Raw genomic sequence first — 72,089 nt, 5'->3', positions numbered from 1 at the left:
CTGAGCATTGAGAATAGGAGACCATTTGCTCGTTAGTCTTGATTTGCTCGGTATGAAGCTGGGCAAAGAGCATTTTAACTTTATCTGAAGTAGCATATCGCGTGTTCGTAGCTGACAAGGTCTGAACTTGACCTTGAAGAGTGTTGAGGTGTTGAACAATTGTCAGCTTGAGCTCAGCAAGCTTTGTGATGGAATCCTGCTTAGGTTGCTGTGCTTGAAAGGAGACAATGACACTCAGCAAATCCTTGAATCCCTTAACTTCATTGAGAAGCTGAGTTACTTAGGAGAGCTGAGTTGTCTCAACAGTAGAAGACCCAGCAGCAGGTGGAGTGGTTTGATGAAGGTCTTTAATCAAAGTTTGCACCGAGTCAATGATTCTTTTACCAGACTCGGTGGCATGCAAGTAGCTGAGAGAGCCTTCATGAACTTGCCTAGTTTCCTCAGTTTGACCGGTTGGAAGAGGAGTCAGAGGAATAACATGGTCAGTGACTGGAAGTGTGTTTCCAATCTGCACTTGAGTCTCAGGTAGAACTGATGGATCGGCAGAAGTGTTGATTGGAGAAGAAGTAATCCGAATGATGTCTATGCTGACTGGAGCAGGAATGTCCTGAGTCAGCACAATGCTTATTGGAACATCATTGACGGGAATTGGCTCCACTTGGCTTGTAGAGTTAGCAGAAGCATTCAAGTCGGCGTGTTCCTTTGGTGAAGAAACAGAGGCTTGCTTTTCAAGGGAAGCAGATGGAGTAGAAGATGGTTGTTTTCTGAAAAATTTCAGCTTGAGTTTAGAAGGGTCTTAGGTCGGCTTCTGGATAACAAAGTCAGGGACAGTTGGTTTCTGAACAGGAGGGTCAATGACTGACTTCTGACTTGCCTTGATTAATCTTCTTCTTGGAGGAGGAGTGTCAGCTTGTACAGATTCTCTTGAGTGAGAGGGAGAAGTTTCCTCTTGATCAGCATTAAGCTGGTCAACTTGTTCTTGTTCTTGATTGACATTGGATTGGTCAGGTTCTTGTTCATTTCCAGCAGCCAACTCAGTATTGGTTGGCTCAGCTCTAACCTCACTAGCTGTCTCCTTAGTGTCCTCAGCGTCATCCTGACCGCTTGCTTCTTCTTCTTCTTCATCTTCTTCACTATCGCCATCTAACTCTTCCTCAACTTGTGCAATGAACTGATCATCCAGATGCACATCATCTTCTTGATGCTCAGCTACAGTTCCTAGACACTGTGTGTAGTGAGAATCACCAGGGACAACGATGTCAATAGGGATAGCATCAATAGGAGTCAGTGTAGAAGACTTCTGCTTCTTTTGAGGCTGCTCATCAGCATCTGTTCTTTCCTCAATTTCAGGCTCATCTTGCCTGCTCCTTTTCTCAGCTGACTTAGGTCTCTCCTGACCTGGTTCAGCAGCTGACTTAGGCTTCTTGGCCTGAGGCTCAGCCTTCTTTGAAGGAGTCCCAACAGCTTTCCTCTTGCAGGCAGCTGGAGCCTTTGTCCTTTTGCTTTGCTTTGGAGCTGTTTCCTCAGCTTGTTGTTCAGCAGCAGCTTTTCCTTTCTTTAGTGGCTGATTGAACTTCAAAGCCCTCAGCGAAGCCGCGGTAATCTCAAATCCTCTAGCCTTAGTTTCCTGAGATAGATCAATTTGATGATCTAAGAGGATTCTGGTGATGAGCGATCCCAGCCTGAGAGTTCCAGTGCTCCTTAGGAACCCAGCAATCAAGAATATTGGCATGTTGATCGGCTTGTATGTCAGCATATGCCATATGAAGCATTGCTCAAAATTCGTTGCTGAGGTGGTGCAGTTGATCTTGGGATAAATGAAGTAGGTCATCAGATAGTGAGCCAGCTTTTGGTGCTGACCCATTGAGGTACTTGAGACTTCTCCAGAGTGGCCATAGGGTTTACAGAAGGTGGTATCGTACCCAGTACCGTCATGATCTCTAGATCGCCTCAGTTTTGTTCCCTCATTCTTTAACTTCAGCAAGTTAGCGAGATAAGTAGGGTTTATGAAAATGGTCTTTTCCTTTACCACAGTTACCAGATATGAAGGAAAATAAGGCTAATGTATAGCAGCGGAAATATAAAATTTTTAGCCTACTTCCTTTTAACCATAGGATCCGTTAATCGTTATTTCATATAAAGAGGGATAAGAAGAAATACCTTTTGAAGAACAATCTACCGTTGTTAAAGAAGCGCCCACAACTCTTCTCCGAGTTCCCAAGCACGAAGTATAACACGGTGAGGTTAAGTTAGAATCAACCGTATGAGATGCAACCAAAATAGATTGCCTCTAATTAACCAACACAAGATCAAAGAAAAAGGAGATAGATGAAATTAATCGATCGATGGAAGTCGTATGAATTCTTGTCCACGAACTAGGGGAGTCGAATTCTCTTTCTCTCTCTAACTTGAAATTTCAAAAATCACAAAGGGGGGATTAGGGAGCTTAGTCGAAATTCATGTATAAAGGGGGTATATATAATCGCTTGTATCTAAACCCTAATTAGATAGGAATAGGTTACTTAATAGGAATTCAATTCGGAATAGGATTCCCAATTATTATCTCATTATATATCTAATATATCTAGGATAATAATAAATAACCTAATTGGATAATAATAGGAGTATATTAATCTAATTAAAACTCCTAACTTAATTATCTCTTAATTAATTTAATTCATATTCCTAATCAAATTAGGATTAATGGAATTAAAATAATTCCTTATTATTATATATAAATTTCGGCCCCCTCTAATTAAATGGGCCTTACTGGGCTCAATTGGGCTTCCATCTATTAATGACATCCATCTCTCTTTTGGTTCCAAGTCTTATGTGTGATCCATTAGGTTCTTACTACTTCTGGCCGTATGCAACTATTAAATTAATTTCTTCAAGAATTATATTTAATCTTTGCATAACGGAATGATGTACTGAGTATGTTATTGGCAAGTCTGTAATCATTCCCCCAGAGTCCGTTAAGAAGACAGGTTGATTCTGTCGTTAACCCTTCCGTATTAGTTACAGTATAATTCGATCCTTTATCACCTACGTCCTTGAACTGAATCTTATGACTATGGGTGATGTCAAGTCACATATAGCGAGACGTTCGTTTTACTTGTATAGGCCGAGTCAACTCAAAAAGATAGGTTAAATGAAATCTGTATTTCTTACTCTTAAGCTATCACCTTGCAAGGATTTAGAGTCGAGTCTTCCACAAGCGATCCTTGGATGTATCTCCCATTAATCGGGAGTGATAAATGCTCAATCCAATGTATAACTACCCTGACATTACCTCCTGTGACACCCAACCTTTGCCGTTCACACCCCAGAGTCATCTCTGTTAAGGATCGTGGGACAGCAGGATCAAAGTCTCACATTCAGTAATTCAGGATGACCAATTAACATTCCTTTGAGTCTGAGGATTAGTTATACCTATTAATACCAATGAGATGAACAGGTGACAAGGATGAATCTACCCATCATGTTATCTCAAATCGGATCCCCAATTCCAATGAACGACGTTTCATTGGATCTATGTAACTGTCCAGATATCTATATATATGAAGCTTGTGAGATCAGCTTTCTGTCAGACAGAAGACATTGTTACATACAAGTCTCAACAGTGATATATCAATCCTAAACATATCACTTGACTTGGGGTGGTTTTAAGTTTATTAGTTTATTATAAAGTTTTGTCTCACTTCATGCTTGTATGAACACTTTATAATCACTTTAAACAAACTTACGGATTTCCTTTTATTAGACTTTATTTAGTGCTTAAAAGGGATTGCCTTTATATAGTTATAAAACATATATCTCATTAAAACAAATGATATAAAGAACAATTCATTTACATTAAGTTTGTATCCTAGAACAATTGTCTATAGGACACTAAACCCCAACATACTCCCACTTGGACTAAAGCCAATTGTTTCTAAAACTTATCCCAGTAGAAGTTAAATGACGATCATGTACTTTCTGGGTTAAAGGCTTTGTCAACGGATCTGCAACGTTGTCCTCTGTAGGTACTCTTTCTATTCTCACATCTCCTCTAGCCACAATCTCTCTTATGATGTGGTATCGCTTTAGGTAGTGCTTGGATGCATTATGAGACCGTGGTTCCTTTGCTTGCGCAATGGCTCTATTGTTATCACAGTACAGAGTAATGGGATTGACAATGTCAGGCACCACACCTAGTTCTGTAATGAACTTTCTAATCCAACTGCTTCCTTTGCTGCTTCCGCAACAGCGATGTACTCTGACTCGGTCGTAGAGAAAGCTACGCTTCCCTGCTTGGAACTCTTCCAACTGACCGCGCCCCCATTCAAGATAAACAGGTATCCTGATTGGGATTTAAAATCATTCTCATCTGTGAGATGACTAGCGTCTGAAAATCCTTCAATTTTCAGATCTCCTTCTCCGTACACTAGGAACATATCTTTAGTCCTTCTCAAGTACTTAAGAATGTTCTTGACGACAATCCAATGCTCGTCTCCCGGATTCCCTTGGTAACGACTCGTTACAGATAACGCGAACGCTACGTCAGGTCTAGTGCATAGCATAGCATACATAATCGAACCGATCGCGCTGGCGTACGGGACTACAGCCATGCGTCGTTTGTCATCATCAGTTTTAGGACATTGATGATTGTTTAACTTTACTCCATGTAGCATGGGTAAGTTACCTCGTTTCGATTCAAGCATGCTAAACCGATTTAGCACCTTTTCAATGTATGTAGCCTGTGAAAGACCAAGCAGTCTTCTCGATCTATCTCTATAGATCTTTATACCAAGTATATAAGCTGCTTCACCAAGGTCTTTCATTGAGAAGTTACCGGATAACCATACTTTTACCGACTGTAATAGAGCAATGTCATTTCCCATTAACAGTATATCGTCCACATATAGTATGAGAAATGCTATAGAGCTCCCACTTGCTTTCTTGTAAATGCAAGCTTCTTCGCAATTTTGTTCGAAACCAAATTGTTTTATAGTTTCGTCAAAACGCTTATTCCAGCTTCTAGATGCTTGCTTGAGTCCATAAATGGATCTCTGAAGTTTGCAAACTTTATTTGCATCCTTCGATATGAAACCTTCAGGCTGCATCATATATACATCCTCAAGCAGGTTTCCGTTCAGGAAAGCTGTTTTCACATCCACTTGCCAAATCTCATAATCAAAATGAGCGGCAATTGCAAGCATGATTCTGATTGATTTGGACATAGCCACAGGAGAGAAAGTTTCGTCATAATCAATTCCTTGCTTCTGACGATATCCTTTCGCTACCAACCTAGCCTTGTAGGTGCTAACCTTTCCATCCATGTCAGTCTTCTTTTTGAAGATCCACCTGCACCCAATGGGAATTATCCCTTCGGGTGGATCAACCAAAGTCCACACTTGGTTAGTATACATGGAATCCATTTCAGAATCCATGGCCTCAAGCCATGCTTTAGAATCTGGACTAGTAAGAGCCTCTTCATAGTTTTTGGGTTCGTCGTCTAACACGGGAACCTCGTTATCATCTCCCACTAGAAAACCATATCTAACTGGGAGTTTACGAACTCTTCGTGATCTACGAATAGGTGCCACTGGAGTCTCATCTAATGGGACTACTTCGGGTACCTCAACCGCTTCTGTTGTTTCAGTCGGTGTTTCTTCTTCTTGAACTTCGTCGAGTTCAATCACGCTTCCCTTTTGTGTTTCTTCGAGAAACTCTTTCTCTAAGAAGGTTGCGTGCTTGGATACTATTACTTTCTGATCATCTGGATGATAGAAGTAATACCCTATGGTTTCCCTGGGATATCCAATGAAGAAACATTTATCAGATTTAGAATCTAATTTGTCGGACGCAATGCGTTTGACATACGCTGAACAACCCCATACTCTCATAAACGAGAACACGGGTTTCCTACCAACGAACAATTCATATGGTGTGGAACTAGCGGATTTAGTTGGTACTCGGTTCAGGGTGAAGAGGGCAGTTTCTAAGGCATAGCCCCAGAACATCTTTGGAAGTAAGGCCATGCTCATCATGGATCGTACCATATCTAATAGGGTACGGTTTCTCCTCTCGGATACACCATTGTGTTGTGGTGTATAGGGAGGTGTCCATTGTGAGAATATCCCACATTCAGTTTGATAATTCAGAAAATCATCAGAAAGATATTCGCCACCTCGATCGGATCGAAGCGTTTTTATTTTCTTTCCTAATTGATTTTCCACTTCATTCTTGAAGCATTTGAACTTGTCAAAAGCTTCTGATTTGTGCCTCATCAAGTAGATGTAACCATATCAAGTATGGTCATCTATGAAGCTTATGAAGTATCTGAATCCTCCTCTTGCTTGGACCGACATAGGACCGCATACATCTGAATGAATGAGTCCTAGAGTGTCTGATACACGCTCACCTTTATTGCTAAAGGGTGTCTTTGTCATTTTACCTTTTAAACATGATTCGCATGTTTCCAATGATTCGGAATCGATTGGATCTATAAGCCCATCTGAATGTAGCTTTAGCATGCGTCTCTTGTTTATATGGCCTAAACGACAATGCCACAAGTAAGTTAAATTATCTAGCTTATGTCTTTTGGTATCAATTGCAAAAGCAGGAATTTTGTTATCTAACACATAAATCCCATTTTGTGAAATTCCTAAAAAATAAAAGATCGAATCTTTATAAAAATTGCAACTCTTGTCTTTTATTGAAATATGAAAATCGTCGTCAACAAGACGGCTAATAGAAATAATGTTACGAGACATCTCAGGAACGTATAAACAATTCCTTAATTCTATTACAAGCCCAGAGGGCAAAGGTAAAACATAATCTCCAATTGCGAGGGAGGCAACTCTTGCTCCATTTCCCACTCGCAAGTTTATGCTTCCTTTCTTTAGTTCCTTAGTCTGATTTAGCTCCTGCATATTCGTACAAATATGAGATCCACATCCGGTATCAAGTACCCAAGATTCAGACTGTGAAACTGTATTTATTTCAATATAAAACATACCAGATGTAGAAGCACCGCCTTTTCCCTTCTTGAGGGTGGCTAGATACTCCTTGCAGTTTCTCTTCCAATGCCCGTCTTTACCACAGAAGTGTCACTCTCCTTTGGGCTTCTTCACTTCCTTTCCCTTGGACACAGCTTTCTTACCTTTCTTGGGATGTTTAGGATTGGGAAAATTCTCTTTCCTTTTCTTTGATCCTCAATTACAAGAGCCGGTATGGTCTTGTCTTTCTTCATATTGGGCTCAACTGACTTGAGCATATTTGCAAGCTCTTCAAGAGAGGTTTGCAAGTCATTCATCTGATAGTTCATAATGAATTGTGAATAACTTTCTGGGAGGGATTGAAGAATTAAGTCAACACTTAATTCGTTATCCATCGCAAATCCAATACTAGAAAGTTTGGTAATGTAGCCAATCATCTTGACACAATGTGTTATGACTGATGTGCCCTCTTGCATCCTGCAACGATATAACAGCTTGGATATCTCGTAGCGTTCGCACCTGGTTTGTTTCCCAAACAATTCCTTTAGGTGCATGATGATGGAATTGGCATTCATCTCCTCATGTTGCCTTTGTAATTCCGATGTCATCGATGCAAGTATGATGCATCCGGCATGATCGTCATCAGCCTTGTGCTTCTCATAAGCATCAATTTCCTCGATGGGAGCATCATCTTCAGGGACAGAGGTATCGGTGTATCAAGTACATACCCAATTTTCTCGAACTTCAAAACAATTTTGAGGTTACGAAACCAGTCGGTGAACCATTCAGTTTGTTATCGGTAAGAATGTTTTGCAGATTGGTTTTAGTCATGATTTTAAGAGTGTGTGTTTAAACAAAACCTGAGAGTGAGAAAGAGTAAACGTATGTCATTCATTTGTTTTAAAGTATAACAATCTAAAATTATAGGCCTTTTAATTTATTTCAGATTGCTCCCACTATTTTGCCAAATTAATAGCCCTCCATATTAATTCGAAGAATTTCACAAATCCTTTAGTGAGCTAGGATCCTAACTCTTGAGATTTCGCCTTGAGTTTGCTCAACAAGCTAGTTTCATTTGTTAGGTAGATTCATGTAATCAATCACATCTTGAATGTGACTCCTAGGTTATTGGGTTACTAACCACATTAGTAACTAATATGCTATTCACATTAATCCCAACCATATTGCCCATTAGTTTATGACAACATGAGTTTGCTCATCCAATTATCATAATCTAATTTAAGTATTACCCCATATTCATGAAAGAATGACTTTCGAAAATTCAGGTGTTACCATAAGACCCCGAGCTTGAGTTTGCTCAACAACCCAAAGGCCCCCAGTACTGCCGGCTGAATTATAATATTAGGGAGGGGCAACCGATTTTAATAACTTGCTTATTTACTTAACTTTTTAACGAGGGATTTTATTTAGGTCTCATAATCTAACTTAGTCTTGATTTGCTTTAGCATACATCAGACACATACATTCACATACATTGGCGTTATGGACATATCATCTAAATTATTCCGTCGAGCCAGAGACGGAATAAAAGGGCAAACCTAAGGAAATACTAACTATTACATATTTCTCTTTAGGTCCTCCGTCTTCTCCATGGCGCCTTGAAATTACATATTAATTTCTATACTACTATAAGAAAACTTCAATCGAATTGAAGGGAATCGGATGAGAGGAGAAATTACAATAGATAGTAGAAAGGCAGGACGCGCAGGCCCTATTTTAAAAATACCAAAAGACTAAAAGAGGGTCCAAATATGTCCATAACTCCAAACATGCATAGACTCAATTAAATAAATTTAATTGGTTGATTACATAACCGTCTTATGTAATATTTAGGTTAATCACATTAACTCGTCAAATTAACTTTCATCCAATTTTACTTCTAATCGTTTTGTATCTTTATATTAATTCCTAGATTAATATAACCATATAAAACGTCGATTATGCATGTCCCAATTATTTTGATTTCAATTCATTTAACACTTTGATTTACAACTTGGTAAAAACAAACTTTTAAACGAATTTTCATTCGATAATCAAAACAGAAAACTATTAATTTCCGAAACATATATATATATACAAATTGTATTCAAGCCAATTTTAACAATTAAAATCAAGTGGGATTCGGGCCGGGGCCCGAAACTGGGCTGCTGCCGTGAGGCGCGACCCGAGCCGCTGTCGTATTTATTTATTTATTTATTTTTTATAAAACATATATATGTATATATATATCAGATTTTAAAACGGTTTTAAAAACAATTTTCAGAAATAGGAAAAACTACAATAGATTTCCGTTTTATCTTTTAGAATTAATAAAACTAATTTTATTAACCTAACTATAAAACTAATAGATTTTGTTATAATGATTATCAACCGAAATAATTAGGATCATACGCATAATCTATTTTAATTAACAATTAATTAAAATTTATTTATCTTTAGAATTAATTAATCAAACAATTTGTTAATTAATCCTAACTATAAATATTTATTCAATCCTATTGAAACACTTCTAAATTTTTATATATGAAATAACGGATTTAACGATGGCTCTGATACAACTGAAGGAAAATAAGGCTAAGGTATAGCAGCGGAAATATAAAAATTTTAGCCTACTTCCTTTTAACCATAGGATCTGTTAATTGTTATTTCATATAAAGAGGGTGAATTCTACCGTTGTTAAAGAAGCGCCCACAACTCTTCTCCGAGTTCCCAAGCACGATGTATAACACGGTGAGGTTAAGTTAGAATCAACCGTATGAGATGCAACCAAAATAGATTGCCTCTAATTAACCAACACAAGATCAAAGAAAAAGGAGATAGATGAAATTAATCGATCGATGGAAGCCGTATGAATTCTTGTCCACGAACTAGGGGAGTCGAATTCTCTTTCTCTCTCTAACTTGAAATTTCAAAAATCACAAAGGGGGGGGATTAGGGAGCTTAGTCGAAATTCATGTATAGAGGGGGTATATATAATCGCTTGTATCTAAACCCTAGTTAGATAGGAATAGGTTACTTAATAGGAATTCAATTCGGAATAGGATTCCCAATTATTATCTCATTATATATCTAATATATCTAGGATAATAATAAATAACCTAATTGGATAATAATAGGAGTATATTAATCTAATTAAAACTCCTAACTTAATTATCTCTTAATTAATTTAATTCATATTCCTAATCAAATTAGGATTAATGGAATTAAAATAATACCTTATTATTATATATAAATTTCGCCCCCCTCTAATTAAATGGGCCTTACTGGGCTCAATTGGGCTTCCATCTATTAATGACATCCATCTCTCTTTTGGTTCCAAGTCTTCTGTGTGATCCATTAGGTTCTTACTACTTCTGGCCGTATGCAACTATTAAATTAATTTCTTCAAGAATTATATTTAATCTTTGCATAACGGAATGATGTACTGAGTATGTTATTGGCAAGTCTATAATCATTCCCCCAGAGTCCATTAAGAAGACAGGTTGATTCTGTCGTTAACCCTTCCGTATTAGTTACAGTATAATTCGATCCTTTATCAACTACATCCTTGAACTGAATCTTATGACTATGGGTGATGTCAAGTCACATATAGCGAGACGTTCGTTTTACTTGTATAGGCCGAGTCAACTCAAAAAGATAGGTTAAGTGAAATCTGTATTTCTTACTCTTAAACTATCACTTTGCAAGGATTTAGAGTCGAGTCTTCCACAAGCGATCCTTGGATGTATCTCCCATTAATCGGGAGTGATAAATGCTCAATCCAATGTATAACTACCCTGACATTACCTCCTGTGACACCCAACCTTTGCCGTTCACACCCCAGAGTCATCTCTGTTAAGGATCGTGGGACAGCAGGATCAAAGTCTCACATTCAGTAATTCAGGATGACCAATTAACATTCCTTTGAGTCTGAGGATTAGTTATACCTATTAATACCAATGAGATGAACAGGTGACAATGATGAATCTACCCATCCTGTTATCTCAAATCGGATCCCCAATCCTAATGAACGACGTTTCATCGGATCTATGTAACTGTCCAGATATCTATATATATGAAGCTTGTGAGATCAGCTTTCTGTCGGACAGAAGACATTGTTACATACAAGTCTCAACAGTGATATATCAATCCTAAACATATCACTTGACTTGGGGTGGTTTTAAGTTTATTAGTTTATTATAAAGTTTTGTCTCACTTCATGCTTGTATGAACACTTTATAATCACTTTAAACAAACTTACAGATTTCCTTTTATTAGACTTTATTTAGTGCTTAAAAGGGATTGCCTTTATATAGTTATAAAACATATATCTCATTAAAACAAATGATATAAAGAACAATTCATTTACATTAAGTTTGTATCCTAGAACAATTGTCTATAGGACACTAAACCCCAACAAGATAGTCCTAGTTATCATCAGCAACTCGGAGATTGTGGTAGAACTCCCTTACTAGGTCAGGATAGGTGTGATCTCTAATGGAGAACAGCTCTGTCCAGCCATTCTTTGATATCCATTCGCAGAAGGGTTGCTCGGATGTCACGAAGGCCTCAGAAACCCATCGTGAGAAGTCTACTTTCCATTCGCTAATGTCTTCAAATACCTTGGTATAGGTTCTGGTTTTGGTCGGCTTTCCTTTAGATGAGGTAGTTTGGCCAGCTTTGCATTTGCTCGGCGTAGTGACCTTGGTGGTTTCAGGCACAGTAGTTTGCCTGGAGGGTTCATCGGAGCTGGTCTTAGGGTGACCGGCACCGGAGATGTTAACGGAAACTCTAGTCATAGTTTCAGAAACAGATTGGGAAGCTTTGAGAGTTTTGAGAGAGAGAATGCTTTGCCAAAGAAAATTCGATAAGTGTAAAGAAAATAAAAATGAGGATTTACCCATTATTTATAGCGGTGAAGAGTGGATCTTATCGAATCCATGTGTCAGTTTTGCCTTGGGATTGTCAACCGACAAAGATCTTGGCTTTTATGACACATTCGGCGCATACGTCATCCTAGGTGGCTATTCGCGTGCTTTTGCATTTAATTCAACGGATCTAACACTCAGCGTTTAGAATACTAAGCGTTTTATATTCTGAGTGGTCAGTAGTATATAAAAGGATGATTTCTCAGTTTGAGATTACTACCCGGTGTGCATATTTGCTCAGTATAGATATGTATTTTGCGTTAAGTACTCAGCGTAACAATCACTCAGCATGCATTTGCATAAATCATTTAGCATAGTAATTCACTCAGCATAAATTTTCATTTTATAACAGGAATTTACTGAAGGGGATTAAACATACCAATGGCTTCTCTCAGTATGCTGAACTGCTCACGAGCCAGTGGCTTCGTGAAGATATCCGCAAGCTGCTCATCCATTGGGACATAGGTCAGCTTGATCTCACCTTTGAGTACATGGTCTCTAATGAAGTGATGTCTGATGCTGACATGCTTCATCCTGCTGTGCTGAATTGGGTTCTTTGATAGATCAATTGCACTTTTGTTGTCACATTTGACCTCAATTGTCTTTGTTTGAACACCATAGTCTTCAAGCTGTTGCTTAATCCATAGGACTTGAGCAACACAGTGTCCAGCAGCAATGTACTCAGCTTCAGTGGTAGACAAGGCTACTGACGCCTGCTTCTTGCTGAACCAGGATACAAGACAGCTTCCTAGGAAGTGGCATCCTCCAGAGGTGCTTTTTCGTTCAAGCTTGTCTCGTCCATAGTCAGCGTCAGTGTATCCAACGAGTGTAAAATCATGAGTGTTGGGATACCATAAACCTGTGTTCACTGAGCTTTGCAAATATCTAAGGATTCTTTTTACAGCTATGTAATGAGATTCTTTAGGGTTAGATTGATATCTAGCACAGTAGCATACTGAGAACTGAATGTCCGGTCTACTCGCTGTTAAGTAAAGTAGAGAGCCTATCATACCTCGATACAATTTGCTGTCTACCGACTTACCATTCTCGTCAGCGCAGAGGACAGTGTCAGTGCCCATAGGAGTGGATATTGGCTTGCAATTTTCAAGATCATATTTCTTCAATATCTCCTTGGCATATTTAGCTTGACTGATGAAGATGCCATTCTTTCCTTGTTTGATTTGAAGTCCAAGGAAGAAGTTGAGTTCTCCCATCATAGACATTTCAAACTCAGTCTGCATTTGCTTGCTAAATTCCTTGCACATTGACTCATTAGTAGCACCGAAAATAATATCATCAACATATATTTGAGCCAGCAGGGTATCTTTACCCTTTCTCTTAATGAATAAGGTTGTATCAGCTTTGCCCCTGACATAGTTTCTAGTCAGCCTCTCATACCAAGCACGTGGTGCTTGCTTGAGGCCGTACAGAGCCTTTTTGAGTTTATAAACGTGGTTTGGGAATTTAGGATCCTCAAACCCTGGAGGTTGATTAACATAAACTTCCTCGTTTATAACTCCATTAAGGAATGCACTCTTAACATCCATTTGAAACAGTTTAAAGTTCATGTAAGATGCATATGCACATAAAATCCTAATAGCCTCTAGCCTTGCCACTGGGGCAAAGGTCTCACCATAGTCAATACCTTCTTGCTGACTGTAGCCCTGAGCTACAAGCCTTGCTTTGTTCCTGACTACGTTTCCTTGCTCATCCAGCTTGTTGCGGAAGACCCATCTTGTTCCAATGGTCTTCTGACTCCTTGGATGTGGCACTAGCTCCCATATATCGTTTCTTCTGAATTGGTCAAGTTCCTCTTGCATTACACTCATCCAGAATTCATCTTCCTCAACATCAGCGAAGTTCTTAGGTTCCTGAACTGAGACGAAGGCTACATTGCTGAGGTACCTCCTGAGTTGGTTTCTTATCATCAGGGTATTCTCAGCGACATCAAGGATTGCACTCTCTGAGTGCCCTCTTGGAATCCTTATCTCTTTGGGTAGATTGATGTCTTGTGCTGTCTGTGTTTCAACAATCTCTGCAGGTGAAGACTGGTCAGTGAAAACAATATTTGGTTCACTTTTACCTTTGGTCAGCCCTAGCGGGAATGACTCAGCGGCTGTATCTTGATCAGCGGGTACTGAGTGTGGATCATCCTCGGTCAGCGGCAGGTATCTTCCTGCAGGGTTAGTTTCGTCGAACTCAACATGTACTGACTCTTTTAAAACTTGAGTTCGTTTATTGAAAACTCTGTACGCTTTGCTGTTTGTTGAGTAGCCTAAAAAGATAGCTTCATCAGCTTTTGAGTCAAACTTAGCTAGGCTATCTTTGGTGTTTAAAATAAAACATTTACAGCCAAAGGAACGAAAGTATCCAATGTTGGGCTTTCGTCCTTTCCAAAGTTCGTAGGGGGTTTTCTTTAGTATAGGTCTAACGAGAGCCCTATTAAGAATATAGCATGTTGTGTTAACAGCTTCTCCCCAAAAGTACTTTGGAAGCCTATGCTCACCCAGCATTGTCCTGGCTATTTCAACCAAGGTTCTGTTCTTCCTTTCAACAACCCCATTTTGTTAAGGCGTCCTAGGAGCAGAAAAGTTATGGTCAATGCCGCTGGCTTCACAGAATTCAACAAACTGTTGGTTTTTGAATTCTCCACCATTATCACTTCGGATGTGAGCCAATTTTAGGTCTTTGTCATTTTCAAGTTTTCTAACCAAATTTGAAAATGTCTCAAAGGTCTCATCCTTGCTACTCAGCAAGATGACCCAAGTGTACCGAGAGAAGTCATCTACAATGACCAAGGAAAATCTTCTTCCACCCAGACTCAGCGGCTGGACTGGACCGAAGAGATCCAAGTGTAGTAATTCTAACGGACGCTTAGTTGAGACAATGTTTTTGCTATGAAAAGATTGTTTGGTTTGTTTTCCAGCTTGGCAAGCGTGGCATAATTGATCTTTTTCAAATCTAAGTTCAGGCAGTCCCTCAACCAATTGCTTTCTTGCTAATTTGGCTAGGAGGTCCATGCTTATATGACCAAGTCTCCTGTGCCATAGCCAGGAATTTTCTTCCTTTGAAACTAAGCATACAGTTTTTGAAAACTTTTTCTCTAAGTCTAGCATAAAGAAATTATCAATCCGAGGGGCAGTTAAAATTAACTCATTTGTTTTTCCCTCGTATATTTTACATCCAGTAGCATCAAATATAACTTTTCTCCCATTGTCACATAGCTGAGCTACGCTGAGTAAGTTATATTTGAGTCCGCTAACTAGGGAGACTGACTCAATAGTAGGATTACCTCCGATGGTTCCTGACCCTACTATCTTACCCTTTTTGTTGTCTCCAAAACTTACGCTTCCTCCTCGTTTACACTCAAACGTGACGAACTGAGTTTCATCACCAGTCATGTGCCTTGAGCATGCGCTGTCAATATACCACATCTTTGACTTCTCAGCACACCTCAGGCTTACCTGCATTGTAACTAGTTACTTTTAGGTACCCAATTCTTTTTGGGTCCTTGCTTGTTAGGTTCAACAGGTAAAGCATCATATTTTATTTTATGGCGGCATACATGGACTGTATGGCCATTCTTTCCACAAAAGTCACAGCTAACCTTCCGTTTAGGATTTTTCACTGACTGGTCAGCACCCCAGTGCTGAGCGTGCCAGCACACCTTTGTGGTGTGTCCTTTCTTCCCACAGAAGTCACACTGGACATTCCGCTGGGGATTCCATCTCTGTTGGCCAGTACTTCGGTACTGAGCATTCAGAGGAATATTTCTTTTGTTTTGAACCTTTAGTTGATTCTGGATATTTGTGACGTCCTTTCTCAGTTTCTTTGAATCTGATTGGACTTCAGAGACAGACTTATGTATGATCTCCATGTTATCATGCAAAGTTGAGTTGTCCTGAAGAAGGTATCTGAGGTCACTTAGCTTGACCTCTTCAACCTCGTCACAGCGCCTGCTGAGTGCTCTAATTTTCTTATTACACTTTTTGACAAGTGTATAGAGGTCACTCAGGGCATTACCCATTTTGTTTCTGAGCTGGGAAAGTGATATTACCTCATTTGATTGCTCCTCATCGTCAGATGCAATGGAGGGGTCAGCATGCTCAGAGACGCATGGCTCAGCAAGTTCGTCAGCCATGAAGCATATCTTCGCTGACTCGGTGGCCTCAGCTTCTGTTGATGAAGACTCATCACTGTCGCTCCATGTAGCCACCATTGCCTTTTTGCTGTTCTTCTTATCTTTCCTCAGCGTGGGGCAGCTTGACTTGATATGGCCAGTTTGATGACATTCAAAGCATGTAATGGGCTTTGAGTTGTCTTTCTTGTATTTGCTGTCGCTGGACTCAGCTTTATACTTATCAAACTTTCTGTAAGGCTTCTTAGAATATTTGTCATTCTTCCTGAACAGCCTTTTCATCTTCCTTGTGAACATAGCCATCTCTTCATCATCTGTTGAGCTCCCATCAGTGGAGTCAGCTTTCATGACAAGAGACTTCTGCTTCTTGTCTTCATACTTTTCCTTCACCTCGAAGTTTTTCATTGATATCTCATGGGTCAACAGCGAGCCGATGAGTTCGTCATATTTGTAGGTGGTTAAGTCCTGAGCTTCCTCAACAACGGTCTTCTTTGCTTGCCAGTCTTTAGGAAGACTCCTGAGTATCTTTTTGACTTGTTCTTCCTCAGTGAAGATCTTCCCAAGTCTCTTGAGCTCATTAATGATGTTGGTAAACCTTGCATTCATGTCAGATATTCCCTCATCATTGTTCATTTCGAACAGCTCGTACAGTCTCATCTGCTGGTTCACCTTGGACTCCTTTACTTTATTGGTTCCTTCGTAGGTGACCTCCAGCTTCTTCCAGATCTCTTGTGCCAACTCACAACCTGAGATTTTATTATATTCTGCAGCATCGAGCGCACAGTGAAGCATATTTATAGCCGAAGCATGATTTTGTAGCTTCTTGAGATCATCCTCTGTCCATTTGGCCTCAGCTTTAACAACTGTTAGGCCAGCCACAACTTCGACAGGTACAAATGGACCTTGGACTATGGATAGCCAGGCACTCATATTTGTAGCCTGAATGAAATTTTTCATCCTATTCTTCCAGAAGGTATAGTTAGACCCGAAGAATAGGGGAGGCCGAGTAATGGACAGCCCCTCAGGTAAGATCTGAGTTGTTTGGTTTCCTGGGAGAAACCGAGTACTGTTTTCGCCCATAGTGGGGATCAGCTCAAGGTTGTTAAACCTTTTACAGTGAGCTTTTAGGCTCTGATACCACTTGTTGGTCCCTTATAACGTTATAAGTATAGTTCCAAAGGGGGGTTAGGAACTATTTAAAAATTTTAAGTTAGGGCAGACGTCTTTTTCGTGAGAAAAAGGTTTTAACAGCGGCGCTGAGTGAATAGTAAGATACTGGCTTAGTCAGCTGGTGACTAGGTCAGTTTCTTTACTTGAGTCAGGAGATAGCACTTAGAGTCTATTCCTGAGCTCAGATATTCAATGCGCACAACTCAGCTTGACCTCTTTACTTGGTCAGTTTTTGTTTAAGCAAGCAATAAATATATAAAGGAGTTTAAGGTTAGAAATATGTTACTCAGCAGATTTATCCAGGTTCGGCCTCCAAGCCTACGTCCTGTCCCCGGAACACGTTCCGAGATTTCGAATTCTCTACTGAGCTCTTTAACGGTAGAGCATCAAACCTTTTACAATCTTAGCAACTGAGTATAACAAGAGTACCTTCCTCTATACCTCTACTCAATCCTAATCTCCCGCTGAGTACTATAACCGAGTACTCAGCCTCTCCTTTCTAATCTCTAGAAATGATAAGTGTTTGTCCTAAACAATGATTGCTAAGACACCTTAGATGATTGAATAATCACTCTAGACTTTTACACAAAAGATATGAAATTTAGTGTAAGATTGCTTTGCTTTTTCTTGCAGAACTTTGCGTAGAGATTTGGTCAGCGTAATGGCTTGATCAAGTTCTGTGTTGAATGAAGCAACTGAAGGGCTCTATTTATAGAGACGTCTGAGGCATCGGTCATTTCGAATTTCGAAATAACCATTGGAGGGAAACCGCTTCCTGTCGTTGTCATCCTGACTTGCTCAGAGCTCTCGGCCAATCAGATTTGAGTATCTTCTGTCCTCGGTCAGCTTTTGGTCAGCTCGACAGAATGTCTCTTCATTTATGGTAAGGTCAACTAGACAGCATTCTGTGTTGTCTGAACTTTACCCAAAGTGGAAACACTTTGTCTGGAAGTTGTTCTTAGCCAGCTGCTGTCTTGTACTCTTTGTCGAATCAACTCAGCAGCTTCGTCCCGAAATTGTTCCACGAAGGTCTTCTAGATCCTTCTTCCGCTGAGTTGCGTTTTGTACATAACGACAGCGTTTTAACATACGCGGGCCGAGTTGCCTTAAACTGTTTGACTTGGGCTTTGACTTCCGTATTGGGCTTTGGGCCCTTTAATCTTTGTGTCTTATAAACAATTTAACTCAACATTGAACAAACACATTAGTAGAATAAATCAAAGCATTTAAACTTAGTGTGTTTAGAATATGTTTTTAATTATACTTAAACAATTTTGTCAAATCAAAATTATGTGGAAAGGTGTTTCAACACAAGTCTCCTGTGCCATAACCAGGAATTTTGTAATTTTGTCACTAAGCATATATTCTTTGAAAACTTCTTTTCCAAATTCAGCATAAAGACATTGTCAACACGAGAGGCAGTTAAAATCAATTCATTTGTTTTGCCCTCGAGTATTTTACATCCAGAGGCATCAAATATAACTTTTCTACCGCTGTCACATAGCTAAGCTATGCTCAGTAGGTTATATTCAAGTCCTCTGACTAGGGAGACTGACTCAATAGTAGGATTTCGACCAACGGTTCCTGAACCTACTATCTTACCCTTTTTGTTGTTTACAAGACTTACACTTCCTCCATGTTTATGCACGAGTGTGATGAATTGAGTCTCATCACCAGTCATATGCCTCGAGCCTGCGCTGTCAATGTACCATAACTTTGACTTCTCAGCACACCTCAGGCCAACCTGCAATAGGCTAGTTATTCTTAGGTACCCAAAGCTTTTTTGGTCCTTATTTGTTAGGCTCAGTAGGTGATACATTATATTTTACTCGGTGGTGACACACCTTTGTAGTGTGGCCATTCTTGCCACAAAAGTCACAATTGATCTTTTGCTGGCGAATCCGTTTCCGCTGACCAGCACCTGAGTGCTGAGCATGGTGGCACACTTTTGTCGTGTGTCCTTTCTTTCCACAAAAGTCACACTGGACATTTTGCTGGGGATTCCATCTCCGCTGACCAGTACCTGAGTACTGAGCGTGATGATAGGGATTTCTTTTATTCAGAACCCCGAGTTGGTTCTGAATAGATATGATGTCCTTTTTCAATTTCCTTGAATCTGATTGGACCTTAGTGACAAACCTATGCATGATTTTTAAGTTTTCATCCTGCCTGGTATTGTCCCGGAGAAGATGTCGAAGGTCACTGAGCTTGACCTCCTCTATCTCATCACATCACCTGCTGAGTGCTTTTACTTTCTTGTTACATTTTTTTAACAAGTGTGTAAAGGTCACTCAGGGCATTTGTCATTTCATTTCTGAGCAAAGGTAGGGACGTTACCTCAGTAGATTGTTCGTGATTGTCTGAAGCACATGAGGGGTCGGCTTGCTTAGAAGGACATGGCTCAGTAAATTCATCAGTCATGAAGTAGATGTTTGCTGACTCAGTGGCACCAGCTCCTGATGAGGATGATTCATCAGTGTCGCTCTAAGTGGCCACCATTGCCTTTCTGCTGCTCTTCTTGTCCTTCTTCAAGGTAGGACAACTTGACTTGATATGGACAGTTTGATGACATTCAAAGCATGTGATAGGCTTTGAGCTTTCTTTCTTATATTTGCTGTCGCTTGACTCAGCTTTATATTTGTCATTCCTTTCGAATGGCTTCTTGCTGTACTTGTCATTCTTGCGAAACAGCTTCTTCATCTTTCTGGTGAACATGGCCATTTCTTCATCATCTGATGAGCCACAATTGGTAAAGTCAGATTTCATGACAAAAGACTTTTGCTTCTTATCTTCAGACTTTTCCTTTACCTCGAAGTTCTTCATTGGGATCTCATGGGTCAGCAGAGATCCAATGAGCTCATCATATTTGTAGGTGGTCAAGTCCTGAGCTTCCTCAATGGCAGTTTTCTTTGCTTGCCAGCTTTGGGGAAGCATCCTCAGTATTTTCTTCACTTGTTCTTCCTTAGTGAAGTTCTTACCGAGTCTCTTGAGCTCGTTGATTATATTGGTGAATCTTGAGTTCATCTCAGAGATGCCTTCACCATTGTTCATCTCGAACAGCTCGTACAACTGCATGTGTTGGTTCACCTTGGACTCATTGACCTTGTTGGTTCCTTCGTAGGTGATCTCTAGATTCTTCCAGATTTCTTGTGCTGACTCACAACTTGAAATCTTATTGTACCCTGCAGCATCTTAAGCACAGTGAAGCATGTTTATAGCCGAGGCATGATTTTGCAATTTCTTGAGGTCATCCTCTGACCACTTAGCCTCTTCCTTAACGACCTTTTGGCCGTCAACAGTTTCATAGGGAAAAAATGGGCCTTGGACTATAGATAGCCATGCACTCATATTTGTTGTCTGAATGAAATTTTTCATCATGTTCTTCTAGAAGGTATAGTTAGACCCGAAGAATAGTGGAGGCCTAGAGATGGATAGTCCTTCAGGGAGTATCTGAGTTGTCTGATTTCCAGGGAGGAAACGAGTGCTGTTTTCAGCCATTATAGGGATCAGCTCAAAATAGTTATATCTTGTGCGCTGAGCTAGTTAGGCTCTGATACCACTTGTTGGTCATGTGTAACATGACAAAGTTAGTTCCAAGGGGGGGAGGGTTAGGAACTATTTAAAATTTTTCACGTAAGGCTGACTTAGATTTTAAACTAAGACTTTTATTAAGTCTTTTAGCACAGCGATACTGAGTAAGGTTAGAGGTAGGCTTAGTCAACTGCTGACTAAAACTATTTCTACCATGAGTCAGAAGATAGCACTTAAGTCTATTCCTGAACTCAGCTCTCAGATCACTCAACTCAACGTATGTTCTTTTTAGCGTTTTACTAGGCAGTACACAACAAGCAATATATACAGGAGTAAAGGGTTAGAAATATGTTACTCAGTAGACTTATCCTAGTTCGGCCTCCTTGCCTACGTCCAGTCCCCGGAATCCTTCCGAGCTTTTTGAATCCTCTACTGAGCTCTTTAAAGGTAGATCACAAACCGTTTACAAATAGCTACTGAGTATACAAGAGTACCTTCCTCTATTCTTCTACTCAATACTATAACTACTGCTGAGTGTTATAATTGAGCAACTCAGAGTGTTTGTTCTAACAAATGCTAATAACACTTTAGATGAATGAATCACTCTAGACTTTTACACAAAAATAGGAATTGGTGTAAGAATTTGCTTTGCTTTTCAAGACAACTTCGAGTTGGTATTTGGTCAGCGTTTTGACTTGATGAAGATCTGCATCGAATGAAGCATGTGAGAGGCCTATTTATAGTGACATCTGAAGCACCGGTCATTTCGAATTTTGAAATAATCGTTGAAGGGAAACGACTTCCTGTCACTTTCATCCGGTCAGTGCTCAGCGTCTTCGGCCAATAAGAACGTTGCATCTTCTGTCTTCATCAGGGATCAGTTGCTTTTGCTCAGGCTGGTTAGAGTGTCTCCACATTTTAGGAAAAGTCTTCCAGACAGCTTTCTGCTTCGTTTGAACATTTCCTTAAGTGGAAATACTTTGTCTCCAAGTTGTCCAGGCCAGCTGCTGACCTGACTTCCTTATCGCTTGACTCAGCAGCTTCGTCTTGAACCTATTGAGAAGGCTTCTCGATCCTTCTCCCTGCTGGGCTCCGTTTTATTCTGCTGGGCCGCATGGCTTTCAACTGTTGACTTGGGCTTGACTTTCTCTTGTGGGCTTTTGGGCTTTAAACTTTTAATGTCTTAATTCTTATAAATCAATTAACTCAACATTGAACAAACAGATTAGTATTAATAAATCAAAGCATTTAAATTTAATGTGTTAGAATATTTTATCATGGGAAATTAACTATATTTTAAATAATTTTGTCAAATCAAAATCATGTGGAAAGGTGTTTCAACAAACTCCCCCATTTTGATGTTGGCAAAAATATTCAATTAGGAACTCAGTGTTGAGCTCCCCCATGATAGTTGACCATTTCTTAACTTCCGTGAATTCTCCCCCATAAGGGTTGAACCACTGACTTAGTTTTACTTTAAACATTTTAAGGTTTAATCAAGTAAGTCTAAGGTCAGAGTCAGAAGTAGGCCAGTACTTAAAACATTTTATCTTTACTCAGTTTTGATACTTGTTGAATGAAAAGTGAAGTTCAGTTATCAGAGTAGAAGTGAACTGAGTAAATTAGTGGATGTTGAGTAATGTTACTCAGTGGCTAATACTTATATAACTTTTATGTTCATAAGTTTAATTAATTTTGTTCAATGATTTTTAAGTATGTAGACATTTGAGAATAGTCATCAAGAGTTCAACACAGCAGATAGAGCAAATAGATAAAGACAGTATTATGATTAACTCAGTTTATGTGAAAAGATACGTTCTTATATATTTCAGAGCAACAAGGTAACACATCAGCAAAAATTAGCAATCACAAAAACAAGCAAGTAAGAAAAAATCTATCTATCTTATATTGACTTGGACTTGTTTGGGTTTTCTAGGTTGCTGACTAGACCGTGGGGTTCTTTGTTGTTGAGTTTGAGAGTTTGGGGCAGCAGAAGTAGATACGGGTTGTTTCCGTTGAGTTCCTTCTGTAGTTTGTTTATCTTTATTTTTCTCCCCCTTTTTGCCAGCTTCACTGGGCTGAGGGGCAGAAGCATAAAATTGCCCCGTTTGAATAGCACGAGTCAGTCTGGATGAGAACTGTTGAAGTTGACTCGTACTCTCCTTAAGACCTTTGAATACTTGCAGGCCACTTTCTATATTTGCCACTGGGATCTTCATAGTGACATTGATAGCGCTGAGTATGAACTCAAGTGCCTTGCCAAGCCAAGTGATAGTGTCAGTCATTTTGGCGTAGGATTGGTGATGCATCTGTAGCATGGAGGTGTCGTATATATGCCGCTGCGAAGTTTGGTGCTCGACATGTTCATAGGGTCATTGCCTGGTAAGTTTCCATCTCTTTCCTATTGAGGCTAAGTAGTCGCACAGCCTCAGCGACTTGCTCAATAGTGCACTGTGAAGAGGAGGAGACTAACTCTTGAGCTTTGATAAGCTCAGTGTTCAACTGTTGATAGTGCTGAGTGATTTCAGCAAAAGTGGCTACTGTTGAGTGCACAGCTACAATGACGTTCAATTTTCCTTCTATTGCATCCATATGATGAACCATGTGGAGGTGAAGATCAACCATCTTTACAAGAAATTCCTGCTTAGGCTGCTGAGCGACCAGGGAGGTCAATACATTCATCAGCTCATTAAGACCTTTAAGTTTGGTCAGAAGTTGCGTGATGTTTGTCAGTTGATTTGGCTCAGCAGAAGCGGATTCAGCAGCACTGGCTTGAGACTTAGTTATGTCGTTGATGAGAGCAGAGGCTGAAAGAAGGATTCTTCTCCTAGATTCAGTTGCATCCAAAAATCTCAAGGGATATACTTCATCAGCATGTAGTGGAGTCTCAGAAGCCGGATCCTTGTCAACAGCAGATATTGGAATTTGAGGTTGCTGGACAGAAGTTGAATTGCGCCCTTGATGAAGGTTAGGAGTTTGAACAGCAGAACCGGCATTATCAGTGGTGGTTCCATCAGCGGCAACTGACTCATTTACTAACTGCTCTAAGGGTGGAGTTGATTGATCAGCAGTAGTATCCACGTGCTCAGTGTCAACCTGGAGCTGAGTAGATACTTGGGGTTGTATCTGCTCAAGGTTGTCTTGAACAGGTGTTTCTTCAATTGCTTGCTCGTTGAGTTAAGCAGCAGGAGCATCGATCACTTACTCAGTAGAGGAATCTTTGGGAGCATCGGTGTCGGCAGATGGATGCCCAAGTTGGGTTCAGATATGGCATGTTCCTGAGAGACAGAAACAGAGGCTTGTTTTTTAGTCTCTTTTTGTTGAGTCAGTTCAGGTGGACTTGTGCAGAAGATGAAGTCCAGATCCGTGAGGTCAACAATAGAGTTACGAGGAGGAGAGTCATCCAAGATATTGAAGACTTTGGGTCTGGATGACTTCCGTTTGAACCTCTTTTCCTTGCTTCCCCGATGGTGCTTGGATTTCTTGGAGGGGCCAGCAGGGATCGGTTCAGTGGCATGAAGGGAAATGTCCAGCTGAATGTTTTCAGGTAGTTTAGTTTGTTCCTCAGTAACAACTTCATCTTCCTTCTCAGGAGACTAAGCTCCTTATTCATCAGCCTGCTCTCCAGCAGCTGAGTCTTCCTGCTTAGGAGCTCTTATTCCCTCGTCTTCAATCTGCTCCTCATCATAAATTGATTTTTCAGGTTGCTCAGTGGTGGAGGGAATAGAGGAGGTAGCTGGAATTCCTTGGCGACCAGTAGAGGTAGAAACTCCTCGTGCTTGGAGAAAGAAGGCATCTTTAGGAACTGCAAAATCCAAAGGTGCTGCATCCTGCATTCTGAGTTTAAAGACAGTCCTCTTTCTCAGTGGTTCCTCATCCACTTCATCAACCTCAGCAGTGTCAGGGGCTACTCTCTTTTGTGGCAACTCAGCAGTTTTTGTCTTGGGCTGAGTAGAAGATACCATGACCTTCTTTCCTACTGACTTAGGTACCGGCGTTGTAGGCTCAGCAGCCTTTCTCTTGGTGCCCTTACTGGGCAGGTTAGTTGCAGCATCTTGGACTGCCTTACCCTTCTTGGTTTTAGGCTTGAAGGGCAAACTATGTGTTAGCCCGTTCAGAATCACCGAAGTGATTTCAGTCTCTATTTCACTCTTCTCCTTGGCGAAGCTGACCTTGTGATCTTTGAGGATGGCAGTGATGAGGGATCCCATCCTGAGTACCCCAGTGCTTCTCTGAAATGCCCCGATTAAGAAGATGGGCATGTTCAGCGGTTTGGTCTCCAGCATATGCCATATGAAACATTGCTCGAAATTCGATGATGATGTTGTTGAGTTGATTTTAGGGAAGAGGAAGTTGGTCAATATGTAGTGAGCCTGACGTTAAGGCTGAGCAAAGGAAGTGGTTGAGACTTCTCCTACGAAGCTTGCTGGCTTGCAGTACTCAGTTTCATAATCGATGTATTTTACATCTTTTACTCTCTTCATCTTTGTCCCCTTTTTCTTCAGCTTAAGGAGTGTGGCGAGGTACGTTGGGGTGATGACCATTTTGGTGTTTTTTACTGTGGTCACCATATAGTCCACATCGTCATCAGCTATCATCAAGTTCTGGTAGAACTTAGTGACAAGCCTCAGATAGGTTACTCCGGGTAGGGAGAACAGCGTTGTCCATCCGTTGTCAGCAATCCACTGACAAAAGGGTTGCTCCGTCTCAACGAAGTCTTTCAAGAACCATCTCGAGATGTTGATATTTGGATTGTCAATCTTGTTGTAGGCAGCAGTGGAGGTCCTTTCCCTAGGTTCCTTATTCTTCTTCTTCTTTTTCTTAGAGGGAGTAGAGGACTCAGCATGAGGGTCTTGACCTAGGATGCTGACCTCAATCATTATCTGGTTGTTCTGACCATGAATGGGATGTTGGGATTCTGAAGAAGAGGTAGTATCACTGTACTCATGTTCTTGACTTCCTTCAGAAGAAGGATTAATGTCTGAGTTTCTGTCCTCGTAAAGGTCATTTTGGCTAGAAGAAGTTTGTTGATCATCTCCAGACATAGTGTTCTTGAGAAAAACACAAAGGGATTTAAGGTTTGAGATAGAGAGATTCAGTGCGAATAATCAAGCGTAGAAGGTAAATAGTGAAAAACTTTCACTATTTATAGCCGAATAGGAGTGATTTGATAGGTCAATGAAACGGTGGGAATTCGAACCACTCAGCGTCATTTAAGTCTGACATTAATGACAGATTACAGCGCATGGTTTACTAATGATGACGCTTACATCATCCTAGTTGCTACTTAAATACGCGTGCAAACCCTAATTGTGCAAGTTGCTTTACTCAGCAATTGAGGTACTCAGTAGTTAAGGTACTGAGTATGCAAGACAGTTCTATAACTCAGCATATAAGTTCACCCAGCATGCAAAATCATTTAGCACATTTTATACTTAGAATTTATTGAAGAGGATTGAACATACCTATGGCTTCTCTCAGTATACTGAACTGCTCACGAGCCAGTGGCTTCGTGAAGATATCGGCAAGCTGCTCATCCATTGGGACATAGGTCAGCTTGATCTCACCCTTGAGTACATGATCTCTGATGAAGTGATGCCTTATGCTGACATGCTTCTTCCTGCTGTGCTAGATTGGGTTCTTTGATAAGTCAATGACACTTTTGTTGTCACATTTGACTTCAATTATTTTAGCCTGAACTCCATAGTCATCCAGCTGTTGCTTGATCCAGAGGACTTGGGCAACACAGCTTCCAGCAGCAATGTACTCAGCTTCAGTGGTTGACAGAGCTACTGACGACTGTTTCTTGCTAAACCAAGACACAAGACAGCTTCCAAGAAAATGACATCCTCCTGAGGTGCTTTTTCGTTCTAGCTTGTCTCGTCCATAGTCAGCGTCAGTGTATCCAAGGAGTGTGAACTCATCAGTATTGGGATACCATAGACCTGCATTTATTGAGCCTTGCAAATATCTAAGGATTCTTTTTACAGCTATGTAATGAGATTCCTTAGGGTTAGATTGATATCTTGCACAGTAACATACTGAGAACTGAATGTCTGGCCTACTTGCCGTTAGATAGAGTAGAGAGCCAATCATACTTCAGCATGAAACCATCTCTTCCATCAGTCGTCCCATATACTTCAACACTCTTACTATCTCTGCAAATAAAAAGGGCAATATCTGCCTATGTTAGCATCACCCATAATAGCATCATGAAGTATATATTGCCCTAGGTTAAAAAAGATAAAGACCAGAGATCTAACCTTTTCAACGATATGTCTGGAAACTAATAGATATCGTTTCCGCCTGCTGAAATCAACATACACAAGAGTAAATCGGATAAGGAAAAGGAACAATGAAACTCTAATACATCCAAGAACGAAGTAAATATGGCTTACCATTACCTTGTTTCGATCCAGTGAGAAAGCAACCAGCCGGAGATAGCCAAAGAGAGGGTGAGAGAGATGAAGACGAGTTGCGTGAAACCTAATTAGGGATTTGGAATGAGAGAGAGGTTTATATATGAGCTGAAATTTCAGTCAAAGATATTGAGCGCGATAAATTTCACATTAGTTTTCGTTGGCCGCATAAGTGAAAATTTCATTGCCGCTTTTTTGTTTTCCTTATATATTGACAGTCATTTATAACAAATGTCATGTGATGATTAAGTAAATTCTTAAACGCGCGCTTTTTTAAGATGACAGAGTTGTGTCATCGGAAGGCCACATTTGAATTAAGCTGAATTACATTTACACTTTAAGAGAAAATGGCATAATGTGAACTTCAGTCTTGATCACATGCAAGCATGTAGAATTTGCTCATTCACCGTTAGATCTAGGCTTATTACAATCCTAAGATGGAGATTCAAAGCATTATGAGGCTTAGATTTAATAAGTCTATATCTAACCATAAACCAGCAAATTCATGTGTTAATTTAGTATTTAACATTTCATTACTCCCATTTACTTCCTTTGACTTTGTTTGGGAGTTTGGAGGTTAATGGAGGGGAGAGTTAAAAGAGGTAATGGAAAAGGAAGGGAAGTGATGAAATGGAAAGTTAAAAGTTAACATTGTTTGGGAGTTTATAGGATGTAAATGAGGTTAAATGTTTAACCTTGTTTGAGAGTTTAAATATGGAGGGGAAAGAATGTTAAATTTACACCGTAGAGACAAAAAATTTTAAAAAAATTTACGTTACTCCCATTAACTCCCAATTTGAAGGTTAGAGTTTGGAGGTTAGAGAAAGTAAAGATTTAACCCCATTAACCTCCATTTACTCTAAAAAAATAACTCCCAAACAAAATTAACTTAATACTTAATCTTCCATTACTCTCGTTTACTCCCATTAACCTCCTCCCAAACAAGTGCTTACGCCCCTGCCAATATACAGCAATTTACTGAGAAAAAGAAAAGCAGTGAGATAACGAGGCAACACTCATTTTATGCCCACTGGTAAGCTATCCAGTCCAAAATCTCTCCATTGGAAAGATAACAATGGTACGGTGTGCGACCTTTGGGAAGATGACAATATATGCTCCTCTTTCAGCGGCTAAATTGTTCAGTATTAGGAACTGTAACCGTATTGCATTGAGGAAGAAGAAGAATTATGGACGTTTATCTACACAAAAGTTCTGCACCACCGTTCTCGTTTCTTCAACTCCTAACTCGCAGCGTAGTAATCTGAGCGCTATTCATTATGACAGTCTCAGAGTATTGGAATGGGATAAGCTGTGTGATTTGGTCGCTTCTTTTGCCGGCACTTTCTCGGGTCGTGAAGTGATCAAGGTTAGGTTTTACTGTTTCAGTTTTCTTATAATTTGAAAACAAATTTGATGAGGAATTAACAGTTTCAATGCATGACAGACGCAATTATGGTCACTGGATGCGAACTATGAGGAGAGTTTGAGACTTTTGAAAGAGACAAATGCTGCTATAGAAATGCACAAACATGGTGCTTGCGGCTTGGACTTTACTGGCGTGGATCTTTCTCTGGTTTGTCACTTCCTATTTTCTCCATTCTCCTTAATTGTAACCTGTTCATAGTAACACTGTGTCACATGCGGATTGAGTTCCATAACAGATTAAACACTTAGCTCTTAATTTTTATGAGCCGTGTTGCATTCTCATAATTGTTTTGCTTTCTTTGCCTTCTTAAAAAAGGTAAAATCTGCCCTCAGACATGCTCGTAGAGGTTTGGCAGTTAGTGCAAATGAAGCAATAGCTGTTGCAGCTCTACTAGAATTTGCTGATTTACTGAAGCTTAATCTTGAATCTGCAATAAAGGAAGATGCTGAATGGCATAATCGTTTTATGCCTCTTTCTGAAATGGTAAAAAGATTCAAGACTAGTTTTGCTTTTGTTACCACCAATATATGTGTTCCCTATAATTGATGAACTGTTTCTTATGTGCTTTTTGACTATATACGGCCTGCAGATAATGGGACTGGGGATACGCAGAGCATTAGTTCGAACAATACGGCTAATTATAGATGATGATGGCTCTGTGAAAGATTCTGCTGTTGGTTCCTGTTTTCTCACTCAGTTTTTAATGATATTGGAAGACTTACCGCTCACTTGTGCTTCCTACATGATTGCTTTTGTTTTCTGTAGTCTTAATTGAAATTTTATTTCCTAGTTCAGAGTTCTGTCCTTAAACGATCACGGGATCATGTTCGGATGCTTGAGAAGAAGGTGAAGGTTTTGTCTCCTTTTTCTAGTAATGAAATCAATATATTGAATTTCCATATATTTTATGTGAAATCTTCAGGTTTCACAGCCATTTCTAGTATAAAAGATTTACTTATTAGAGTCTTGGCATCAATTGTGCAACTATATTTAAAATGATTATGTTTTTAAGCCACTCCTATAGCACCCTAGTGCGTTCCCAGGCAGCATGCGAGGCCATGTTCTTGACTTGTAAATTTCTTTATGCTTGCAATATTAGCTTGACTATTGCATATTACCATTTACTTATGCAGTTAGGCCTAAAACCCTGCTCAATGTTGGCTTGTCTTCCGGGTGTTGATTTCTATTTGTCAAAATATTATTTATGAGGTGGAAAAACACTCTCAAAGTTCAATATCTTATTAACCCACTTTATGTTGCTGGGTAACTGCACTGTTTGTTAATTGAGAAATGGGTTCTGACTAATGTTTATTTCTGGTAGCATGTTTACAGCTATCTTTAGTGTCTGCCTTTTTTACTTGTGCTGAAACTTTTGATCTGCTTTTACATCTATACGTCCAGACTTTTGATTGGGTTATGATGTTTTGGCTCAGTTGCATCGGTTGATGGACAGTTTAATTAGGAATGACACGGAAGAAGAATCCTTTCTGGTATGACGGGTCCGTGTATAAGTTTTTTTTTCCTGCATCTTTATAGTCACTAGCCCCAGCTCTTGTAACAGTATTGGTTCAGGAAGTGAGTAACACCAATGGCAGATGGTGTATAAAATCAAGCACTAGTCAGCTGACAAATTTCAGGGGTCTCTTGTTGTCCAGGTGTGTAAGATTAATTAAAACCATCCTATAATTATTCAGATGAATATATTGATGGAAGGTGTATCAATTCTGTTAGCAAAATGTTTAGATATTTATCTATGTTGAATAGGAAAAAAAAGCAAATGGACCTTCCCTTTCTCTCATTCAGAAAGACTCCCCACAATGAGTGATGGTCCTCAGCCAACATTTATCACCAATCATCTTTACTGTGATAGTAGGGCCAATATAATCATGGTCCAATACAGCACAGACAGTATTCTGTCTACTTCTATCTTGAATGAAGGGCTATAAGATTCTTGGAAATAAAATTTTCAATCATATATAAACTATCATGAAAAATAGAAGCAGCTTTGTTGTTTTTGGAAAATGCAAGCAACTTTGTCATAGTATGTATTGGAAGTCATATCTTTATTATAAATTGTTCAAAGTGTTATGCAAACATCAAATTAAATTTTAACTTCATCATATTATGCATTATGAGATCATTAGAGACACTTTTCTGTAATATGAAACAATTATTTTGTGAATGGGATATGAATTTTCATAAGATAATCACTTTTATGAAATCATGTATAACTTAACAGTACATTACAAATTATTTTGTTTTTGTATGTGTATATGGTAGATTATCTTTATAGTTTAATCGGATAAATGGGTGAGTTAGGGTTAAGCCGAAATGGGTACCTTATAAATTTAATGGGTCAGAAATGGGTACATGGGTGATAAACAACCCGTACTCACCTACTTCTTGTGTTTTTTAATGTATACACGGGATCAACATTAAAATTTCCCAGGATGCAAGTTTTTATAAGTGGAAAGAATTTGAATTGTTTCATGAATCTGACCCTTTCCTCCTTTCTGTCAATACATTCATTTTGCCAATTTTAACTATAGGGGTTTAACCCATAAAAGCAGAAACATTCAATTTCTGAAGAATAATATATTGCTGTAGTGATTCAGGCATGGGAAGTGTTATGGAACCACTTACAGCAGTTCCTATAAATGATGAGTTGCAAAGAGCAAGAGCATCAGTGGCGAAGGCAGAGGCTGATCTCCTTCTAAACTTATCTGAAAAGGTTGCGAGCTTTTTCGGGTGAAATTTGCATTCATTATTACTTCCTTTGAGTTGCTCACATTTCCATTTTAGTGTTTTTCATTCAGATGAAAATGGATCTTGATGACATTGAAAAAGTATCAAACAATGTAATTCAACTAGATGTGGTAGGTCTCTTGTATTCTCTCTCTCTCTCTCTCTCTCTCAAACACATAGCACATTCACTAACATATTCTAATTAAGGTTTTGAGATAAAGTGTAATATGTTATTTCTAATTGTCTCCATTTCATTAACCAATCCTCTACGATTAAGAATAAAAATATCAGTAAAAGGGGTTAAGCCTAACTCAAAATCAAAGATGCAATTTTCTGTCGTTTTGATTTTATTTTGCTATCAAGGAAAAACCTTCAATGTGTTGAGTGCTATAGAACTTGGCTAAATTTTTCTGTAAATCCTATGATAATTATATTTATGGTTGATTTAAGTATACTTGGCAACAATGGTTCCTTCTGCTTCCTGCAATGCATAAATGCCCTCAAAATGTAGTTTCTTGTGCATGTTTGAACACAGAAACAGTGACGGAACTGCAATTAGAACGTTGCTTCTTTTCTTACAAGATAAAGATTTGCATTTTGGTGCCCTGCTCATGTTCAATTAGTTGCATTTTTCTGTGAATCATTTCTAATTGTATTTCTTTAATATAGATCAATGCCCGAGCAACCTATAGTCTTGCATTTGGAGGTGCATCACCTGATTTATATCTTCCACAAGACATGGATGTACCTTTCCCTTCTGAAGCATCATTCCCCTCTAAGAGAGAAGAATGGCTATTGTATATGCCTAAAGCATATCATCCTCTATTACTTGAGAAGCATAGGCAAAATCTCCAGAAGATGCGCAAGAATGCCAGTAATGCTACCACAGTAAGAGTTATGCCAGACTAATGAATTTGTTTTTAACGGGTTAAGGACAAAGACTTGTTTTTTTTTTGTTTATAACAAGTTTGAGTTTTGCTCAATTTTTTGTCTCTTTCTTTCATTCTTTAAGCACAAAAGATATCATGAGCTTTCTCTTTTACCTTTTAGTGTTCTATGAGAATGATGAGTCATAGCCCCATGTAGCTCTGAGGTGCAATTCTGGCAAGTATTATCATTCAATCAATTTTTACGTAGAAATCAGTTGTCAGCGTGATGTTTTTGTAAGGATATATCAACAGAAAGATAATAGCATAGTGATAGCGTGTTCTCACATCTATCCAGCTCTTTTGAGTGTTAATTTGACAGTTAGTGTTAGCTAGGTTGAGGTAACCTGGTAATTATTGCACCCAATAACCATTGTATATGAAGAAAACTCATTTCAAAATTGCATGTGATATTGCAGTTGATAAAAATGTTCAAAGGCTTTTGGGCTGTAGATCCCTTTTCCTTTACCTACTACAGTTCTGCGAGTGTAAAAGTATTATTTTTATCTTATCTTTTATTTACATTCTACGATTTTCTTCTTTGAAAAATAAAAAGAAAACTCCTAGGGTAGAATAGCATTTTGAAGGGAACATATGTAAATCTTGCATCCTTGATATTGTTGATGGCTTAGTAGAATTTTATGCAACTTTCTTTCCATTTTGTTTTATGCCTCTGAAGTTATTAAAAGAGTTCTTTTTTTGTCCTGAAATTATTTTATTTTATTCATTGAAAAGCAATTTAAAACTCACGGCTGCCAGGTGTCCACAGTGGATTCAGTTCATCCCATTCCAGTTGATTTTTTCATTGCCCGGAAAACAAAAGTCCTAGTTATAACTGGCCCTAATACTGGGGGGAAAACTATATGCTTGAAGACAATTGGATTGGCTGCTATGATGGCAAAATCAGGTTAGTTTTTCATTTTTCCTTCTAGTTTATCTTTTCTCATATGCTCATGGAATGTTTACTATGGGAACACATAGATAGTCCTTATTCCATACAGTTGGCTGACTTTTCCTCTTCTCAGTTTGTTATGTTTGTAACAAATTATCTTCATATGATGTGGAAAGTATCTAAAAAGGATGCAGCCTTGGGAAAAGAAGAAATCATTTATATTGGGACTTCCCATTGAACCTTAAAGGGAAGGATAAATCAATTTTAAGATGGAAGTGCAGTTATAAATTTAGATTTGCGATGGGCAAACTGATTATATTGTATCATGAAACAAGTTATGGAAGTCTCACTATACTTTATCTTTCATGAACTACAGGAGGAAAACTGAACGTTTTTCCGAAGAAATTAGCATTAGTTATCAATTTTGTTTCTTGGTAGAAGATCTTCAAATTTACCATGCAACCATCTAAAAATATATTTCACATTGCAGGTCTTCATGTTTTGTCTTCTGAATCGGTACAACTTCCTTGGTTTGATCATATTTTTGCTGATATTGGTGATGAACAATCCTTATCCCAGTCTCTATCTACTTTCTCCGGGCACTTGAAGCAAATAAGTGTAAGTACAATATTCCTTAGTAAAATTATGTTTCGGCTTATATTGAGAAGGTCTTTTTACTTATGCCATTACAAATTGCTTATATTGCTAGAGTTTCTTTTAGCTAGATTGTAGAAAGAGATTGAACCCGTAAACTATAATTATCTGGATAACTAGGTCCAATTTAAGTGTTTGGCACAAATAAATCCATGAATTATCAGACTTAGGGAGGATCACAATGGTTCTAAAGGGCCCTAACATGCACTTATCTAATGTGATTGGAAATGAGTCACAATAATTAGTGTTTTTTCCTTGTGATGGCTCTTTTTCTTTTTCATGACCTTTGTTACTCATCCTGAGTCCAGTACAAGTTTATACGCTTAGCTGTTTTCTTTTTCTACTACTTATTCTTTATTCTTGGTTGAATGATGGTGTATATGCAATTGCACTGTAAGCTGTAGATGCTTACTTTTCACTCGGTTACAAGCTAAAACTCATCTTTGCATCTAATGATATCATCTTCGCCAGTTTCCATGCTGATTGCTATAGTTAATGGGGATTATTAAATAGTATACAGTTAAACCCCTCCTCCCCCCTAGAACCCATAAGTTGCATAGTTTGATAATTAGGATTGCCAGTAATCGCATGGATGGAAACCTTAGGATCAACGTTCTCGATCTAGGTTCCCTCCGTATCTAAATCATTACTCTTCTATTTCCTTCAATCCAATATAGCTTTTTTAGGACTATGTCCTGGAGGCTGGAGAGAATTGTTCATCACAATTAAAACACAAGTTTTTAGCACGACGCTCCTCCATTTCTGCCCTAGAAAGTTTCTTGATGCATTGTTGTTTAGAAAAGTCACGCTTAACAATAGAATTCTCCAGCCGAGAATCAGAACCCGACACTTCAACCCGATGCTGCCAATATTTCCTCTGTCATACAATCGAGCAAACTTCTTTGTTGAAAGTAAGGGTATTTGGTTGATGCAATTCTACCTCTAATGCAATATAGTCTTGTAACCCATTGAGAAAGATTTCATTTCCTGTGCATGCGATAACTCTGTGCAACGGGCAGATAACTGCTCAAACTTGCGTTGATAGGCCTCAACTGAACCAGTTTGCCGTAATTTAGATAATTCTCCCAAATTTGTGCCATGTGAAAGCGGCCCAAACCGTGAATGACAAACTGTTCTAAACTCATCCCATGTCAGATCAGGCTTATCTCTATACAATTTCAAAAACCATAGTTGTGCACATAGTTATTAAAGGCGCGCCTCAGCTAAGGCTCCAACCTTAGCGCCTCTGGAGCCCAAAGGCGGGCGCGGTCAGTCAGGCGCGCGCCTTGGCGCGCCTCGGCTACCTTAGGGTAATTTAGGGTATTTTAGGGTTGAGGGAATTTTAGGGTTTTTTAAGTTCAGAAAATAAAAGAAAAACAGAGAGAAGACAAAGATCGAAAGTTTTTACTATACATATCGCATTAGACATTATGCCTTAGCGCAACGGTAAACGTTGTTGTCGTGTGACCAAGAGGTCACGGGTTCGAGTCTTAGGAGCGGCCTCTTGCCAAATAAATTGGCAGGGGAAGCCAGTACACCCTTGTGGTGGGACCCCTCCCCGGACCCTCTCAGCGGAGACGCGTAGTGCGACCGGGCCGCCTTTTTTTTTTTTTTTAGTTAACTAGAACTTAACTCATGCGCAACGGTAAAACGTTGTTGCCGTGTGACCTGAGGTCACGGGTTCGAGTCTTAGGAGCGGCCTCTTGCCAATTAAATTGGCAAGGGAAGGCTTGCCCCCAATACATCCTTGTGGTGGGACCCCTCCCCGGACCCTCGCTCAGTGGGGACGCGTAATGCGACCGGGCCGCCCTTTAACTAGAACTTAACTCATGCATTTTATGGTTTTATTGTTGGTATTTGACTATTTGTGATTATTTGTGACTAGTATTATGAATTTATGATTTTTTTTAGGGCACCTTAAGTTGCGCCTTGCGCCAAGGCTCCAGGACCCCCCTTGCGCCTTTAATAACTATGGTTGTGCATCTCCATCTAGATGAGCAGCCACCATCAGTATTTTTTCTTCCTTTGGAATATGTTGATGATGAAAAAAATAATCACATTAACTTAACCAAGGAAGAGGGTCACAACTGCCATCGAGTTTGGGAAATTCGATCGAGAATATCGTGGACCCATTATATTTTGGTCTGGGGTCCTCGATCTACTCTACCTCGATTGACCCTGTTGTTTCCTTGTTCACGTGTTTCTGTGCGACAAGATGCAATTTCACGTGCTAAATCATGCATTTGCCGTGACAATTCTTGCTTTGTTGCCTCTGGCTCTGGGTGATTCCTAGCCCTGTCCTCCCGATACCTGGCCATGAAAGCCTCCAACTGTTGCTGTAATCCGAGAAGATCACCCATAACGTTAGGCTCTGATACCAAATTGTTATGGCCCGAAGTCTTAGATCGAGTTATGGGTCGATTGTTTACTAGACTCCAATCTAAACCGGGTCTATTCTTCTTCGGTTTTCTGCCTTTTGAACCTATGTTGCTAATAGATGAGGATCATTAGAGAGAACCTCAGGTCCCTGTTTTTTTTTTTTTTTTTGTGAGAAGGAACTTAACTGCTGCCCCCCTTCAAACTTCATTAGATAAAAGAAATAAAAATACAACTGCCTGCCAAATAACTAACTAAAGTTACAGCAGCGCTTAAAACTAAAACACACCAAAATAAATCCATGCCACACACACAAATTAAAGTAAAATAAATAACATCCTTATTTCAATTTCTTGGTTCTATAACACTTTCTTAATCATGTATTGTGCAGGATATTCGATCTCAGTCAACAAATCAGTCACTTGTACTGCTGGATGAAGTATGTACTGAATCAAAGTTTTGTGTTGTACTTCTGGTTGTTAGCATGTAAATAATCTATAATGATGTAGCTATGTCATTAAGAGTTTAAATTGGTCACATTTCAAATATAGAGAAACAAATGAATAATGCAGCCAAGATAATAGCTCACACTTACTCAGGTTGGTGCGGGGACAAATCCACTTGAAGGAGCTGCACTGGGAATGTCATTGCTCGAATCATTTGCAGACAATGGTGCTTTGTTGACAATAGCTACAACACATCACGGAGAACTTAAATCCCTGAAATACAGGCATGTTATCTGTATGGTAGAGATGTAATAATTGGCCTGGCAACAAAATATTGTAGTCTGGTCACATGTCTAGCAACATGGAAAAATATTTAATTAACTGTCAATGCATCTAGCTTGTTTTAGCTAAGGTTAGTTTTATATTAAGATTTTGCTTAATTGGCAGTAATGGTGTCTTCGAAAATGCCTGTATGGAGTTTGATGAAGTGAACTTAAAGCCAACATACAAGATTCTCTGGGGAGTACCAGGTTTTCCTGCTTGACTCCCTGTTTGTTTAATGCTTTTATGGTCTGCTATGCATGTTTATAGTAATAAATTAGTATTTTTATTTGAAGAAGCTACCTATTGAATCATCTTTTTGTTTGGTGTCAAAGAAAATGTTTGGTGAGTTTGTTCAAGGAACAAAACCCTCAGGTTGTCTCCATAAACATGTGGTTTCCTGTTAAAAATTCCCTTTTCCAGCATTTGTCACCAATAAAAGAAAGAAAGCTCATTTATGAAATTGAATTCTGTTGCTTTTTAAATGGTTTCTTGTTTTCAAGCTAACTGATCCAGTACACATTGAGATTGGTTATCTTAAATTATTTTTTGCATGCTTTATCTGCTGCATGAAGTAATTTATAATTTTGGTTACATTCATTAGAGCCCCGAATCTCTCTAAATCAGGCAACTTCCTCAAAGATTTCTTGGAATGTTGTTAAATGAGAGAGAGATGGCTAGAAATTATATTCCCTGTCATCTACCTGAAAGGTAGTATTAGATTTTCCCGTGTTTGTATTAGTTATATTTTCCCACTCACCGTAGTTCATAATTTAAGTGATCTGACTCGTTTTATAGGTCGTTCAAATGCCATCAATATATCCGAGAAATTGGGATTACCAGATAAAGTTATTAGTAATGCTCGACAACTATACGGCGCTGCTAGTGCAGAAATAAATGAGGTAACAAAGTGCCAGATATAATTTTCTTTTTTCTGCTGAGTTTGCAATAACTTGCAGCCTAATGTTCATTATTTTCTAGTTTATGTAGAGATATTTACTGTTATTTTTCCATTTGACTGTAGGAAGCCTACACATTATAGCTTCTAATGCTTATAATGAGTGTTATAGTATGCATATGTGAACATAGCTAGCTGTAATAGAAGAAATTTAGGGAGAAATTAAAGGAGCAAATATAGGGATTAGTATATTTGTCCAGTTCCTATCCTCATCTCATTCTTGTATATAAGCTCTTTATCTTTCAATATATAAAATGTAGTTTCTCCCAAAATAACAGTAAGCTTGAGCAGTGGCTTGTTGGTCTGGTGGTGTCATTGTAAGAGATCACTAGTTTTCTAGATATTATGAAATATATATTTTTGTTGGAATTTTGTCATATCTCACTTTAATGGATGGTTAGGGTCAACTATTAAATATAACCCTCATGCTAACTTTCAGGTTATAATTGATATGGAAAGATTCAAGCAAGACTCTCAAGCCCTTTTGTATCAGGGACAACACCATCTTAAGTAAGAATCTATGGTTAAGTCCATGTAGTAAATTCCATTTGCAATGGGCATCTTCGCTAAACATTTAACTACTATAATTACAATATCAAAGATCTTAAAGCCTGTCTCTCAGTGTACTGATAAGTCCTCAGTCTTTCTGTCTCTTTTATATTTCATATTAGGGCATTCCATAACTTTTATTTTATTAAGATCATGGCATGTCATTTCATTGCAGTGGGATTGTGACCCTTGTTATGCAATGCACACGTTTTTTCTGAGGAAGCATCTATATGGTTTGGTACTGGGATGTAGGAACAACAAAGTTGTTATTTTGTTTCTGAAAGCAATGGGTTGGTGGCTACCGCACTCTAAATTGGAGTTATGGGATTGTGGGTTCAATTCCCACCATCTCTAAAAAGTTGGCAAAATGCCCCAAATTTATATGAAAAAGAAAAAAGCCAGTAATTTTAAAAGGTTTCAAAAGCCTTTATTTTTGTGCGAGCTGTTTTTGTATGTGTTTTATTTGGTATTCTTGGCAAGGATTATGGTCATGGAACTATATTTGTCATTTCTATTTTGGTTGTTTTAGCAACGAGATGAGCCTGAAATTATCTCACTATTTTGGTGAAAATGTCATTTCATAATATTGATTTAAACTGGGAAGTCCTGTGCACTGCTGAAACAGTGCTTTTCTAAAGTAGCTGGGATGAAACTGTGAGATTGTGGATGACTATCTAGTATATTTTTCTTCATTGAAGGCTTTCCAGAAGGCTTCATGAAAAGTTACTGCTGGCCAGAATGAAAATTAGGGAACATGGTTGTGGTCAAAGATACAGGAAGATGCAAGAAATAGATGAGATTGCAGCAACTGCGAGGTCCCTCCTGCATAAGAAAGCACGGCAACTTCGCTCACACTCACACTCAACAAAACTTTCTCAGTCCTGTACAGCCAACAAAAGGCAAATTGCGGTTGGTAACCGATCTACTATAGAAGACAACAGTGGAATAAACACAGCAAGTATAAGTTTGTCTTCCAAATCAAGAGCTAAAGCTAACAAACAGCCAATGACAGGTATAGAACTGTGATGAAATATGTTTTTGCTGGATCTTACAAGCAAACTCTTTTTGTAGGTGAAATCTCTGGTTACTAATGGATTTATTTATTTTATTTTGAAACAAAAAGGATGATCGATGTTTGTCCTATTTCACTACAGTGAGGAGGACCGAGCTTCCCAAGGTTGGTGATATGGTGCAAGTTTCATCCCTTGGAAGGAAAGCAACAGTTTTAGAAGTGGATCCATCAAAAGAACAAATAATAGTTCAAGCGGGAAATATGAAGTTAAAATTGAAATTAATGGATATTAAGGTTTGAATGGTAAGACATCTGACATGCAATATATAAAGCATTTCAGCTCGTGTTTCTTTGATTTTGGTTTAAGTGTGTTCTGTAGCTGGATTTATACTAAATATTCTTTCACTTATTTGAACTGTCAAAACTCAGGATATTGACACATTTATGCCAAACTTATAAACTATTTATCTCCCATTTTATGTTGTTTTTGAATTTATTTCCATGTTTATGGCAGTTTTTGTTCCACACTGTCCCCGACAAACAAAAAAGCTTGTTGAATATATATTTTTAAATAATTATATCTATAATATATTCTATTTAATACTGTTAAAATGATTTGAAGTACTTTATATTTAAAATCATTAAATATTTAACATTTTAATAATTAACAATTTAATATAAAATTCAATACTATTAGAATTTTCTTAATTTTTAAAGTTAAAATATTGATAATTTAATATTATTAGAATTGAATATTCTTCAACTTATCAAAAAATTTAGATTGAATATTTATCCTAACAGTTTTAAATCATATATGTTTTAAAATTATCAAAATTTTAAATAAAATTGTTAAGATAACTAAAATATTAAAATAATTATGAAAATTTCAATATAAAATATTTACATTGTTTTTTTTTTTTTTTAAATTTGAAGCAGAATGTCAAAACCCCTATTATTGCAAAATATGAGTAATCTCTTGAAGAGTTACAGAACTAAGCCAATCTGGCAATAAACTAGTGAAAAAATCGTTAGTATTGGAAATTGCATGTCAAGCCACACGATGGGCAGGTGGGTAGCATCGTTCATTAAATGAGGGGTTCATTAAATGAGGGGTAAAAGATTCAGTGAAATGCAAATTCTCCTGTAATAAACTCTGACAATCCTGAATTAAGAGATTGCATTCCGACAGATCCTCTTTGTAGGAAAAGTATTAGGATTATAGAAAACACTTATCCGAATTTGAACTGTACTGTGGAAGGAGCCACTGCCTTGAAAGCGATTTCGGCAGACGGATATGCAATCTGAAGAGGATGGAAAAACTGTATGTTCACAAAGCACAAAAAACGAATATATAATTGTTGTGAAAAATTGAACGTTAGAACGTGCAGTTGGGAAGGGCGGCATCATGCGAACGAACGAACGAACACACGCGTGTGGTATACTTGCCAAAACCCACTAAACACAATTTAAAGGCTTATAAAGCCCAAACCTATATATACCCTTTGAAACTTTGGTAAGTTTCTTATGTAGGATAGGAAAAAAGCTCCTAAGAGCAAAGTGCCACTTTACAAATATACCCACACCAAAGGCTTAGTCTCAAAGCCATTTCTCACAATCCACCCACAAATGGCTTTATATAAATATTTTAAATAAGTACAAAGAAGATATTTTCTGGGCAATAAAATAGGACAATGTTATGAAAACTTAAGTATCAATGTCTTTCGATTGAATTGATACGTAGTGAGATAAGGCAACAATGTGGCACTTTAGAAGTGAATTGCTCTTGAACTTTTAAAACTTCATCTGAGACCCCCACAACACGTAAAAACCTTAAAAAACTTTTGTTGTTCCGCAATAAAAGAATACAACGCTTTTGATGGCTATGCGCATACCTTGGGTCTCATGAGTGCTCTAGAAAGACTGTCCAAGTCTTTTATAGAAGGCGACCCACCTTCATACTCAAATAGGTGATCTCAACATGAGATCATTAAGAGTTTCTCATAACTCATCATTCAAAGAGCATTCATCAAGTCCATTAGAATGAACCACCACTTTACGGGCTATGGATTACACACGCACTATTATACGCCATAGGAATGGGAGAAGTATAGTGCACACAATATGGTTTCGTTTGACCACGAGTGGTTTCCACCATATTTCCTTTAATCAACGGACTTTAGCCCTCATTCCCCTCGACGATTCAAGAACAACTCTTCTCGGTAACCCTTTGGTAAAAGGATCTGCTAGATTCTTTTCTGATCTCACATAATCTAAGGCAATTACCCCATTCTTCAAGAGTTGTTTCATTATATTGTGTCTAATGTGAATATGTCTTCTCTTTCCATTATAGACACTATTTTTGGCAGAACCAATAGCTACATGTGAATCACAATGCATTGAGACATGCGTAAAAAAATTCCCCCATAATAGAACTGTTAAACATCCCATATTGATAAATGAGGAAGCTATATGGCTCCTTAAATATGTGAGGCAATCCTCACCATTTGAGGTACCTTTTGGGGGTGAGTTAGATCTTTGTTTACATGGTATCAGAACCATAGTTTAATGTTGGGGTTCCCGCTGATATTAGCGTCACGTACCAAATAAATTGGACGTGAGGGGTGTGTGTTAAACATCCCACATTGATAAATGAGGAAGCTATATGGCTCATTAAATATGTGAGGCAATCCTCACCCTTTGAGGTACCTTTTGGGGGTGAGTTAGGCCTTTGTTTATAGGAACATCGGCTGAAGGCTAGAAGATAATGGATGCTGCCTATGCCCTAGTGGCTGAAATGGCTAAGTCTCACTCTCCCAACACTCCAATTATTTCTGCCTTTGGGCCCACTCCACTTAGCGAAACCATGCTCTTGCTCAATGAGCTAGCCAGTATGAAGAGCCTTCTCCATATTGTTGCTACATTGGTTTTTCAGGAAGGAATCCACACCTATGCTGATCGGATGGCTGCTATTCAACTTACCATGGTTCAACACATAAATCTTCATGCCAAACTCCGAGCTATTTCCCACTAGTGTTACCACTGCTGAAGATGTTTCTAAAAAAGTATCTTTTCACTTCACACAGATGGATTCTGAGCTTCAAAAGATCCAACAGCAAATGGGCTCATCACCAACTTCTGTTGCTGACCAACTTGCTGAGACACTACGCCTTATGAACATGAATAGAAGTGGAATGGAGATGCTTGACAAGAAGACCTCTATTATCTATTCTCAGAATGCTGAAACTAATAAGCATGTCCAAACTCTTGCCAATCAAAATTGGGTTCTGGCCACGCTCTACTGAGAATTCATCAGAAGTACACTTCTACACTAGCTGATTGCATCATCTGGAGTGCTAAGGCATTTCAACTTGTAGTCAGTGATATATGCAGAAATGGATTCTTTACTGCAAAAGATGTTGGTGCCGCTCCTGATGTCTTCACTGGCCTGCTTTAAAGCTCAAGAAAGCTTCAGGCCTATACTGAGCAACTGAACTCTAGAAGTGTTGCTGGACAACCTCCAGGCATCTTCCCCATTACTGATGTTGTCAAAAAGAGGGAGAAAGCCTCTTAGGAAGAACAAAAGAAGAAAAATGATAAGGCTATCGCTTCTAGACCAGTTTCAGTATCCACATCTCATCAGCAACAACAACCTCTCAAGACGAAGAAGGCTGACAATGTTTCCATTAATATTAGACAGTATAAATAGGAACCTTGTCTTTCTTCCTTCTGTTCTTATAGGTTTCTTAACGTTATATTGTAATTGATTGTCTGCTGAATGTGTATATATATAAATGACTTATCTTTTCAATATCGTGCTTCCAAATAACATTTGCTTCTGAATGACACCTTGTTATATACCTTTCCCACTTATAATTGACTTTAATAAATCAACCCTTAACAAAATATTGCAATATGTGGATAACTCTGATACATCAAATGCAATGGTTGAATAACTCTGATGCTTTAAATAATTATATTTAAGTAAAGGACACCATTCAAGTATCGTTGTGCATACCACTCCCAACAATATTTTTCTGTTCTTATACATAATGCTTATGTCTCTGAATTTAATTTTACTACTGAACTTCTTGACGTCTAACTCTTTTCTATCTTAAGTAAAATTTATTTCAGTAGCTCAACCCTTACGGGGGAGAATCCAGAAGCAATGTAAGTCCAACTATTATGGGGGAGATTAATTTTAATTGTTCTTAACCTCTGAATTTTTGCCAACATCAAAATAGGGGAGATTGTTGAAACATAATTTCCATACTGAATTTTGATCACGACAAAAATATTATAAGAAAATTAATATTCCATAATTAGTTTTAATATTGAAATTAAATGTTGATTTAATTGAACTAATTGTTTGTTAAGTGTGTGTAATTAAAATGAATGAAAGAAAGGAAAATAAATAAAGGCTTTAAAGAGGACCAAAGGCCCAAGACTCATTCCGGTCCAATAGCTGGAAGGATCCAGAAGAAAAGCCTATGCCAAGAAGTGTAACTTGTTCTAGAAGATGAAGATCAAACCATATATATTTGGAAAGAAGTACAAGGAGCAGACGGATTATCCCCTGGTCAGCTTGGAATCTTTAACTTATTTGTGCAAACAGTCAGACTGCTTCTGGCAGCACTCAGAAGCACGCTGTCTCCAGAAGACAACAAAAAGAGAAGTTCAATATTAGGTTGTGTACTGAGGACAGAGGATGAAAGCGCTAAAAGGAGTGTTTCCGTCCAACGATTGTTTTGAAATTCAAAATAATATCCTCAAGTGTCACTATAAAAGCCCCATCATTTACTTTATTTGGACTTATCAACGGTGAAATCAAGAGAGAATCATCTTTGAAGTTCCAAAAGGCAAAGCAAAAGCTTATACACATCTACTGTCTTTATTCGTGTAATAGCTCATAGTTTTTCACTGTGTTATAAGTTAGAACTGTTGGAGTTTAGTGTCCTAAAGACAATTGTTTTAGGATATTAATATTAATGAATAAATTGTTTATTTGATCATTTGTTTAATCAGATATATAACATTAAAATATAACTATATATAAAGGCAAGAATTTTTCATAAAGAAAGTAACCCTAAGTTTATTTAAGTAGTTATAAAGTGTTCATACAAGCATGAAGTGAGACTGTACTTTATAATAGACCAATAAACTTAAAGTAAACCCAAGTCAAGTAATATGTTATAGGGGTTGGCATATTGCTGTTGAGACTTGCATGTAACAGTGTTTTCCGTCGAGACAGAAAGCTGATCTCACAAGCTTTAGATATTCGGATATCTAGACAGTTACATGGATCCGGTGAAGGAGTTCATTAGGATTGGGACCCAATTTGAGATAATAGAATGGATTGATTTATCTAATGTGTCAACTGTTCATCTCATTGGTATTAGTAGGTATAACTAATCCTCAGACTCAAACATTCGTTAATTAGTGATTCTGGATTACGGAGTCTGATACTTTGATTCTGTGCGAGCACGATCCAATAGGTGAGAGCATAGGGTGTGTGAGAGCAGGGTTGGGTATCACACAAAGTAATTGCAGAATAGTTAATATCAGATTGAGCATTCGTCACTCCCGATAAGTGGGAGATATATCCAAATGGCAGCTTGTGGTGAATTGACTGAAATCCTTGCAAGGTGATACAGTTAAGAGTAGAAATGAACATTTCACTTAACTTATCTTTTCAGAGTGAATTCAACCTGTACAAGTAAAATCAGACTCTTCGTTATATGTAACCTTGACACATTCCATGGTTATAAGGAATTGACCAACAGGATATAGTTGATGAAGGATCGTATTATACTGTACCTAATATAGAAATGTTAACGTCAGTTCTCAACCTGACTTCTTAATTGCTCTGGGGGAATATCATAGGTTCTGCTAGTAACAGCTCGCGACGGTATTCCGTTATATATATGTTGGAATTAATCGTGATGAATAATTTCAAAGGATATATACGGCTAGTGGCAATAAAGAACCTAATGGGTCGCATATGGGACTTGGAATCGGAGGACGAAAACGTAATTAGCGGGACATAGACACATGGGCCGAAATTTATATATTAGTTAGGGATATTAATTTAGTTTAATAATTGTAATTAGATTATGATTATAAATTAAACTAAAGAATTATCTAATATTAGTTTTCTCCTTCTTTCATTAGAGAAGTTTTCTCCTTCTCATGGGAGCTATGGTTTTCTCCTTCTCGTGGGAGCTACGGCTTGTGGTTTGGTTATTTTGAGGTTTGTTTTCTCTCTCTCAGAACTGTCTTCTCTCTCTCAGATCTGTCTTCATTCTATCTCGGATCTATTCTCTCTCTCAGATCGATCTTCTCTCTCTCAGATTTGTCTTCTCTCTCTCAGATCTGTCTTCATTCGATCTCAGATCTATTTTCTCTCTCTCTCAGATCTGTCTTCTCTTTCTCAGATCTGTCTTCTCTCTCTCAGATCTGTCTTCATTCGATCTCATATCTGTTTTCTCTTTCTCAGATCTATCTTATCTCTCGCAAATCTGATGGCGAAAGACAGAGAGAGAGAGAGACCTAGGGTTAGGCGGACCTTGGAGGGGGGCGGTGATGGTGGCAATTCCGATCTTGGTGAGGCGGATCGGGCGGCTGGGGTAGGGCGGGCGTCGGATCTGGTGCAGGATGGAGTGTCGGCTGGCGGCGTTGTGGCTTCGACAGGGGATGCAAGGGAGAAGAGGGGGCATGGCGAGCGGGTGAGGGACCGCTCCCGGGAGCGGGGTCAGGGGACTTGGCAAGGGTCTGATGGGTTAGATCCGGCAGGATGCGGCACCGGTTTAGGGGATTGGGGGGCTGGAGGGGCCTGGGATCGTGGGGACAGGGGCGTGGCGCCTGGATCGGTTGCCTTGCTTGCGGATTCGGTTGGGACGCAGGCGGCGCTGCTGGAGGGGGATTCATCGGTAGGGAGGTTGGACGAGCGGTGCCCTGTGCCTGGGGTAGTGGTTGCAGGATGTTTGGGGGGTGGGCGCATGGGATCGGGTGACGCGGTTGCCCGCCCCTTGCTCCCCGCGGTCCCGGATGGACGGGTGGGCAAGTTGCCGCCTGCGGACTGTGCGGCGCCTGTCCTCCCTGCCGATGGCGCCGGGCAGCGCAGGGGGTATGCCGATGCTAGGGCTGGGCATTGGCCTGGTTTTTCAGGCATTGTGCCTGGCATTGATTGTCCTATTCCGGTCAGTGCTGGGCAGGCTGAGGCTGCTTTTGGGGGGCAGGTTGCCTCGAGTCAGAGCCCTTTTGAGGCTGGGCATGATATTCAGGGACAGGGGAACATGGCCTCCCCCAGGACTGCAGTTGGCAATAACGGGATAGGTAAAGGGTCTTGGAAAGACCCTGTTATGGGAGTGGTTGAGGAGGAGCTCTGCTTTGAGGAAGTGGAGATGGTAGGGGATTCTGCGGATCTTTTCTCTGATTCGGACGAGGAGGATGGTGTCCAGGATGATCCTCTTTGTCCGGTTATTAGACTGTCTTCGGAAGAGAAGAGGGAACTCAGAGAGAAGTGGAAGGTGTCTTTGATAGTTAAGGTGTTGGGGAAGAGGATCAGCTTTAATTATTTTGCCCAAAGGATTCAAGCCCAGTGGGCTAGGAAAGGGAAAGTCAGTATTACTGACCTTGAAAATGACTTCTATGTCATCAAGTTTACTAGAGTTGAGGATTACAATACTGTGATCAAGGGGGGCCCATATATTATTTCCAACCACGTTCTGGCTTTACGACCTTGGGTTCCTAATTTTAATCCCCATGATTCTACTGTTAACAGGATTTTGACTTGGGTTAGGTTTCCGGGCCTTCCCATTGAGTATTACAGTGAGAAATTCCTAAGCAAAATAGGAGGCATGGTTGGGAAGGTCCACCATGTGGATAAGTCTACTATTGGTGCCATTAGGGGCAAGTTTGCTAGGGTTTGTGTGGATGTGGATCTTGCGAAACCCTTATTATCTAAGTTCTGTGTTCAGAACAAGGTGTTCTTTATCGAATATGAAGGCTTACATAACATTTGTTATGATTGTGGCATTTATGGTCATTCTCAGGAAGGTTGCCCCAAAAGGGAGAGTGTTTTGAAGGAGACTGTTATGGAGAGTGGGAGTATTTCTGTAGGTAACCAAGGGAATGAAGGAAACTTCGGTCCTTGGATGGTAGCTAAACGGACTACTCGTCGTAGAACTCAGCCTCCTATTATGCAGAATCTTCCTCCTGATATTATCAAGAAGGGGATTTTCGCTCCTTCTAAGCCTATGGCTGCCCCTAGCGTGAAGGAGAAGCCTATCCCCAAGGCTAGGGAGGAGGCTGGTACCAGCTTAGCTCTTAGGTCTAGCTCTAGGTTTGGTGCCCTATCTATTGAAGACGTTCATGAGCCTGTCCAGGGAGATGAGCTTATGGAACACAGTTTGCCGGGTCTGGAGTCTGTTGTGTCTTTTGAGCTAGTGGTTGATTCTGTTAATCCCCTCTTTGCTTCCAAGAATGAAGCTCAGGGGGGCCCCCTGGTTCAGGCGGCCCGAAAGATGAAGGAAACTAATGAGGGTAGTTCTTCTATTCTTACTGGTGGACCTGGAATTGGGAATCCAATGGGGGTTATTAAACCTGGCTTGAAAAAGCCAAAGGGCAAACAAAAAAGCATCTAGAATTCCTTGGCTTTTTCAGAGAAGAGGGGACCTGCGGGTACCTCGGTGAGGCTCTCAGGAGCCCCTAGTAAATACCTGGCTTAGGTAGGTTGGTGCGGTCAGTCTCCTCCTTTCTATGGACTTGTTGTGCTGGAATGTTAGGGGTGCGGCTAGCAAGGCTACCCGTATCCATATTAATGACCTAATTAAACAGTTTAACCCCTCGTGTTTTGCTTTACTGGAAACTAAGATTAGTGGAGAGAAAGCAGATGAGGTGGTTAATAAGTTTAAGAACTGGAGGTGTGTTAGATCGGAGGCTACTGGCCGAGCTGGTGGGATCTGGCTTTTTCTGGAGGCCAGATTGGATTCATTTTGATGTTATTAGTATCGATAAGCAGTTCATTCACTGTAAAGTGAGCATTTCTGGTATTACTCCCTTCTTGACTACCCTTGTGTATGCTGATCCGATCTTAGTTAATCGCAAACGGCTGTGGGAGATCCTCTTTTCGATGAGTGGCAGCATCTCTGAGCCCTGGTTTATTGCGGGAGACTTTAATGATATCGGCCTTATGAGTGACCAGAGAGGAGGTTCCAATCATTATGTTAATCGCTGTCTTCACCACAAAAATAATATGGATTTATGTGGGCTTTCTAACTTGGGGGCTTCGGGTCATAGATTCACTTGGAAACGCAATAGTACCTTTGTTCGTTTGGACAAGGTCTATGCTAATGTGGCTGCCCTGATTTCTTTCCCTGAGTGTTCTGTTTTAAATCTGCCGTTCCGTCATTCGGACCATTGCCCTATTTTATTTAGACTTTTGAGAGGCAACCGGCCTAGGGGGAAGAGACCGTTCCGGTACCAGCTGGCGTGGGAGTCCCATCCTAAGTTTAAGGAGTTCGTCCAAGATAATTGGAAACCTCATTCGAATGTCCTGCAAGCTTCTGAAGGGTTCAGGAAGAAGGTTCTTGGTTGGAATAAGAATGTCTTTGGGCACATTATTAGAAGAAAGAATAAGTTGTTAAAAAGGATGGAGGGCGTTCAGCGTAGGTTGGATGTGAGGTTTGATCACAGTTTAGATGGCCTCCTTAGAACCCTTCAGAAGGAGCTGGAAGCTGTGCTTAGGCAGGAGGAGCTTCTCTGGTTCCAGAAGTCTAAGAAATCCTAGATTAGGGATGGGGATCGTAATACCAGGTACTTCGATCTGTCTACTATGATCAGGCGGCAGAGGAATAGAATTGAGGCTATCAAAGATTCTGATGGGGAGTGGGTGTATGAAGATGAGGTGATTCGGAATTTGGCTCTGGAGTTCTATAAGGAGCTTTTCAAAGAGGATCCTGTTCAGATGGAGAGGGCTCACTCTATTGCTACCTTTCCTTTGATCAGTGAGGATATCAGTCAGAGTGCCTTTCTTCCTATTTCCCAAAAAGAGATTGACCATGCCATCTTCAGCATTGGGGCGTCTAAAGCGCCTGGTATTGATGGTCTTCCAGCTGGCTTCTACCACAATCACTGGGGTGTTGTGAAGGAGGGTATCTATGAGTTTATCATAGGTGTGTTCAATGGGTCTAAGGATATTGAGCTGGTTAATAGAACTCTCCTGGTCCTTATTCCTAAAATTGATAAGCCTTCTTCCTTTTTGCATATGAGACCCATCAGTCTTTGTAATGTTCTTTACAAGACGATTACAAAAATTGTGGCTAATAGAATCCGTGGCATTCTTCCGGAGATCATTTGTCAGAATCAGGGTAGTTTTGTACCCGGTAGACAAATGATGGATAATGTGGTGATTGCCCAAGAAATGGTGCACACTATGAAGATTAGGAAAGGGAAGAAAGGCATTGTGGCTCTTAAGCTGGATTTGGAGAAGGCCTATGATCGCATCAACTGGAACTTCCTGATGGAGAGTCTGAAGAGAGCTAGGATCCCGGACAGTTGGAGAAATCTTATTAAGGTTTGTATTACTTCTCTTGTGTTTCAGGTTATGGTGAATGGGGATATGTCGGAGGAGTTCTCTCCGGGTCGGGGCATCCGTCAGGGTGATCCTATGAGTCCCTTCCTTTTCGTTATTGCTATGGAGAGGCTGTCCCACCTTATTCAAGATGCCATTGATATTGGGAGTTTCCACCCGGTGGCCATCAACAGTTTCTGTCCCCAGGTGACCCACTTATTCTTTACGGACGATGTCCTTATCTTTCTTGAAGGTAATGAGGAGCAGTTGAGTGTCATTATGGATATTCTGGATTGTTTTTGTTCGGCCTCTGGTCAGAGACTTAATATCCAGAAATCTAGGATGATGTGCTCTAAGAATATGAATCCGAGAATTTGTAAAAGATTAAGTGATTTGTCTGGTATTCCTCTTACTAATTCTCTTGGGAAGTATCTGGGGATTCCTCTCCATAGTGAGAGAGTGTCTAAAGTTTCTTTTAAAGATACTTTGGACAAAGCCAATACGAGGTGTGCCACGTGGAAAGCCAAGACTCTCTCCCTCGCTGGCCGTCTGACTTTAATTCAATCTGTGAATTCCGCTGCTCCCAACCACATCATGCAGGCTTGTCAGCTTCCGAATCCTGTGCTTAATGATCTTGATAAGATTAACCGAAGGTTCCTGTGGGGGGAAGCTGCGGAGGGAAGAAAGATCCACCTGGTGCCTTGGAGTGAGGTTTGTCAGCCCAAAGATTCAGGGGGTTTGGGCATTAGGAGAGCTAAGGATAATAATAAAGTTTTATTAATGAAACTCCTTTGGCGTATGTGGCAATGCCCCTCCTCTCTCTGGGTTCGCCTTCTTTGTGGTAACTATCGAAAAGATAAGATCTTTGGGGGCCCGAAAGAGAGAGTTATCAATTGTTCCTTCCTCTGGAAAGGGCTTAGCGCCGTTTTTGCTGAGTTTTGCTCGGGGGTTGGTCTGGATGTGGGTAATGGTAAGTCCATAAGCTTCTGGTTTGATACCTGGATTGGGGATAAACCTTTAGTGGATGTGTGCACTTCCCCCCGCCTAGTGATATCCAAAACTGGAGGTTAGCCGATGTGGTGGACTCTGAAGGGGACTGAGTTTGGCCTAAATTTGATTCTTTCTTTAGCCTTGAGACTCTCCTTAGAATTAGAGGAGTGAAGGTGAGTAATCAAGAGGAAGACATGGATAAGCATTGCTGGGCGCTGACTAACAATGGAGTCTATTCTTGCAAATCTGCCTTTGAAGCTTTTTACCTTAACATGACTGATAATCCCTCAGATATTTGGAAGACCATTTGGTCCCTCAAAATCCCCTACCGCATGAGGAGCTTCCTGTGGCTGGGCGTTAAAGACAGATTACTTACTAACTCAGATAGATACAGAAGGCATTTGGCGACCTCTGGAGCTTGCGGTAGATGTAGAGGCCACGTTGAATCGTTGTGCCACGCTCTTAGGGATTGCCCTAAGAGTGAAGAGGTTTGGAAGAAAATTCTCCCTCATCATACTTTCTCTTCCTTCATGTCCCATTCTGTGAACGACTGGTTCTCAGATGGTATTAGGGGAAAGTTATTGTCTTATATGGAGCATGGGGACATTTTCTTTGCCATTATCTGTCATCAAGTGTGGAAATGGAGGAATGAGGAGATTTTTGATAATAAAGCTGTGCTTTTGCCTAACTTAGCTGAGTTCTTCTTGAAGAAACTCTCCTCTATTATTGATAGTTTCAAAGGTGAGTCCCTTGCCAGATCTTCCCCGAGTAGTGATGTCCACCTCGTGAGCTGGAGCAGGCCGAGAGAGGGGGTTGTGAAGCTGAATACTGATGGTTCCTGCCTCAGTAATGGTAAGATTGCTGCCGGAGGTGTTCTTAGGGATGCGGGAGGCGCCTGGCTTTCTGGGTTTGCCCAGAATTTGGGTTTGGGTTCTTCCTTCTCTGCGGAGCTCTAGGGCATTCTCTCTGGGATCCAGCTGGCGATTAGGCTGGGTGTTAATGAAGGAAATTAAGGCTAAGGTATAGCAGCGGAAATATAAAATTTTTAGCCTACTTCCTTTTAACCATAGGATCCGTTAATCGTTATTTCATATAAAGAGGGATAAGAAGGAATACCTTTCGATGAACAATCTACCGTTGTTAAAGAAGCGCCCACAATTCTTCACCGAGATTCCAACCACAAAGTTTAATACGGTGAGGCTAAGATGAAATCAACCCTTATGAGATGCAACCAAAATAGATTGCCTCTAACAAACCAACACAAGATCAAAGAGAAAGAGGGATGAATAAGATTAATCAATCGATGGAATGCCGTATGAATTCTTGTTCACAAACTTGGGAATAGAATTCTTTTCTCTCACTAATATAGCAATTTCGAAAATCACCAAAGGGGAGGGATGTTAGCTTGGTCGAAATTCACTATAGGGGGGGGTATATATATATTAGCTTATATCTAAACCCTAGTTAGATAGGAATAGGTTACTTAATAGGAATTCCATTCGGAATAGGATTCCTAATTATTATCTTATAATATATCAAATACATTTAGGATAATAATAAATAACCTAATTGGATAATAATAGGAGTATATTAATCTAATTAAAACTCCTAATTAAATTATCTCTTAATTAATTTAATTCACAATCCTAATCTAATTAGGATTAATGGAATAAAATTAATTCCTTTCTAACATATATAAATTTCGGCCCCCTCCTAGTATTTGGGCCTTACTGGGCTTAATTGGGCTTCCATGTATTAATCATATCCATCTCTCTTTTGGTTCCAAGTCTTATGTGTGATCCATTAGGTCCTTACTACTTCTGGCCGTATGCAACCTATTAAATTAATTTCTTCAAGAATTATATTTAATCCCTTGCATAACAGAATGATATACAGAGTATGTTATTGGCAAGTCCGTAATCATTCCCCCAGAGTCCGTTAAGAAGACAGGTTGATTCTGTCGTTAACCCTTCCGTATTAGTTACGGTATAATACGATCCTTTATCAACTACATCCTTGAACTGAATCTTATGACTATGGGTAATGTCAAGTCACATATAGCGAGACGTTCGTTGTACTTGTTATTGGCCGAGTCAACTCAAAAAGATAGGTTAAGTGAAATCTGTATTTCTACTCTTAAGCTATCACCTTGCAAGGGTTTAGAGTCAAGTCTTCCACAAGCGATCCTTGGATGTATCTCCCATTAATCGGGAGTGATAAATGCTCAATCCAATGTATAACTACCCTGAAATTACTTCCTGTGACACCCAACCTTTGCAGTTCACACTCCAGAGTCATCTCTGTTAAGGATCGTGGGACCACAGGATCAAAGTCTCACATTCAGTAATTCAGGATGACCAATTAACATTCCTTTGAGTCTGAGGATTAGTTATACCTATTAATACCAATGAGATGAACAGTTGACAACGATGAATCTACCCATCCTGTTATCTCAAGTCGGATCCCCAATCCTAATGAACAACGTTTCACCGGATCTATGTAACTGTCCAGATATCTATATATGTGAAGCTTGTGAGATCAGCTTTCTGTCGGACAAAAGACATTGTTACATACAAGTCTCAACTGTGATATATCAATCCTAAATATATCACTTGACTTGGGGTGGTTTTAAGTTTATTAGTTTATTATAAAGTTTTGTCTCACTTCATGCTTGTATGAACACTTTATAATCACTTTAAACAAACTTACGGATTTCCTTTTATTAGACTTTATTTAGTGCTTAAAAGGGATTGCCTTTATATAGTTATAAAACATATATCTCATTAAAACAAATGATATAAAGAACAATTCATTTACAATAAGTTTGTATCCTGCAACAATTGACTATAGGACACAAAACCCCAACAGTTAAGAGGCTTTCTGTGGAGTCAGATAACTTGGAGGCCATCAATATGATTTTGGGTAGTCATGCCATGGGTCTTCATAGCCGCAACCTTATTAAAGCTATTAAGAGGCTTAGCCCCTCATTTGATATCCTTGAGTTCAGCCACATTTTCCGGGAGCAGAACCGTGTTGCAGATCACTTGGCGGCGGCAGGCCATGAGGGGGTGTTAGGTGTTTCTACCCTTACCGTTCCCCCTATCGCTCTTTCTCCTCTTCTTTTAGAGGATAGGATTGGGGTTAGCTTTCCTAGGCTAATCCCGGTGTAGTTGCTTGTTTTGCTTTGCTTTGCTTTCCTTTTCTACCAAAAAAAAAGAATTATCTAATAATATTAGTTGGATGTTTTATGCAATTAAAACTCTAATTAATTATCTCTAACATTAATTAATTATTAATTTGATTAATAATAATTATCTAAATATAGTTAGTTATTGTTCAGATAATATTAAAGTGTTTATTTAATTATCTAATTAGGAATCCTATTCAGAATAAGATTCCAATTAATTAAATTCCTAACACAACTGGGATTAGGGTTTTGGAAGTCTATAAATAGACCCCTAACCTCAGAATTTCGGCCAACACACTATACAGGAGGAGAAGGAATTGTTCCGTCGTCGTCTCGGCTAATTTACTTTATTTCTTACTCCCTCTTTGATCTCGTATCGATTTCTGTTAGAGGCAATCATTGCGATTGCTATTCATTAAAGGTTGATTACTGATTAGTTGTTGTTTTGTGTTGAATCAAACGTTCGTGGTTCACGAGTTGATAATAACAAGTTGTGGGCACTTCGTTTGCAACGGTAGATAGTTCTTCAATAAAGGTATTACTTTCTATCCCTCTTTATATGAAATAACAATTAACAGATCTTGGAAAAGGGAAATAGATAAAATAGATAAAATTTTATTATTCCGCTATGCCCAGGCTTGTCTATTTTCCTACATTGGTATCAGAGCCTATGTTAATCTGTTATTTCATATATGTAAATAAAAGGGTTATTCAATCAGATTGAATAGATTTATTGTTAGGATAAATTAATTAATCGGTTAGTTCAATTAATCTAACGATAAATAAGTTTTGATTACTTGTTAATTAAAACTGATTATGCATAGTTCCTGATTATTTCGGTTGATAATCGTTTAAACAAAACCTAAAGGTTTTATACTTAGATAATTAAAACGTTTTGTTTTATTAAATCTAAAAGATAAAACTGTTTTAATATTTTGAAAATTGTTTTGAAACTGTTTTAGAACAATTATATATATATATATATATATATATATATATATTTAATTAAAAAATATATATATCAATAGCTGTTCGGGGTCGCTGCCGCAAGGCGACAACCCCGACCGCTATTGCGACTGGTTGCTGCCTTGCGGTAGCAACCAGTAGCGGCGGACGCTGCTGCCCTACGGCAGCAGCTATGCCAAAGGGTCGGGCCGATTAAATCGGCCCGGCCCAATCGTTGGTACCTGTTTTTTAAAAGTGTTTTAAAAGACCCGTTTTAAATATAGATATATATATGTTTCAGAATATAATATTTGTAGGAAAATAGACAAGTCTAGGCATAGCGGAATTATAAAATTTTATCTATTTTCCTTTTCCAAGATCTGTTAATTGTTATTTCATATAAAGAGGGATAGATAGTAATACCTTTATTGATGAACTATCTACCGTTGCAAACGAAGTGCCCACAACTTGTTATTATCAACTCATGAACCACGAACGTTTGATTCAACACAAAACCAAAAGATAATCAGTGATCAACCTTCAATGAATAGCAATCGCAATGATTGCCTCTAACAGAAATAAAGTAAATTAGCCGAGACGAAAGACGGAACGATTCCTCCTCTCCTATTTTATGTGTGTCCAAATTTTAGGGGTTAGGGAAGTCTATTTATAGACTTTTCTTAACCCTAATCACAGTTGTGTTAGGTAATTAAATAATTGGAATCTTATTCGGAATAGGATTCCTAATTAGATAATTAAATAAACACTTTACTATTATCCAAATAATAACTAATTATATCTAGATAATTATTATTAATCAAATTAATAATTAATTAATGTTAGGGATAATTAAATAGAGTTTCAATCACATAAAACTTCTAATTAATATTATCAGATAATCTTTTAATTTAATTGATAACCATAATCAAATTATAATTATTAATCAAATTAATTTATCCCTAAATTAATGCAAATTTCGGCCCATATGTGTATGTCCCACTAATTACATTTTCGTCCTCCGATTCCATGTCCCATATGCGACCCATTAGGTTCTTTATTGCCACTAGCCGTATATATCATTTTGAAATTATTCATCACGATTAATTCCGTCATATATATAACGGAATACCGTCGAGAACTGTTACTAGCAGAACCTATGATATTCCCCCAGAGCAATTAAGAAGTCAGGTTGATAACTGACATTAACCTTTCTGTATTAGGTACTGTATAATACGATCCTTCATCAACTATATCCTGTCGGTCAATTCCTTATAACCATGGAATGTGTCAAGGTTACATATAACGAAGAGTCCGGTTTTACTTGTACAGGTTGAATTCACTCTGAAAGATAAGTTAAGTGAAATGTTTATTTCTACTCTTAACTGTATCACCTTGCAAGGATTTCAGTCAATTCACCATAAGCGGCCCTTTGGATATATCTCCCATTTATCGGGAGTGACGAATGCTCAATCTGACATTAACCATTCTGTAATTACTTCACGTGATACCCAACCCTGCTCTCACACACCCTAGGCTCTCACCTATTGGATCCTGCTCGCACAAAATCAAAGTATCAGACTCCACAATCCAGAATTACTAATTAATGAATGTTTGAGTCTGAGGATTAGTTATACCTACTAATACCGATGAGATGAACAGTTGACACATTAGATAAATCACTCCATTCTGTTATCTCAAGTCGGGTCCCAATCCTAATGAACTCCTTCATCAGATCCATGTAAATGTCTAGATATCAGAATATCTAAAGCTTGTGAGATCAGCTTTCTGTCTCGACAGAAAACACTGTTACATGCAAGTCTCAACAGCAATATGCCAATCCCTATAACATATTACTTGACCTGGGTTCACTTTAAATTTATCAGTCTATTATAAAGTATAATCTCACTTCATGCTTGTTTGAACACTTTATAACTACTTGAATAAACTTAGGATTACTTCCTTTGCGAAAGATTTGTGCCTTTATATATAGTTACATATTAATGCTATATATCTGATTAAACAAATGACCAAATAAACAATTTATTCATTAATATTAATATCCAAAACAATTGTATTTAGGACACTAAATTCCAACATTCTCCCACTTGGACTAAAGCCAATTGTTTCTGAAACTAATACCAGAAGAACTAAGATGTTTATCGTGAGCTCTTTGTGGTAACGGCTTGGTCAACGGATCTGCAACATTGTCCTTAGTGGGCACCTTTTCTATTCTCACATCTCCTCTGGCTATGATCTCCCTAATGAGATGATATCGCTTGAGATAATGTTTGGATGCATTATGAGACCGTGATTCCTTTGCATGTGCAATGGCTCCATTGTTATCACAGTACAGAGTAATGGGATTTACAATGTCATGCACCACTCCTAGTTTTGTTATGAACTTTCTAATCCAAACAGCCTCCTTTGCCGCTTCTGCAGCTACGATGTACTCTGATTCAGTCGACGAGAAAGCAACACTTCCTTGTTTGGAACTCTTCCAACTAACTGAACCTCCATTCAGGATAAACTGGTATCCTGATTGGGATCTATAATCATTTTCATCAGTCAGATGACTAGCATCAGAATATCCTTCAATTTTCAATTCTCCTTGTACATATACGAGGAACATGTCTTTAGTTCTTCTAAGATACTTAAGAATGTTCTTGACAGCAATCCAGTGATCAAATCCTGGATTCCCTTGATATCGGCTCATCATACTTAATGCAAATGCCACATCAGGTCTAGTGCAAAGCATAGCATACATGATCGAACCAACCGCAGTGGAGTAAGGAATTATAGCCATGCGATTCTTGTCACTGTCCGTTTTAGGACACTGACCATTTGATAACTTGACACCATGGACCATTGGTAAGTTACCTCTTTTCGATTCATGCATGTCAAAACGTTTTAGCACTTTGTCAATATATGTAGATTGGGATAGTCCGAGCAGTCTCCTTGATCTATCGCGATAGATCTTGATCCCTAAGATGTAGGCTGCTTCTCCTAAGTCTTTCATGGAGAAATTACCCGATAACCAAACTTTTACTGTTTGCAACATTGCCACATCGTTTCCCATAAGTAGTATATCATCAACATATAGTACTAGGAAAACGACTGAGCTCCCACTTGTCTTCTTGTAAACGCAAGCCTCTTTTGAGTTTTGCTCGAAACAAAATTGTTTTATGGTTTCATCAAAATGCTTGTTCCAGCTCCTAGAAGCTTGCTTGAGTCCATAAATGGACCTTTGAAGTTTACAAACCTTGGTTGCATCCTTTGATGTGAAACCTTCAGGTTGCATCATGTATACATCCTCAAGTAGGTTTCCATTTAGGAAAGCTGTTTTCACATCCATTTGCCAAATCTCATAATCAAAATGAGCGGCAATTGCATGCAATATTCTGATGGATTTGAACATGGCTACTGGAGAGAAAGTCTCGTCATAGTCAATACCTTGTTTTTGACGATATCCTTTCGCTACTAACCTAGCTTTGTAGGTACTAACCTTTCCATCCATGTCAGTCTTCTTCTTGAAGATCCACCTGCACCCAATGGGTTTTATCCCTTCGGGTGGATCAACCAAAGTCCACACTTGGTTAGTATACATGGAGTCCATTTCAGAATTCATGGCTTCAAGCCATGCTTTAGATTCTGGACTAGCAAGAGCTTCTTCGTAGGTTTCGGGTTCATCGTCTAACACGGGAATCAGTTCGTCATCTCCCACTAGAAAACCATATCTAACTGGGAGTTCACGAATTCTTTGAGACCTACGAGTGGGATATGACACTTGTGTTTCATCTAGTGAAACGGGTTCGGGTTCAACTTCTTCCGCGTTTTCAACATGTGATTCCTCTTGAACTTCTTCAAGTTCAATCGCGCTTCCATTTTGTGTTTCTTCCAGAAACTCTTTCTCTAGAAACACTGCGTGTTTGGATATTATCCCATAGTTTCCTTTGGGTATCCAATGAAGAAACACTTGTCAGATTTGGGATCTAATTTATCTGACACAATACGTTTGACGTATGCTGAACATCCCCGTATTCTTATAAAAGAGAAGATGGGTTTTCTACCAACGAACAGTTCGAATGGCGTGGAACTGGCGGATTTGGTTGAAACTCGGTTTAAGGTAACTAGGGCAGTTTCTAAGGCATAGCCCCAGAATGATTTTGTAAGAGCAGTGGTGCTCATCATGGATCGTACCATATCTAGTAAGGTGCGATTTCTCCTTTCTGATACACCATTGTGTTGTGGTGTATAAGGAGGTGTCCATTGTGAGCATATTCCACATTCATTTAGATAACTCATAAATTCTTCAGAAAGATATTCTCCACCTCGATCAGATCGAAGTATTTTGATAGTCTTTCCTGTTTGATTCTCAACTTCATTCTTAAAGCATTTGAATTTCTCAAAAGCTTCTGACTTGTGTTTCATCAAATAGATATAACCATATCTAGTATGATCATCTATGAAACTAATGAAGTATCTGAATCCTCCTCTTGCTTGGACTGACATAGGACCACATACATCTGAATGTATCAATCCCAGAGTGTCTGATACACGCTGACCTTTATTGTTAAAGGGTGTCTTTGTCATTTTTCCTTTTAAACATGACTCACACGTTCCTATCGATTCACAATCAATTGAGTCTATAAGCCCATCTTGATGTAGCTTAAGCATGCATCTCTGGTTTATATGGCCTAAACGACAATGCCACAAGTAAGTTGAGTTATCTAATCTAAGTCTTTTGGTATCAATTGTGAAAGCAGAAACTTTATCATTCAAAACATAGATCCCATTTAATGATATTCCTGAAAAATAGAAAATACTATTTTTATAAAATTCACAACCATTGTTCTTAATTCAAACATGAAAGCTATCTTCTACTAGACAGCTAATAGAAATAATGTTACGAGACATATCCGGAACATATAAACAGTTCCTTAACACTACTACAAGTCCTGATGGTAGATGTAGATCATAGTTTCCAATTGCGAGTGCGGCAACCCTTGCACCATTTCCAACTCGCAAGTTTATGTCTCCTTTCTTCAATTCTCTAGTCTGTTTTAGTTCCTGCATATTCATACAAATATGAGATCCACATCCGGTATCTAATACCTAAGATTTATGCACGCTGGGGGAATATCATAGGTTCTGCTAGTAACAGCTCTCGACGGTATTCCGTTATATATATGTTGGAATTAATCGTGATGAATAATTTCAAATGATATATACGGCTAGTGCCAATAAAGAACCTAATGGGTCGCATATGGGACTTGGAATCGGAGGACGAAAATGTAATTAGTGGGACATACACATATGGGCCGAAATTTGCATTAATTTAGGGATAAATTAATTTGATTAATAATTATAATTTGATTATGGTTATCAATTAAATTAAAAGATTATCTGATAATATTAATTAGAAGTTTTATGTGATTGAAACTCTATTTAATTATCCCTAACATTAATTAATTATTAATTTGATTAATAATAATTATCTAGATATAATTAGTTATTATTTAGATAATAGTAAAGTGTTTATTTAATTATCTAATTAGGAATCCTATTCCGAATAAGATTCCAATTATTTAATTACCTAACACAAATGGGATTAGGGTTAAGAAAAGTCTATAATAGACTTCCCTAACCCCTAAATTTTGACACACATAAAATAGGAGAGGAGGAATCGTTCCGTCTTTCGTCTCGGCTAATTTACTTTATTTCTTACTCCCTCTTTGATCTCGTATCGATTTCTGTTAGAGGCAATCATTGCGATTACTATTCATTGAAGGATGATCACTGATTATCTTTTGGTTTTGTGTTGAATCAAACGTTCGTGGTTCACGAGTTGATAATAACAAGTTGTGGGTGTTGAAACACCTTTCCACATGATTTTGATTTGATAAAAGTATTTATGTAAATGATAAAAATATTCTAACACATTAAATTTAAATGCTTTGATTTATTCACACTAATGTGTTTGTTCAATGTTGAGTTTATTTGATCTATAAAGACATTAAGATAAAAAGCCTAAAGGCCCATAAGAGGAAGTAAAGCCCAAGTCAACAGATCAAGACCTCACGGCCCAGGAGGCCAAAACGCAGTCGTTCTAAGCAAAGCACTAGCTCAGCATGAAGAAGGATCGAGAAGCCTTCTATCAATTGCTTCAAGATGAAGCTGCTGAGTGGAACAACAAGAAGTACAAGTCAGCGGCAGAACAGAACCAACTTAGAGACAAAGTATTTCCACTTTGGGTAAAGCTCAGAAGACGCAGTAAGCTGTCTGGAAGACTTTACTATAAATGTCGAAACATTCTGTTCATCTGACGAAAAGCTGCTGAGCACTGCCGTAAACAGAAGATACAAGAATCTCATTGGCCAACGACACTGAGCACGTCCAGAGTGAAAGCGACAGGAAGTCGTTAGCCTCCAACGGTTATTTCGAAATTCGAAATCACCTGTGCTTGAAGTGTCACTATAAATAAGCCTTTCAAATGCTTCATTCGATGTAGATCTTCAATCAAGTCGAAATCCTGACCAAATTCATACTTGAAGTTCTGTGAGAAAAGCAAAGCAAATCTTACACCAATTCCCATCATTGTGTAAAAGTCTAGAGTGATTTCATTCATCTAAAGTGTCTTAGCAATTGTTGTTTAGGACAAACACTTATCATTTCTAGAAGAATAGAAAGGAGAAGCTGAGTACTCGGTTATAGTACTCAGCGGTAGTTATAGGAGTGAGTAGAGGAATAGAGGAAGGTACTCTTGTATACTCAGCTTCTGTTGTAAAAGGTTTCGTGCTCTACCTTTAAAGAGCTCAGTAGAGGATTCAAAAAGCTCGGAACGAGTTCCGGGGACTGGACGTAGGAGGAGAGGCCGAACCAGGATATGTCTGCTGAGTAACATATTTCTAACCTTTAAACTCCTTTATATATTGCTTGCTATAAAACTGACTAAGTAACAAACAGACACTGAGTTGAGTGCACTAAGAAGCTGAGTTCAGGAATAGATTCAAGTGCTATCTCCTGACTCAAGGAAAGAAGCAGACTTAGTCACTAGTTGACTAAGCTTGTGTCTTAAAACTACTTAGCGCCGCTGTGTAAACCTTTTCTCAAAGAAAAGAATTCATCCTTAACGGACAAAATTTTAAATAGTTCCTATCCCCCCCTTGGAACTAACCTTGTCACGTTATACGAGACCAACAAGTGGTATCAGAGCTTAAAAGCTCACTGAGCAAGATATAACTATCTTGAGCTGATCCCCACTCTGAACAGCACTCGTTTCCTCCCAGGAAATCAGACAACTCAGATTCTTCTTGAGGGACTGTCCATTACTCGGCCTCCTCTGTTCTTCGGGTCTAACTACACCTTTTGGAAGAACAGAATGAAAAATTTCATTCAGGCAACAAATATGAGTGCATGGCTTTCTATAGTCCAAGGCCCATTTGTTCCTGTTGAAACTGTTAACGGCCAAACGGTTGTCAAAGCTGAGGCTAAGTGGACAGAAAATGACCTCAAGAAGCTACAAAATCATGCTTCGGCTATAAACATGCTTCACTGTGCGTTAGATGCTGCAGAGTACAACAAAATTTCAGGTTGTGAGTCAGCACAGGAAATCTAGAAGAAACTGGAGGTCACCTACGAAGGAACCAACAAAGTTAAGGAGTCCAAGGTGAACCAACACATGAGGTTGTACGAGCTGTTTGAAATGAATGATGATGAAGGAATCTCTGAAATGAACTCAAGGTTCACAAACATTATCAACGAGCTCAAAAGACTTGGCAAGATCTTTACTGAGGAAGAGCAAGTCAAGAAGATACTGAGGAGTCTTACAAAAAGCTGGCAAGCCAAGAAAACTGCTGTTGAGGAAGCTCAAAACTTGACCACCTACAAATATGATGAACTCATTGGATCTCTGCTGACCCATGAGATCTCAATGAAGAACTTCAAGGTGAAGGAGAAGTCTGAGGACAAGAAGCAAAAGTCTCTTGTCATGAAAGCTGACTCCACTGATGGGAGCTCAACAGACGATGAAGAGATGGCCATGTTCACTAGAAAAATGAAAAGGCTGTTCAGAAAGAATGATAAATATTCAAAGAAGCCTTACAAGAAGTTTGACAAGTACAAAGTTGAGTCCAACGACAGCAAGTACAGGAAGGACAGCTCAAAGCCAATCACATGCTTTGAATGTCATCAAACTGGCCATATCAAATCAAGCTGTCCTACCTTGAGGAAGGAAAAGAGGAACATCAAGAAGGCAATGGTGGCAACCTGGAGTGATAGTGATGAGTCATCATCATCAGGAGCTGATGCCACTGAGTCAGCAAAGATCTGCTTCATGGCAGATGAGCTTGCTGAGCCTTGTGTTTCTGAGCATGCTGACCCCTCCATTGCATCTGACGATGAGGCACACTCAACTGAGGTAATATCACTACCCCTGCTCAGAAATGAAATGATAAATGCCCTGAGTGACCTCTACACACTTATCAAAAAGTGTAACAAGAAGGTTAGAGCACTCAGCAGGCGATGTGACGAGATTGAAGAGGTCAAACTGAGTGACCTTCGATATCTTCTCCAAGACAACTCAACTTTGCATAGCAACGTAGAAACTATGCACAAGTTTGTCTCAGAGGTCCAATCAGATTCTAAGAAACTGAGAAAGGACATCACATTTATTCAGAATCAACTCAAGATTCCGAATAAAAGAAATATTCCTCTGAACACTCAGTACCGAAGTACTAGTCAGCAGAGATGGAATCCTCAGCGGAATGTCCAGTATGACTTCTGTGGGAAGAAGGGACACACCACAAAGGTGTGCTGGCATGCTCAGCACTGGGGTGCTGACCAGTCAGTGAGATATCCCAAACGGAAGGTCAGCTGTGACTTCTGTGGGAAAAATGGACATACTGTCCAAGTGTGTCGTCATAAGATTAAGTATGATGTTATACCTGCTGAGCCTAACAAACAAGGACCCAAAAAGACTTGGGTACCTAAAGATAACTAGCTATATTGCAGGTAAGCCTGAGGTGTGCTGAGAAGTCAAAGATGTGGTACATTGATAGCGCATGCTCGAGGCATATGACTGGTGATGAAACTCAGTTCATCACACTTGTGCGTAAACGAGGTGGAAGCGTAAGTTTCGGAGACAACAAAAAGGGTAAGATAGTAGGGTCAGGAACCGTTGGTGGTAATCCTACTATTGAGTCAGTCTCCCTAGTCAGTGGACTTAAATATAACTTACTCAACGTAGCTCAGTTATGTGATAACGGGAGAAAAGTTATATTTGATAACACTGGATGTAAAATACTCGAGGGAAAAACAAATGAATTGATTTTAACTGCCCCTCGTATTGATAATGTCTTTATGTTGAATTTGGAAAAGAAATTTTCGAAAAATGTATGCTTAGTGTCAAAGGAAGAAAATTCCTGGCTATGGCACATGAGACTTGGCCATGTAAGCATGGACCTCCTGGCCAAATTAGCAAGAAAGCAATTAGTTGAGGGACTGCCAGAACTTAAGTTCGAAAAGGATCAATTATGCAATGCTTGTCAGGCTGGAAAACAAACTAAAACATCTTTTCATAGTAAAAACATTGTCTCAACCAAGCGTCCACTTGAGTTGCTACACTTGGATCTCTTCAGACCAGTCCAGCTGCTGAGCTTGGGTGGTAGGAGATTTTCCTTGGTCATTGTAGATGACTTTTCTCGGTACACTTGGATCATCTTGCTGAGTAGCAAGGATGAAACCTTTGAGACATTTTCAACATTAGTAAGAAAACTTGAAAATGATAAAGACCTAAAGTTAGCTCACATCCGAAGTGATAATGGCGGAGAATTCAAAAACCAACAGTTTGTTGAATTCTGTGAAGCCAGCGGCATTGACCATAATTTTTCTGCTCCTAGAACGCCTCAACAGAATGGCGTAGTTGAAAGGAAAAATAGAACCTTGGTTGAAATAGCCAGGACAATGCTGAGTGAGCATAGGCTTCCAAAGTACTTTTGGGGAAAAGCTGTCAACACAGCGTGCTACATACTTAATAGGGCTCTAGTCAGACCCATATTAAAGAAGACTCCCTACGAACTTTGGAAAGGACGAAAACCCAACATTGGATACTTTCGTGCCTTCAGCTGATGAAGCTATATTTTTAGGCTACTCAACAAACAGCAAAGCATATAGAGTTTTCAATAAACGAACTCAGGTCTTAGAAGAGTCAGTACACGTTGAGTTCGATGAAACTAACCCTGTAGTAAAAGACAAGCAGCTGACTGAGGATGATCCATACTCAGCACCCGCTGACCAAGAAACAGCCGCTGAGTCACTACCTCAAGGGCTGACCAAAGGTAAAAGCAAAACTCAAATTGTTTTCACAGACCAATCTATACCTGTAGAGATTGTTGAAACACAACCAGCTCAAGACATCACTCTACCAAAAGAGATCAGAATACCAAGAGGACACTCAGAGAGTGCCATTCTTGATGTTGCTGAAAACACCCTGATGACAAGAAATCAACTCAGGAGATACCTCAGCAACGTAGCATTCGTCTCAGTTCAGGAACCAAAGAACTTCTCTGAAGCTAAGCACGATGAGTTCTGGATGAGTGCAATGCAAGAAGAACTTGATCAGTTCAGAAGAAATGAAGTATGAGACTTACTGCCAAATCCAAGAAGCTAGAAGACCATAGGAACAAGATGGGTCTTCCGCAACAAGCTAGATGAACAAGGGAACGTGGCCAGGAACAAAGCAAGACTTGTAGCTCAGGGCTATAGTCAGCAAGAAGGTATTGACTACGGTGAGACCTTTGCCCCTGTGGCAAGGCTAGAGGCTATAAGAATTTTATGTGCATATGCAAGTTATATGAACTTTAAATTATTTCAAATGGTGTTAAGAGTGCCTTCCTTAATGGAGTTATAAATGAGGAAGTCTATGTTAATCAGCCTCCAGGGTTTGAGGATCCCAAGTTCCCAAACCACGTTTATAAACTCAAAAAGGCTCTGCATGGTCTCAAGCAAGCACCACGTGCTTGGTATGAGAGGCTGACCAGTTTCCTGCTGACTAGAAATTATGTCAGAGGTAAAGCTGATACAACCTTATTCATTAAGAGGAAGGGTAAAGATACCCTACTGGCTCATATATATGTTGATGACATTATTTTTGGTGCTACTAATGAATCCATGTGCAAGGAATTTAATAAGCAGATGCAGACTGAGTTTGAAATGTCAATGATGGGAGAACTCAACTTCTTCCTTGGACTTCAAATCAAACAAGGGAAAAATGGCATCTTCATCAGTTAAACTAAGTATGCTAAGGAGATATTGAAGAAGTATGAACTTGAGAATTGCAAGTCAATATCTACCCCTATGGGCAATGACACTGTCCTCTGCGCTGATGAAAATGGTAAGTCAGTAGACAGCAAACTGTACCGAGGTATGATTGGCTCTCTACTCTACTTAACTGCTAGTAGGCCGGACATTCAGTTCTCAGTATGTTATTGTGCTAGATATCAATCTAACCCTAAGGAATCTCATTACATAGCTGTAAAAAGAATCCATAGATATTTGCAAGGCTCAGTGAATGCAAGTTTATGGTATCCCAATACTTATGATTTCACACTCATTCGATACACTGACGCTGACTATGGATGAGACAAGCTTGAACGAAAGAGCACCTCAGGAGGATGTCACTTCCTTGGAAGTTGTCTTGTGTCTTGGTTCAGTAAGAAGCATTCGTCAATAGCCCTGTCAACCACTGAAGCTGAGTACATTGCTGCTGGAAGCTGTGTCACTCAAGTCCTCTGGATTAAGCAACAGCTAGAAGATTATGGTGTTCAGACTAAAACAATTGAAGTCAAATGTGACAACAAAAGTGCCATTGACCTATCAAAGAACCCAATCCAACACAGCAGGATGAAGCACATCAGCATAAGACATCACTTCATCAGAGATCATGTACTCAAGGGAGAGATCAAGCTGACCTATGTCCGAACGGATGAGCAGCTTGCTGATATCTTCACAAAGCCACTGGCTCGTGAGCAATTCAACATACTTAGAGAAGCCATTGGTATGTTTAATTCTCTTCAATAAATTCCAAGTGTAATATGTGATATATGCATGCTGAGTTGATTACCATACTAAGTGATTTATGTTAAATCAATATCTATTACATGCTGAGTAGATATACACACTGAGTGGTTATCTTAAGCTGAGTTACTAAGCACACGAATAATTCCTTTGCGTAGAACTGACTACTCAGAACATTAAACGTTTAGAATTCTTAACACTGAGTAAAGATCCGTTGCACAAATTAATGCTAAATACGCGAATTAAATAGCCACCTAGGATGATGTAAGCGCAATAGTTAGAAAATACATGCGCTGATTGTGTCATAAATGCCAGAATCTTTGTCGGTTGAGTATCTCGAGGTCAAACGGCCACCTCAACGCTTCAGATCAACTCAACACCCCTATAAATAGTGGACGAATTCCTACTTGTACCTCTTTACGCTTAGAAATTTCTGGTATTCAAATTCTCTCTTCTCTAAAGTTCCCAATCTTCTCAAATTTCTCTAAGAATCATGTCTAACGATTCTCAGAATGTCTCCGGTACCGGTTACGACGATAACCGCTCCGATGAAAACCCTCCATCTCCTGCTCAGCAGGAATATAGCGAGACTCCCACCAAGTCTCAAGAACCTGGTCAGCGTGACCACTCTAAGGTCACTACCCCGAGCAAGAAAACCCAGGCTGACCAAGCTACCTCTTCGAAAGGGAAACAGAAGCAGGATAAGGGAAAGAAACCGATGGAACGTACCTACTCCCTGAGCAGGTTGAAGAAGAAGCTGAGCCAACAGCAAAGGATCATGCTGATCAAGGGGCAACTTCACCTACTAACTCAATTGAGTCCATTCCTGCTGACCCCTCTCCTCAAAAGACCAAGAGATTAAGGAGACTTAAAAAGAAGGCTCATAAATCCCCAGTGATTGATCTTATGGATGACTCACCATTACGGGATCCGATCACTGATCTCTCTGATATACAGTTTAAGTTCTTCTCCAATCCCACTGAGTCTCCTCCAAGAGAGCACCCGGAAAAGCAAGCCTCTGTTTCTCAACCAAAGGAACATGCCGACTCAATTGCTACTCAACATCAAGTTGATACCGAGCAAGTGCTCGAAGTTCCTGCTCCTCAACATACTGAGATAGCAAAGGAAACACCTGCTCAGGTCAGTGCTGAAACACCTCAACCTCCTCAAACTAGTCAGCTTCAGCCTGACTCTGAGCAAGTAGATAATTCTACCGATCATCCTCTTCCACATCCTCAAGTGCAGAATATCAACCAGTCAGCTTCTGCTGGCAATATGAACACAAGACCAGCCGCTGATCATGCTGGCACTTCCCATAATGAACTGAACCAAACACCTCCTCCATCCGGTTCCACTCATACTCTGGCATTTGGGCCAAACGTTGATGGATCCTACAACTACTTACATGCCACTGAGTCTAGTCGAAGAATAATTGACTCAGCTCAAGCTCTACTCCAGGGCCTCCATCAAACCAATGCCGACGCCGCTGGGTCAGTTCCTATTGAGCCAACTCAACTTTCATCTGTCACTCAGCTTCTCACATAAATCAAAGGTCTTAAAGATCTTCTGAGTGTCATGACATCACTCCAGTCTCAACAGCCCAAGCAGGAATCAATAACAAAGCTGGCCGAACTCCAGCTGACAATGGTCAATCACATGAACTCTCTCCAGGGTCAACTTCAAAACCTGTCAGCTGCGAACTCAATGTATGCAACTTCTGCTGAAGTTCATCAACTCTTCATCCAGCTTCACTCTAAACAAGCCAGAACCAACGAACAACTCTCTTCCACCTCCCAATGCTCCATTGAGCAAATTAGTGAGGCTGTCCGTCTACTCAACTTGAGTAAGGAAGAGATGGAAACTGACCAACTAAAGAAAAATGAGCTTCTGCAACACTCCCAATCCATTTTCAAACATGTGCGTCATTCGAATGCTCAACGTCAGTATTATGACTCGGCTCTACTTAAAATGTTTCATCAAGCTTATGCCATGCTGACTGACAGTATCACCTGGGTTGGGAAGTCTCAAGAATACATTCTAAGTATGCTCAGTGCCTCGGTCAGGGTTCCCCGTTCTGTCTTGGATGATCGTGTTCCTGTTTTTGATGGTATAAATGAAAGCACGCGCAAGCTTAAGGCATTCTCTGTAAGGTTAACTCGTGCTGCCCTCAACGACACCTTCATTCCTCCTCCTCCCGATGCTGGAAAAACGGGGGAGAAAGAACAAGCTGAACGAACTCAGCATACAGGAGAAGCATCTGAAAGTCAGCAGAAACAAAAGGGAAAAGCCAAAGAGCATTCTGCCCATACCAACTATAAGAAAAAATAGCTTGACTAGGATTGCTAGATTTAGCTTTTAAAACTTGTACTCTTTTCCTTATGTATTTTGTTGTGCTGACCATCAATTCAAAACTATGCATGCATCTACCTTTTTCAAATTGACTAAACTTATGTGATGCTTACTTATGTTTTGTGCTAAACATTTAACGTATCTTCATTAAATCAACTGTGTTATGTGCCTACATTGCTTCATGATTGTCTGCTGTGTTGATCTATAAGTTGACTTCTTTTATATGTCTTCTTAACTAAAACTCATTGAACAAAGATATACTCAGCGTACTCTGATATCTAAATCTTCCGCCGAACTTAACTGAGTTAAATAGAATATGTTCCATGAGCTGACCTATTTCTGAAAACTGACCTTAGACTTACTTGATTAAACCTTGAAATGTTTAAAGTAAAACTAAGTCAGTAGCTCAACCCTTACGGGGGAGTTTCTTGAGAAAAGCAAGGTCAACTATCATGGGGGAGCTCAACACTGAGTTCCTTACTGAATATTTTTGCCAACATCAAAATGGGGGGGGGGGGGGGGGGGGGGGGGTTTGTTGAAACACCTTTCCATATGATTTTGATTTGACAAAATTATTTATGTAAATGATAAAAAATATTCTAACACATTAAATTTAAATGCTTTGATTTATTCACACTAATGTGTTTGTTCAATGTTGAGTTTATTTGATCTATAAAGACATTAAGATAAAAAGCCTAAAGGCCCATAAGAGGAAGTCAAGCCCAAGTCAACAGATCAAGACCTCACGGCCCAGGAAGACAAAACGCAGTCGTTCTAAGCAAAGCACTAGCTCAACATGAAGAAGGATCGAGAAGCCTTCTATCAATTGCTTCAAGATGAAGCTGCTGAGTTGAACGATAAGAAGTACAAGTCAACGGCAGAACAGAACCAACTTAGAGACAAAGTATTTCCACTTTGGGTAAAGTTCAGAAGACGCAGTAAGCTGTCTGGAAGACTTTACTATAAATGTCGAAACATTCTGTTCATCTGACGAAAAGCTGCTGAGCACTGCCGTAAACAGAAGATACAAGAATCTCATTGGCCAACGACACTGAGCACGTCTAGAGTGAAAGCGATAGGAAGTCGTTAGCCTCCAACGGTTATTTCGAAATTCGAAATCACCGGTGCTTGAAGTGTCACTATAAATAAGCCTTTCAAATGCTTCATTCGATGTAGATCTTCAATCAAGTCGAAATGCTGACCAAATTCATACTTGAAGTTCTGTGAGAAAAGCAAAGCAAATCTTATACCAATTCCAATCATTGTGTAAAAGTCTAGAGTGATTTCATTCATCTAAAGTGTCTTAGCAATTGTTGTTTAGGACAAACACTTATCATTTCTAGAAGAATAGAAAGGAGAAGCTGAGTACTCGGTTATAGTACTCAGCGGTAGTTATAGGAGTGAGTAGAGGAATAGAGGAAGGTACTCTTGTATACTCAGCTTCTGTTGTAAAAGGTTTCGTGCTCTACCTTTAAAGAGCTCAGTAGAGGATTCAAAAAGCTCGGAATGAGTTTCGGGGACTGGACGTAGGCGGAGAGGCCGAACCAGGATATGTCTGCTGAGTAACATATTTCTAACCTTTAAACTCCTTTATATATTGCTTGCTATAAAACTGACTAAGTAACGAACAGACACTGAGTTGAGTGCACTAAGAAGCTGAGTTCAGGAATAGACTCAAGTGCTATCTCCTGACTCAAGGAAAGAAGCAGACTTAGTCACCAGTTCACTAAGCTTGTGTCTTAAAACTACTTAGCGCCGCTGTGTAAACCTTTTCTCAAAGAAAAGAAGTCAGCCTTAACGGACAAAATTTTAAATAGTTCCTATCCCCCCCTTGGAACTAATCTTGTCACGTTATACGGGACCAACAAGTGGTATCAGAGCTTAAAAGCTCACTGAGCAAGATATAACTATCTTGAGCTGATCCCCACAATGGCTGAGAACAGCACTCGTTTCCTCCCAGGAAATCAGACAACTCAGATTCTTCCTGAGGGACTGTCCATTACTCGGCCTCCTCTGTTCTTCGGGTCTAACTACACCTTTTGGAAGAACAGAATGAAAAATTTCATTCAGGCAACAAATATGAGTGCATGGCTTTCTATAGTCCAAGGCCCATTTATTCCTGTTGAAACTGTTGACGGCCAAACGGTTGTGTCTATGCATGTTTGGCATTATGGACATATTAGACCCTCTTTAATAGTTATTTAGTCTTTTGGTATTTAAATAGGACCTGCGTGTCCTACCTTCTCTTACTCTCTATTGTATTTCTCTTCTCATCCAAATCCCTTCAAGTAAATTGAAGTTTTCTTTGAAATTGAATATTGTTGTAATTCAAGGCGCCAAGGAGAAGACGGAGGACCCAAAGAGAAATATGTAATAGTTAGTATTTCCCTAGGGTGACCCTTTATTCCTTTTCTGGCTCAACGGAATAAACTTAGAGATATGTCCATAATTGTCAATGTTGAATGTATGAATGTCTGATGTATGCTAAAGCAAATCAAGACT

General features: G+C 39.3%; 1 protein-coding gene across 3 annotated transcripts; it reads left to right on the top strand.

Moving 5' to 3' along the window:
• The first annotated feature begins 28,129 nt into the window (after positions 1–28,129).
• On the top strand, positions 28,130–39,937 carry LOC136218496 (uncharacterized). Of its 3 annotated transcripts, none has more exons than XM_066005394.1 (19): positions 28,130–28,535; positions 28,614–28,742; positions 28,911–29,078; positions 29,185–29,268; positions 29,391–29,441; positions 30,029–30,085; positions 30,168–30,250; positions 31,203–31,326; positions 31,412–31,471; positions 32,010–32,228; positions 33,026–33,173; positions 33,649–33,776; positions 36,580–36,627; positions 36,788–36,918; positions 37,082–37,164; positions 37,754–37,857; positions 38,353–38,423; positions 39,161–39,474; positions 39,586–39,726. In XM_066005394.1, exons 1-19 carry the CDS (start codon positions 28,245–28,247, stop codon positions 39,588–39,590), a joined length of 2,298 nt encoding a protein of 765 aa, XP_065861466.1. In that variant the 5' UTR covers positions 28,130–28,244; the 3' UTR covers positions 39,591–39,726. The 3 variants fall into 3 exon arrangements, with proteins under 3 accessions (XP_065861466.1, XP_065861465.1, XP_065861464.1); XM_066005392.1 differs by having other exon boundaries at positions 28,132–28,535; positions 39,617–39,937; XM_066005393.1 differs by lacking the exon at positions 31,412–31,471 and having other exon boundaries at positions 28,131–28,535; positions 39,617–39,937.
• Positions 39,938–72,089: the final 32,152 nt, after the last annotated feature.

This window comes from Euphorbia lathyris, chromosome 2 (assembly GCF_963576675.1).
Source record: "Euphorbia lathyris chromosome 2, ddEupLath1.1, whole genome shotgun sequence".
In the NCBI taxonomy this organism is placed as follows: Eukaryota; Viridiplantae; Streptophyta; class Magnoliopsida; order Malpighiales; family Euphorbiaceae; genus Euphorbia; species Euphorbia lathyris.
The sequence above is the reverse complement of the archived record's forward strand: the minus strand, read 5'-3'. Positions and strand labels throughout refer to the sequence as shown.

What these genes read in the sequence shown, in the direction of transcription:
- LOC136218496 (XM_066005392.1), top strand. Translation starts at nt 28,245, where the DNA reads ATGGTACGGTGTGCGACCTTTGGGAAGATGACAATATATGCTCCTCTT. An exon ending in ATGCCAGTAATGCTACCACA is followed by an intron (nt 32,229 to 33,025) that starts GTAAGAGTTATG and finishes CACGGCTGCCAG; the next exon opens with GTGTCCACAGTGGATTCAGT. An exon ending in TGCTATGATGGCAAAATCAG is followed by an intron (nt 33,174 to 33,648) that starts GTTAGTTTTTCA and finishes TTCACATTGCAG; the next exon opens with GTCTTCATGTTTTGTCTTCT.